Genomic DNA, 72,089 nt, shown 5'->3' with positions numbered 1-72,089 from the left:
TTTTTATCTCAAGCTGAACAAAACTGAAACATTGGGAGGCCAGAAAAAAAGTGTAATCTATAATTGATAAATATTATATATTTCAAGCAAATTAAAGCAAATTGCTAACTAGATGAGAACCTAATAAATACAATAAGTTGTATTTATTGTATGTAAACTTAATTACAATAAGTTTAAAGCATTCTGAACAAAGCACTTATAATATGCAACAGTAGAAATGCCAAATGTGATCTATCGCTTAAATACTGGATTGCTGAGCAAGAGTTTGCTAGTTTTAATAGTATTTCTATTGCTATTTTTGCTTTCAGGGAGATTACATATTTTACTCTGACTGGCAGAACCCAAGAAGCTGTTAAAAGGAACAGATAAATAAGGGTATGTAAAACATATCCAGGTTTGACCTGAATATTTAAGTAGATCTTGTACTTTAAAAACATGAACACATAAAAACAACAAGGAAACCCTCTTAAAAGATTCTTAAGATGTTATAAAAGACTACATCAGTAACATGAAGAATTTTCTCAGTTTTTAAATGTTTGCAGCAAGTTTCTGTGGTCACTCTCTGACTTGACTATTGTGAAAAATGACACTAAAGGAAAGCTCAGGGAGAACATTCTGATGCAGAGAGGAACGGCTTGGGAGTCTATAAGTAGAGGCCAGGGCTATGCAGACTTTTCATTATTCAATTCTCAGGAGTTTTTCAACTGAATATTATCAGGCTCATTTTTGCTATCTAATTTTAGTTGGAAGTTAACCCTTACATGCACACATTGCTCACCCCAGTTTCAACCCCATTGTTTCTTGGATCAGTGTCTGATGTTGCTGTTGAAGCTCTGACCTCATGTCCACATAAAGTAAACAGAACAGATAAAAGCTGCAGAAGAAGTCAATTTAACCTTTTCCAGACTTCATTTGGTAGAAGGTGCCATTTTCCAAGCTGTTAGGTGATGACATATTTCACTTAGTACTGAGAAGCTGGGGGAAGACTGTGATAGACTGTGAAATGTGTGAATGAGTAGTTTATTCTCAATGAAGGAACACCATCCTGTAGCAGTGTTCTGGCTTGATTCAAGATTTGCACTAGCTAAAACTAACCAGCTTTTCCCCCCACCCCCTCCAAAGGTGGTATCTCAGTAATCAAAAGTATAAAATAAGAGCCAGACATGGACAAGCTACTTCAGACAGTGACTTACTGCGGCAATTTAAAAATGATTCAGTAAGTCATTACTTATGGAAAAGAAGTTTACAGTAAGGTAAAACTTCAGCCAGCTTCTTTAATACTTTAGAGACTAAAAGGGAGTTTGCTTTTAGTTACAAAGGAACTATAAGTCCAGAAACTTCAGGCTGAGCATGTATGGTCTTTCTTTTTGCTAGATATAATTTCAATGGAGGATGCATTTGTCAGTGTACAATATTTAACGCTGTCAGTATTTTAATGGGAACTACTTAGGTATTAAAGTTAACCTCATGAGGCTGAAAAGTCTCAATGTCCTCTGGATCAGAGTCTTGCATGTTTTTCAAGGAACCATCCAGAGAATTGGTTTCTTGTGGAAGCAACCACACAGTTTAAATTGTGTCTTAAAGGGTATTACTCATGATTGGGGTGGTGAGGAAGGGGGCTGGCTTGAGGTATTTTGACTTAGGAGTTTGACAGAGGCAGCCTGCCTCCGGCTGGCTGGGGACAATGTAATGTCCTGCACTCCCTACACCTCCAAAAGTCACAAATGCTGCTTCTGCACCTGCAGCCAGTGTCTAGTCCTGTGTGCCTCCGTCCTGTAGCTGAACAATGTTTGGGGTGCTGCTGGCTTCTGGCTTATTTTATCTTGTCTGTACTAAGAGCTCACAGGGAATGACATGCTCCTTCAGTGCTGTTTAGTGGGTCAAGACAGGCAAATTTCTGTGTCTCTTTAAAACTTTTACCCTCTGTGTTATTCCACCAGTGCAAAACAGTCAATGGACTGATCCCAAGCATGTAAAACAATCTTTGTTTAAAGAAGAGGGGACTTATATTTCAGCATTTTTCTAACAATTATAGTAATCAAGCTAAATTATCCATAAACCAGAAAAAAGTATCAATTTTACTTTTGAAGGAAAGTATTTTATTAAAAGATAATTTTGTTTGGTATAACCAAGTGAGATATAACCACTTTAGCCACCCAGAAACCAGACCGTGGTTTGTTTTTTCTCTATTATTGCTTGGCAAAGTTATTGAGGAAAAATATTAGAATATGAGGCAATTCCAAAAGATGTTTTCTTGCCCTGACTCAGTACTTCTGTCTTCATGAATTCTTGTGGATTGTCCTCCTGGTTAAATATCTTCTTTAACCACAAAAAGACACAAAATGAGAAATAAGCTCAAGCTGTAGACCTGGAATTCAGTTTGGGTTAGCAGCAAGGTGGCAGGACACTCTGAAGGGCCAGAGCTGGCGGAGCAGAAGGGCAGGCTGGCTGACCTTGGGGCATGTTTCTGTAGAACTACTCCTGGTGACAGCGCACTTGTATCTGTAGAACTGCTCCTGACACCTTCCTAAGATTGTCACAGTGGCATCATCTAAATACAATTGCATGCATGTTCTCATGCATTTGCATCCAGTAGTCATGCACTGTGCTTACCTTAGACATTTAAAGGTAATCCTAATATTGTGAAATTTAACTCTCAGATTTCTTTTTGTGAATGTGTCGTGGTTTAAACCCAGTCAGGTAACTTGTTCACTCACTCCCAGTGAGTGGTGCCGAGCTGACAACAATCGAGGTCTGTGTCCCCCCCCCACCGGGGTTCTCCCCTTCCCCACTCCCGGAGGAATGGGGAGGAGGATCGAAAAAGTGCAACTCCCACGGGTTGAGACAAGAACAGTCCAGCAACCAATGTACAACACAAATCACCACCGCTACTATCAGCTACAACAATGATAAGGGAAAATAACAAGGGAAGAGAATACGATACCACCGGCCAAGAAAACGAGTTCCACCCGAAAGACCCTGTCCTTCCGGGTAACTCCCAGTCACCCCCCACCCCGGGCATGACGTGCTGTGGTATGGAATACCTCCCTGGCTAGCCCGGGTCAGGCGCCCCATCTCTGCTTTCTCCCGGCTTCCCCTCCTCCCTGGCAGAGCATGAGCCTCACAAAGTCCTTGGTCAGGGTAAACATCACTTAGCAACAACTGAAAACATCGACTTCACCAACACTGTTCTCAGGCTGGAAGTCAAAACACAGCACTGCACCAGCTAACACAAAGGAAAAAAAAAACATGACTGCTACTGCTGAACCCAGGACAGAATGGCTGATGAAACCTGTTATCTGTTCCCATATTACCTAAAGTTAATCATTGTGAAGAAGTCACCATCTCTCTCAACAACACAGTGCATTTTGGCAGAAAATTAATGCAAGTATTGGTATATACATAATAGACAATAATATTCTTGAAAACATGTTCCTTCTGCATCCTGTGAGGAAAGTCAGAGGTTCAAAACTGATCTTTCAAGCAGAAAAATTGACTGGTTGAACTCTTCTAATTTATTTTGCCGAAATTTGCTATTTTGAAGTTTGATTTCATTGCCTGTGCAAATAACAGGTTAGACTTCCTTTTTTCCAAGCATAATTTCAATGGCAGAATTTATCTCAAGGCCTACATTGTGTTCATTTCACTTACCAAGTAAAAAAGACCATTTCACTAAAATAAAAAAAATAAATCCAAAGCAGTGAAAATTATTTTTGTAACACCTATCTTCAGCACTGAATGAAGGAATGAAATCTGGAATAATTCCTGCATTGAAAATTAAGACATCTGGGGTCATCCCTGGCTCCACTGTTGTGTTTTGCTCCAGGAAATTGTATCATGTCACAGCTTCAGTCTGTAAAATGAAGAAATATGCACAAGTGTTGGGAGACACTTTCTTATAAAAGTACAAAAGGAGCAATAGTTTGGACTGTTAAATATAGGGTTGTGCTTACTGATAGTCAATTTATATATTTCATGTGATTTATATGATGCATTTATCATTTTTCCTCTGTCATGTATCATTTTGATTTTTACAGTTGTATTCACAATTGTGTAAGTATCTGCAACATAGTTACAGAACAAAGTTCAGGCTGTGGATTATTAATGAATGACTGTAAATACCATTTAATGGGTAATTCTTGCCTGTAAATAGTTGGTCATCTAAATCACATGGTGATTTTTCTGCTCATTGGTTAGATTAAAATCCAAGAGACTAATACTTATTACCCAAACAGCAATTTTCAGTTAGTGAATGCTTTCAGAGGTATCTGCAGTTAGCTAAATGCTTGTGAGCAAGGCTTGTGATCTTGATCCTTCAATGTCAACTCTTGCTAGCCCTGTGCTTAAAAATGATTGATTCTTGTATTAGTTGGCTAACTTGCATGACAGATTTACTCTGTTGCACTTGACATCTGAAAAGTACAAACTTATTCTGCAACAGTAAAGAGCAACTCCAGTTACTCAGAATTTTGTAATGTACAAAGGCAACTGACAAAGCATAATGCCATTACTTTAAAGCAGGACACATGCTAGCCTGCTCTGCTGTACCTGCTGGGTCTTGCCTTCATTTGTCACTACTGGGGCTTTATTTCCAGCACAGTATCAGAAACAGTATTCTTGTGCATGCTTCAAGACTACACGTGACAAAGGAAGGGTTTTTTTTTAATCACTTTGCTCTTAAACTATAAAATAACTTGTTCCAGAGAATGCTGTGCAAATGTCTGTCTCTGTATTGTGTTTTTGGAGACTTTGTAGAACTGTTAATAGGTTGAAATGAAGGACTTGACATCTTTAACTTGCTGAAGTGTTTTTAGTTTTGTTTTGGGTTTGATTGACACATTTTATTATTTGCCTGTCCGCAGGTAAAGGAACTCTTGTGGCTATAGTTTCTTTCTGGAGGAGAACTTCCTGATGCCTTTTCTAGTCTGAATAACATTTTCTATCTGCTTGCCCAGCTCTGGTTGGTCTAATCATTTGGTTTGCAGATTTTTTGCATACTATATTTTCTTACAATTTTATATCACTTGTGAATCTTAGATAATTTCCAAATGTCCCATGTTTGTAATATTTCCCTTTTCAGTTTTGTGAAATAGCAGTAGTATTATTTCACCTTACAGACAAGGTAGACAAAAGCACAGGAGATTTTCCAGTGGTCCCTATTTCTGAACTCATAGGTTGGCATGTCAGCCCAGGTTCTGGATCATTGCTTCTACCTTTCTTTATAGTATCTGAAATTTGAGCTGATGTTGTAATGATTTGTATAAGACTAGTTGACCTCTTGGGATACAGTTTGCAATCCTGGAAGATGTACTGGTGGTTCCTACGTGTGTGAGGAACCTATGTGCATGGTGGGATGGTTGAGTGGAACCTCTACCTGGGGGTCTTACACAAAGTGAAGAAGGCTGCAATCCTGTCCATATAGTTGTGCATATTAAATGCTAATTCAGGGTTGAAGGTTTCTTTATATATGGAGTGACAATACTCAGATTCTTATGACCATCAGCATCACCACCCTGCTTCATTTTGTTCCTGGAAATTCTGTCTATGAAGGGAGAAATTAAATTTCAAGGTGTACTTCTGCAGTACTTTCTCCAGCATTTATGTAAGATTTTAGGCATACAAAGTCTTAACTGAAACTAGGATTTAGTCTAGTGACTTAATGATTTCACTTCAATAAAAACTGAAGTATTTGGCTTGGAGTGAGGGATATTTCTGTTGTGTTCCATACAAATTCACAACATAAATCTGGGGAGACTTTGACACACCTTTCTGCTCCACTCACATTTCCTGTGCTGTCTCCTGTCTTTCATTTGTAAACTAGAAGAGGAACTTTGGCATTAGAAAGTGCCTATGATTTTCAAGCCCAGAAAAAAAAAATGCTAGTTTTCATAGACTATGCTAGTACCTTTTCAGGAAAAAAGATATTTTTGCAGCCAAATATCAAAGAAGCTTTGGGCGGATACAGGCAAATTGCTAAAATTTTCATTGGTAGAAATTTCTGAGAAGTTAAAAAATGCTAAGATATATAAATATTATCTAGTGCACAGGATGTAGCAACTTATTAAAGTATGTGGCTGCTTATTGGGGCATATCTCACCTGCTATTCCTCACAGTTTTACTGAACTTGTAAGAATCTACTATGGCTTTAAAGTACAAAAGACCCAAACCAGATCCCTGGTCTCCAGTGGTGAGTCCAGCAGGTTTCACTCGCTGCATGTTTCCCTCCCCTAGGGTAAGTGAAAGCATAAAATCTGAGCTCTCCTGCCTTCCTGGGTTGCTGTAAAAGGAATGTGGCCTGCCCACAGTTTCTGTGCCTTGGTAACTTCAGACACTCGTCACTTCAGTTTTGTTACCCTGGATACTTAGCTGAACATACCATGCATTTGCTTTTAAAATTGGGAAAGAGAAAAAGCAGCGTGGAGCAGTATGTGGAGTCACTCTGAATGGGCTACTTATATGCTAAGCTGTTTTTCAAATGGAAAGGATTCTCTCTGGTAATGCTTTTAGCTAAAAATTTGTTGGTGTGCTTTTCAAGGCGTCTTGGAATGCTAACACAATACGTTGGCTTTACAAATCTAATTATCTCAGCTTTCTCTCTCCTTTTTTTTTTTTTTGGCAATGTTATTTTGATTTATTCTTGAAGCTCTTAATGAACTGCATTGAGAAAGAGATTACATGATTTATGTAACATTTATTTTGTTTTATTCTTTGTGATCTGCCTTGTTATAGACTATGAATTGTTTAAGTGCTTTTTTGCTTTGAACTAGCGAGAGTGGCAGCATCTCTTGGTGGATTTGTTAGTTTTTCTCAATGAATCTAAACTATGTCTCATACACTAGCCTCGTAATTCTGTATCCTCCTACATGGGACACCTCTGTGATGATCCTCTCCTGAAAGAGGAAGCCAGCTTCTGTTCCCACCTTTGGCCTCACTAATGAGAGCTGCAAGAGGAAATCAATGTCAGTTTTGTCTTGACGGCATAAGTGACAGAGTTTCCTGGAGATTGAGCTATCAACACTGATATTTTTTAATTCAGGAAAGAATTCCAGAAGAGTGGAACAAAAGATTTAGCCCAGCCGCAGGCATGCATGCTCAGCTTGAGGAATGTTTTTTTTCCAGGCTTGTGTAGTTTTCTTCTCTCTGGTTAGAGGTTCAGGGTGATCTTGATGTCCAAATAATATTTCATGTTCATGAGGGTGAGGGTATTCCCTTAGGTGTTGAAAGCCAGCAAGTTTATGGCCAGTTGCTAGAGATAACAAGAAGGTTTTGTGCAAGTTTAGGAAATCCTGACCAAGTGGAGAAATGAAACCACAGAACAATTAGGTTTGTTGTTTGTTTTTTTGTTTTTTTTTTTTTTAAAGTGTCCCTAGGAGCTGTAGTAACTTAGCAAGGTAATTAAAAGTAGTATTGGACTGTGTTTCTGAAGGCTTAGGTATGTTCCAAATCTGAAAAATCTTGTCTTTTGGATGCTTTTCTTGGAAGCGGATGTATTGCTTGGCATGCCAGATTACAAGGTTCTAGAGGAAAACTTTAAGGAAAACTAATCCTGCAGTCACTTCCTATACTGTAAGTAGTTGACCTTAGTGTTTACTGTGGTTTCAGCCATTAAGCAAGTCTCTTCTTTTTATTGCATCTTAATTTCAAAAATAGCATACATTTTCTGGACTGTAAACAGAGCTCAAATCACTGACAGGTAGTTCTGTCACTGGAATTATTGCAGGAATATTTGCTACTGTTTGGGACAATAACTTTTTCGAGTTAAAATAAAATCTTGATCTCAACCAGTTCACTACTAAAAGTGAAACATATATGTATAAAGCATGTAAAACTATACACACTGTGCATATAAATATGTGTACAATAAGCATATTTAACTATAGGAATTAGTATTAAAGGACAGAATTCTTTGCCTAAGAGGTGTTTTCTACACCCACTTTTGGGAAAGAAATTCTGTCTTCTGTCTATAACTCACGTTTGAGCAAATGTTGATCTTAACTATGAAGGAAAGAAGGATGATGTTTAGGTTTTCTTTTCCGCTCATTGAAATCAAGGGAAAGAAAAACTGATTCAAATGTTAGTTGACGAATTAGTTTGTGTAAAGGATCAGTTGCTGGGGTTAGTACTTAAAAGTATTCCTTCTCTTAACAAAAACAAATACAATGTGCAGTTAGCATTAAGTGGTACCATTTGGTGCCTCGAATGATTTAGAAAGTTAAAGCATTTTCCCTCTGATTTTGTGACACTGTATTGCAATATCAGCAGTCTTATGCTATTCAGCAGTTTGAAAAATAACATTGTAAACTCTTCATTACTTGCATTTTTGAGGGCTAGATTATACACAGTGCCAAGCCCTCATCTCCCACTGAGTCAGTATGAGTTGAGAGTACCACAAAGATGTGTTTAGCATGTAGAACCAAGCCTTGTGTATCCAAAAAGAGGAAAAAGACAACAGTACAGAAGGGCTCAGGTGGGATGTCAGCTATCTCTTAATTATATAAATAAATCCTTTGCACTCTTAACAGTGCTGGCTGAACTGTGTGAAATTTCTCTGATTTTTCAAGGTATGAGTGTGTTGCCATATTTACTTATTTTCTAGAATAATAAAATGGGTTCCTGACTGTTGTGACTTTCAATTCAAGCCCATTTTTACAAAGTTTTGGATAGCTGGTTCCAGAGACAGCCAAAGGAATATCTATTATGTGCTGGAGGGCACTTCCCAGTAACCTCACTGGGCAAGCTGGGAGGCACTGAGCAGCATGGAAGGACATGGAGCCATAGGCAGCTCAAACAAGCCAGGATCAGTTACTACTGCTTGGGTAACAGAGCTCACAGTCCTCTATGCTGTGTGTGAGATAGCTCCCATATGCCTACCCTCCATGCTGTATTTTGTAAAATGATGACAAAAGCCTGCGTGTTACCTACATTGCAGCAAAGCTACAAGTAAAAAACACCAAAACCCCAACACAAACCCCAATTGACATGTGTCTCAAACTGTCTCTCACCAGTAAATTATACTCCCTGTGTTTGTGATGCAAGTCTAAGTTTTGTTTTACAAGAGTGTACTTTTGATTGAAAATCCAGCTAAGCCCAAGGAAGTTGTGAATGCTCCATCCCTTATGGTGTTCAAGGCCAGGATGGACAAAGCCTTGGGTGGCATGGTTTAGTGTGAGGTGTCCCTGCCCATGGCAGGGGAGTTGGAACTAGATGATCTTAAGGTCCTTTCCAATCCTAACTACTCTATGTTTCTATGATTCTAACCTTTTAGATGTTTTTGATTGGAAATCCAACAGTCTTCAATTGAGATTCCAGTTTGGGTTAAGTAAGACTGTGCATTTCTATATACATTCAATATATCTTTTTAATGTCTCTTATTCCACATAGCACTGACCATTTTGTATTCATGAAAAAACTCATAACTAACTCATGTAATGTAACACACTGTGCTTCACTGCAAATTTAGTATTATCCTGGATTTATTTCTTTTTTGTTTGTTTACAGAGAAATCTACCATAGGTGCCAGAGCTCCATGATCTCTATCAAAAGGTAAGAGCTACTTTGTTCACAGATACCTGAATGATATTTGTCAGTTCAATATAAATCTGGTTGTAAAAAAAGGGTAACAATGATACATAAAAACAAAATTTAATGAAAAGAACTCACATTATGGGTGAATTTCATGAATCATGTAAAGGTGTGCATAAAAAATTGAATATGTACACTTTAGATCTCAGATCTGATAAATATTTCATTGGATTAAGAAATGCACTCTTGAAGCTTACCTGTATATAAAACATAAGAATGCATTATGGAGGTAAGTAAGGTACTCTGTCAATTAACACACTTGTGTATGGCTGTCTGTCACTTAAAAGAAAATAATAATCCTTGAAATCATTAGACTTAAGGTGGCCGTATCTGTGAAATTTAAAATGGAAGCCTTTGAAATAATAGAACGAACTGCTGAGGTCACTAACTACTTGCATAATATATATATGATTGAGGAGAAAGAGAACTAATGTATCTAGCAATACACACACTTTAAATACAACCTTAATGCTCTAAATTGTCACTATAGGTGTACGCTTTAGGGGGGATTAAAGGTTGATTCTGCCATCACTGAAATCAGAGGTAAGATTACAGTTGACTTCAGTGAAGGCAGAATTAGTCTGATGCCTAGTGCTTTTGGCAGGCTTGTCATTAAACCCTGAATAAGTCCATTGCTTCAAGTTTTAGGAAATCCCACTGTCATGAAAATGCCTTTCTGGATCAGCCCCACACTTAGATGGGATGATGAAACTTTTGGAAAGAGGCTTGTGCTGGACTTGGTCCTCTTGAACTTCTGAATGTCTTCATCACATTGCCTGCTCAGGCTTCCCTTGGTGCAACGTTTCTGGATGTGGTTCCCTTTGGCATTAAGGGTGTTTTGCTTGGCGTTTTCTGTAAAGGTGCTCCTTCTGGTAAAGTTTGAGACATTTCATTTTCTTCGGTGTCCCCTTTATAAGTGCATGGAGGAGTGTTTTGGTGGGAAGTATCAATAACATCGAATGTTTGTGTGGACTGGATTTGAAAAGCCTAAGCACCAATAATCAATTTTGTTTCTTCAGATTTTATTGATAGTGCATTAGTAGATGGGCACTTCTTTTGTGATAGCTGATGCGCAAGTGTGTGAAAGTGCTGTCAATTCAATATGATAGCAGGGAAATGACTCTTCAATAAATCAAAAGAAAATTTCACATCTGAACAAATTGAGTGATAAACCAGCACTGAATTATCAGCAGGTGGGGTGAAATCTGCTGTAATAATTCTTTAGAAGTAATGAGGAATAGTAAAGAATGGAAATATGTTTCTGTCACTTCAGGAAGAGAATGGTTTTGCTTGTGTTGAAATAGATGCTCCTGTTCACATTTCTTTCATCTATCTGCTTGTCTGTGTGGGTGGTTCAATTCTTTTTTGTTCAGGCTGCCTTTAGGTGTTGAGGGGAGTAGGAGCAAGCATTTTCAGTGGTGGAATCATCTTTAATAATATGAGCAACATATGATGCTTTCTAAGGAATAGGTACCAGTTTCTATGCTAATCTTGCTGCTGTTGTAGGTGCAGTTTTGAACAGTGGAGTTGCATATGCATGTGAGTACTGCAAAGTTCTGCTAGTGCAATTAATATCAGAATTCGGCTCACAGGTTGTGTAGACTTTGTGACCATGTTTTGCAAGAAAAATGTGTATGTGGTTGTTGTGGTTTTATACTGATGTGACTAAGATCAGCACTTAAAGAATCAAAAAGCTATAATTGCATTGTGAATATTAAGGTGTAATGCATACCTCTTCTTACACATCCTTCATATCAGGGCAAGCTTATCTTGTGTTTCTGTTACCAGTTCATAATGTAGCAGATGTGTGGCATGTTTTCTGTGCTATTCCTTCCTGATGAACAAGACTGTTTCCTCCCCCCAGTTCCAAATAAAAAGGCTGAAAAAAAAAGAAAAAGGGTGAGTCCAGTTCTCTTACCCCACTGTAACATCCAATATTGTTGAGTGTTTTGAGGTTTGAAGATGAAAGGAACAAGCTGTAAGTTATGGAGCTAGAGGACAATATAAACAAAATGACCTTTGGTATCATGCTTGCCATATTCTGACGAATAAATTGGGTTCATGTTTAACATTCAGATAATATTCCTGGCAGAGCAAAACATTGCCACATTAAATGTTCAGATCAGAAATTTTCAATGCAGACTAAATGAAGCTGGATCTTAGGACAGCAAACTTAAAATGAGTAACATGTGGCAATATTTGATATATTTGATTTAACAAAGAAACATTCCCCCCCCCCCCCTTTTTTTTCATTGTAAGCTTAAGCATATAAAGATACACATGGCACAATGCAGTGCCAGGAACGTTAACTGCTTTTGATCTCTCTCCTCAGATATTAACGTCTCCCCTCAAGCATCCCCCCTTGTTTGGCATCTTGAGTTTTCATACCAATAAAGATGCAGAGAACAGCAGTCTTTGCTTCTGTTTCTTCAGCTTGTTTTCTTAAGTTTCATGGTCTGTGCCCTGGAAAGGTCAATTTTAATCAGCCCTCAGGCACTGCTTAATATTTAGGGCCAAATTTTCAAAGAAAGCATCAGTTGGATTTTGATTAGTTAGTGTATGATGGTTTCTTGCACTGGTGAGCCTCCCAAACACATGTACGTTTTTTCCTGCCAAAGAATAGTACTGAACTCTTTGAAGTGAAGACATGGCTGTCCATGCTACTGACATGTACATCCTTTGTTTGCAAATCGGACAGTCACACATCTGTGTGTATCCGCCATTGATTATGGTTGTACAGCTGCACTAGTATTCGACTGGGGGAATGGAAAGGTAGATTTGGGACTGGAATTTACTTTTGGAACCACAGTACCAGTTCTCTGTGAGATTAGTATGATTCTTAATCATTCCTGGTTTGCTTTTTTTTTTGCAGTTTGATCTTCTGGAAGTATTCTACTCTGTAGAAGTCTCAGGTTTTGCTAGTATTGAGACTAAACTATATTGCTATGTTTTAATGAAAGGTTTCTTGGCTTCATGGGAGCATTGATTTCACAGGGAAGATTCATAGATCTAGTCATCCTTGAAAAAGACCATTAGTCATTCAGGCTTAAAAACTGTTTAAGAGAGTAGGGACTTCATGCACAAGCCCCTTCAGATGGCTGTAATGATTCCTCAGTATTATAATTCCAGTAGAAATGCCAAGTGTAAGCATAGAAAAATGCCTTTTGCAAGCCACAAATGTTAATGCTGACATAGAGAACTTTGTCCAAAACAGTAATGATTTACGTAAGTATTGGAGAACAGCGATATCATTTACTTTGATGCCACTTACATATACTTCAAGTAGCTAATACTTCTAAAACATATCCCCAGTTATTACTTATGCATGTGGTTATACTCTGAGAGTTTCAAAATATTTTAGCCAAGATCAGGACTCCATGTCTCTCTTAATGAAGAGGAAGATGCCTGCCTAAAGCAGTATTTAATTCAAATATGTTGATGTTAGAGAAATGCAGCCAATGCTGTTCAAACATGCCTCAAAATTGAGGGAGATTTTCTGTGTTACCCTGACTCTGTCGAACTTGCACCATTATGACCAACTAACTCAGATGTAGGTTGATTTTCTTGTGGTTTGGGAAATCCCTTTTTAGTTCTCTATTAACAATTTCCAGAAAACCCACTTAGGAAATACATTCGCATCCAGGACACTCTCGATGGAAACAGAGAGTATTTTAGGTAGGGACTTTTCAGTGGGAGCAGCGGGACCTCTTTCTTCACAGATCCTTCCTCTGCTTGCAGTGTGCAATGTGGGTTGCAGTCCTGACCCATGTGCGAGGAGCAGTAGTTGGAACATAGCCATTGGCTTTGGTGCAAGCAGAGACAGGCCTGCGATGATTTAAAACATGGTCAGGTTGGAAGGGAGCAATCAACTAATAAAAGTTCATAACCGTGCAATTATGGCACAGCAACTGTGCAAGCTGAAATTCATTGGCCATTTGAGGCTCTCCAAGACACATACCAGCCTCTAGGAATTTCTTGTTGTTAATTTTTAATTTATTTCAGTCTCTTACTGAAGGTTCAGCTTTTGGCATGTCTAACTCTACAGCACAGAGCTTCAAAGAGCACACAGTGAGAAACTTTACTGGGTTGCCCAAGACTTCCACTATATATGTTCATGTATGTGCATACAAATTCACTCAGCTTGTAGCACATGCACTTCAACTTTCTAAATTAATTCATTTGACAAATAGTGGATTTTCATGTAAGAGTCTGGAACATAACTATCATGAGGAAGAGAAATGCACAGTCATGAACATCATAGCTGCAAACTTATCTCACTGACCCAGCTTATTCTAGACACTGGTAGGAGCTGAAAATAATATGGGAAGAATTGTTAGTTTTGGGAAAGGCAGAAGTGGCACCCCCAGTACCAGCAGAGCCTAACAGGATCTTTATAACATGAAGTTAGTGTTGAAAATTGTGTCTTACAGGTGGTAATAGAAAGGAATTTAGGAACAGAGAGAAAGAATAAGAGCAGGAAAAGGCATTCATGGTGATTACTTCTTCACCTCTCAGCCTTGTATGAACGGCTCCAAAATACTACACTGCATGCTGCATTTTTTTAACTTTCTCAAACTCTACATAAATCTGGAATTATCTTTCAGGCACAGAAAAACCACTGAGATCTTGACAGGACTGTTTGTTTTAAAAATCAGAAAGTGAAAGAGAAAAAGCTTCCAGACTACCTTATTGACGTTTTATTTGGGATACCTTTTTGACTGTTTTTAATGCAATGTCCTGCACTCTGCCTGAGCAGTAGCAGAAGAATCAGAGGAAGCAGCTAATAGGTACTGGCTTACGAGGCTTCATCTGGGCCCCATGCTGTTCAACCTGTGCTTACTGATTGAGCACCAGGATGTGTGGGAGTACCTGTCACTTGGGTTTACTGTTACATTCACATTTGTAGAAAGAGAATAAAAAGGCTGAAACATTTCTGTCATGTTGTTGATGTTCAGTACCAAAACACAGCTCAGCCACAACAAAACCATACTGGTAATGAATAATGCCTACTGTACAACAGAAGGAAATTGTGTTTATTTTATCAGCCTTATTCTGTCTACTCGGTATGAGACACCCTAAATTCTCAGTATTTTCTTTTTATTGTCATTTGTGCTGACTCTCAAATTCTAGCTTTGGTACTAAAGCAAGCAGGTGCTGTTCTTTCACTCAGGCATTTGTGATGTATACTGTAGAAAACAGTTCTTCTGATACAGAAGGTAATGAAAAGTCTCCCAACACTGAAACCAAAATGCGTTACTAGAAACAATGACAGCTTGTCAGAGTGAAAAGTAGGAGAACTTTCAGAGACGTGAAAGAGCAAATGCCATGTGAATTGAAATATTTATGACTTGACTTAGTGCTGGAAATATACTTGGTGACTTGGTTTTTTGTTTTGCTGCTTTGTTCAATATTATAAAGCTGCATTTGCATGGCCATGGGGATTTTGTGAGAAATTTAAGCAAAAAAAAGTATCAACTGAAAGATAACCATACTTAAGATTAAGTTATAGAAAGCCTTTCCCAATACCAGAAGCACTGACCCTGGAGAACAGTTTGAAACTTTGATACAGCAGGTTAGATCCCATCAACTCTGAATCTTCAGGAAAGGAATCTCTTACAGCAGCACTTTTTCAGTCTGGGCAAAGGCAACTTTAAAGCCACCATTTTTTTAATGGGTGACCTTGAAGCTCACCGTGCAAGAATCTACCTTCATCTACTGACCTAGTTGGCTGTGAGCAAGGCATGAAACTCACAAGCTTTTCCAAGCCTCCTTCCAGAAGTCCTGTTGATAAGAGGAAAAGATAACTCCCCATCAAATATTACCTTGAACATCCCAGTTGCCCTCTGGCAGGTTTTCTGTTATGAAAACTCTTACAATTAGTCACTGTAGGAATAACAATTAACCCTTAGAATTGACCAGCCTGGGCTCAGTAGCCTGCAAGATCAGTGTAGTCTGAGGAAAAGAAGACATTCTCAGGTGTCTTTTCAAAACCATGACAGGTCATAAGCTTGTCTCCCACCGCTGGTCTCTTACTTTCCATGAGGGCCCATACTGGCCGCAAAGGCCAAATCCATGTTTATATATATTCTTAATGAACAATATAGTGCTGATACCTAGTGTCCTTCTTGTCTGGCTGGGCTGGCATCCTTCACCCCTTCTTCCACTGCAATGCTGTACACCTTGGGGAGAAGGAAACTGAGGCTATTACCAGAAACAGAAAACTGCACTAACTGTTCATGTTGATGATGGTTTTGATTCTACCATTCTTTCCCATTTTCTGTTGAAAGGAACCATCCTCATGCTTTACCCGTTAAAATGAATGGAGGTTAAGTTTGCAGAAGGCTTCCTACATGCTAGTTTTGATAAGGGTGTTTTTACATTATCCACCAAGCCCCACAGCAGCTTGTATTCTGCCATCAGCTCTGAAGCATTGTAACAGGTGACAAGCTAAGCCCTAAACCATTATGTCAAAGTGTACAGCAAATTTAGTCTCTCTACAAGCAGAATTTGAGAGTTGTAATCACAGTGAAACCTTTGGTTCTTTAAGTCACATTCTATAATGTACAGTTCAATGAACAGCATGTTAATGTTCTGTTTTCTAAATGTTGTTTTGACATTTAAGTGTTCAAAATTATCTTGAGTTAATTAAATGCAGAGGCTTCTAAGTGAATGGATTGTGCTAACAACTCATCATCTAATTACCCATAATTAGGAGTAGAACAACATTAGCTAATAAAAATAATAAATAATGGTGATAGGGAAGAAAATTCAAACATGTTGTCCAGCAGCACAGCAATTTTTCTCCCAAGCAGAATTCATACATGAAAGCCCTGAATACAGTTGTATTTTAATCACAGGCTGTACAAGTATAGGCATTATTCAGTGAATGGTTCAAGTTAATAAGAGCTGGTCTGAGGATAGAAAAGACTAAATAATATTTTAGGCTGATGAATTCCAGAAGCTGGGATACGCTTGTTGGAACAAAATAATAAAGACAAGTAGATCAACAAGGGGTTTGAAGAGACAGAAAGATATTTTTGCATCATCTACTAGTCTTGTCAACACCATTAAAAGAGGAGAAAAAAAAAATCAAAGTAGCTAATAAGTCAATTTGGTTTGATTTTTATCATGTTCTTTGCCAGTTGTTAGCTGGCAGATTTTAAACTTGGAGAACTCAAGTGTGGGCAAGTTCAGATTGCTCACTTTACCTTCAGGACAGTTGTTTTCAGTCATTTTGCCTGAAAGTTTATCAGCAGGAGCAGTTTTATTTACTTATGGAAATGTTAAATGAAAAACATCTGTTTCTTGATGACCTAGAAAATAGTGTAGTTGAAACCTAGTTTTCTGTTTGTGTTTAAAGCTAGGAAAAACTTTGAATTTCTGTGCTTTCTTCAGATCTGTAGTTACTAAAGGGTTTGTCTTACCTCAGTCTAATGAGGTATAGACTCTTTGCAGGAATGCGTTCCTTACCACAGGCATCAGTAGTTGCTGCCAATCTTTTTATATGCAGTACTTTATTTATTTTTTTTTAAGAAATGAATTATTTATCCATACCTTAGCTCCAGTTCTTTTATGTTTATTATTGCTATATATGTAATTTTTTCATGTATATATTAGTGTGCTTTGGAATAATGAAAGTTAAAACAAATACTGTGTTTTTAAGCAAGTAATGCATTTAGTTATTTTCTACATTACTCTACATACATTATTCTACATACATTAGCTCATTTCAATGTGCATGCATTTACTTTAATTGCTTGCACATAGAGAATTGGGAATAGAAATACAAATGAAAAGCAACTATTGTAGTTATGGCTAATGCCCAGCTTGGGACTACATGTAGAAAAAAAACTTTTAGATTTGTTCAGGAAGATGTAGAGGTAGACGTGACAACAATCTTGGTATGAACACAAGACAATGAATATATAAAAGCACAAATGATAGATGCATATTCAACAGGCTTTCTGGATTGAGAAACAGACCACAAAGAACCTACAGAAAAACTGGTGGTAAAGAAAAAGAAGAAAGTGAGTAGAAACATAATATTTTTTATTTTTAAAACTGATTTTAGTAAGGAATCTATGTTTGTGGTCACCTTTGTTGTATTTCTATAATTGTTCGGGTATTTTTTTTGAAAAAAAAAAGGAGAATAATTATTATAAAGTATTCAAGTTGTAAGGTTTGAAGACAGCCTTTCATAATTATGTTTCTATTTCCTTTACAACTTTTCATTTTCCAAGATCAATTTTTACTTCAAGAGGTGATCCATAGATACTTCCATGAATATTTATATTTAGAGAAAGAAGTAGGAGCATTTGTAAATCCTTATACCCTTAATTAATGCCAGTCTTCAAGGTTATGTTTCCTAGTGATTGATAATAAAAAGGTTTCAGTATGGCATGGTATCCTTTGCAGCATGAATCATACAAGACCGGAAAATTGTTAGCTACATCATTATGGCTGAGTGTATTGTACTAAACGAGCACATAGCAGAAAATGAAATGAATGTTTTATGTGTTCTCTCAGCTAGATTCAGATAGTGTGCAAAACGTACCTCTCTGCACAATTCATATCCCTAAATGTGTTTTTTAAAGTTTGCATAATTAATTTGAGTTCACTTGTTACTGACTGAACACAATGTACTTAATTCCATGTCTTTATTTTATGCGCTGACTGGCTGGGACCTAATAGCGCAGTCATATTAATAGAGATAGAAACATTCATGTTTTCCTGATTTCAGTAGCATTATTTGTACATGTAAGGATCTATGAAAGCACTGATTAGGCAAGCAATTTTCCAGGCCACCTATCATTAGAGAAGAAAAAAGGTAGACTTTCAAGTATATTGATTTTGTTTCTAAAACAAGTCAGCACTGGGGGGGCGGGGGGGGGAGGGAGGGAGACCCAGAAACCTTTGGTTAGAAAAAAACTGCAGTAGTGTCTCACAGTAATTTCTTTTTTTTTTTTTTTTGATTTCATGCTTACATATACTCCTTTAGTGACTAGACCTCCTGGTCAGACATCTTGCATGATGCATTATTATTTTTCTTTTCCAAATGATGAGGCCCTGTTGCAAGATGGGAGATATCACCCAGGCCAAAAGTGTATTTGCAACATAGGCGCATACAGAGTACAGATAATCCAACACATTATCCATTAAATATGTGAGTGCCACAGCACAGAGGACAATCTTGCTACCTTTTGGAGCACTTTCCTCAGAGTCTGATCCTGGGACCAATACAAGCAAGACCTGTATAAAGCAAGCAGGAATAATCTTAGTGAGATAAGTGAAAAACTGGATAACCACCAAGAATCCTTTTGCCTATTAGGGTCTGATCAGGTAAAAGTGCCCGTGCACACAACTTTTACAAAGGTAATTCTAATAAAAGGTGTAGCTGTGTTGATCTCTTCATTACTTGTTGGTTTCTCCTGCTGCATCTTTTCTTTACTTCAATGTTCATGTAGGATCTTTAACCATGAGAAGCTGAGAATGGGACTCCTCAACTTTTCTGATGATTAGGTGAAAATTTTTCTCTGTATGCTAGAGCTGATGATGGCTGATCCTGACCCTTACAGTATCATAGGAGTAGATCTAGGCCAGCAGATGTGAGACTTCTTGGCTTAATCTGCTGTGCTCTCAGTTCTGCAGAGCCAGTACCTCAAAATTTGCAGCCTCAAGGGATTCACATTGCTTTTTCTCATGAGATGGAAGGGTCTAAATGTGAATCTAGAGCTGAATCCTAGAGGTAGTATGAAATGAATCCGTCCCAAATCCTGAGTTATACACTATGAAAACAATAATCATCTATGCTACATGTGCTAAGCTAAAATTATTTCTGGTGTGACACTTTAGTGCAATCAACTATCAGCCATCAGTCCTCTTTTTGTTCTGAGCAATAATACACCCAGATGGACAATATTCCATTTTATCAACGCTGAAAAAATGAAAATAATTCTGCAGTTATAATGCATTTTTCAGGGGAACATAAGAAAAAAATTCACAAAGATCCGAGCATATGGAGAAGGGGCAACTGTGTTGAGAGTAAAACCAGACAATCAGTTTACCCAGTCTAGTGGGATTGGCCCATAGTCACTGTGGGTGCTGTTACATACTGTGATAAGTATTCCCTCTGTGACTATGGAAACAGGTGCTACGAAAATCCCTCAGATCACTTGTTTGACCTGTTAATTAAGTTTCACTGTTTACCTATGGAAAATTCTGTGTTTTACTTGGTACTATGAGTACCAACATGTTTGGATCCCTCCTGTTCCAAATCGCCATGACTTAAAACCTCCTTAATCTTGAAAGGATTGATGGAGGAAGAATTGCAGAATTATATTGGAGATTTTATTTTTGCAGTGTAATCCAATCTGCTATAGCAGAATCCTCTGGATAGATATTGTTAACTTCCTGTTACTGTACAGGATTTTTAATAACATCTTGTGTATCATTGTTCCTACTTTTCATTTGGTAGCCAGCAATTTATAATTAGTACATTAGCAAGAACTGTAAGATATTCATTCCCTTGTATTTGTCTTGAATATGCAAGGAGCAGATTAGTACAGAAGGACTGCTTGCCCCTTTAAAACAGAGAGAGGATTTAATTATCATATAATTTTATTCCTCCCTGGGTTTTGCTTTGCCAAACAGAGAAGCAGAGGAGACTGAGAGCTGTTGGGGTTTTCTGAGGAAAGGCAATCTGCAGATTAATACAGATTTTATGAATGGCAGCAGCAATACGAGTGCAGCTAGGCTGGTACAGGCCTGTTGTAAACAGAGGTGGGGAATTGTTGTTACTCCTTTTTTTGCCTGAGCCAGCTAATTAATTCTTGACAAGCTTACTGAATTGTTTGACAAATTAAAACAAAGTAACTCCCAAAACACAGGTCTACTAGAACAACTGTCAGGAAGAAACACAAAGTTTGGATGAGCAAGGTTGCCTAAAGTGAGATTTATGCACTGAAGAGCTTGTCTATTTTTCTAACTGTATTAGTCCAATATAATATTTCACATTTGTCCTTGTGCCTTGCTTTGCTTGGCCTTGGACCACTACAGACGAAGTAGTGGTAGTGCTGAAAAAGTCCAAGTATTCATTATTCACGATTTCAGGAAAGTGTTTTGGAGTGGAGGAATTGCCCTTGCAGGATCCTGGGAAGAGGGGATTGCCACCGCTATCATGAGTGCTACAGAAACAGAACGAGAGTCTTAGCGGGCTGGGGAGAAGCTGCTGGGTATCAGAACACTTCTGCCTGTCCCTGGCAGGGAAACGGAAACCTCTTATTTGTGGGGAGAAAGAGGCTTTTAAAAAAGGGATATTAAACCAGGCTTTGGGGATTAAAATCAGAAACTTCTTCACCAGAAGCACTTTAAGGAATTACCAGCAAGGTTTTAGGAGTGCTCTGTAGGCAGCCCTGGAAGTATTTGATTTTGCTTTGGGGCTGTAGGGGAAGAAGAGGAGAATACTTTTCCAGAGCAATTGGCAGAGACATGCAGGGCTGGTTTCTCCATTCCTGGCTCTGGCAGCGACAGGGCTGTTCAGCCTCTCCCAATTTTACACCTGGGATGGGCAGCAGATTTTCATCTTCACCAAGCTGGAAATGAGAATGGAGGAAATGGATGAAGTTAGTGCCTCAGGCCCTCATGTGTGTGGCGTCCAAGCTAAGCAATCAGGTCATGCAGCCCTGTGTTAGAATTGCCGTACCTGATCAGGCAAGAGATATGTCTCCCCAGTATCTCTCTCAGATACTGTCTGCCATGAGTACCATGGGGAGTTTGTTTCATGAGTTTCCTAAGCAATTCTTAATTTAATAGTGCTGGTTGCACATTTTTTTCTTCTAAGAATTCATCCATTTGCTTTTTGAAGCAATGGAAACTGTTATCATTCATACTGTTCTGTCACAGGCAGTTGTATGACTGAAATGGGTGTTGCATGTCGGGTGTCTCCATCAATCACTGTGAGCATGCTGCATGCCTGCTAGCTGCATTCTGTGTCCCTTGCTCATGGGCTGGTGGAAATCACAGATGCTCAGTTCCTGCTCGGTCTGGCCATTACCTCTTCATTTTATCACACTGTCAAGCATCCTCACCAAAAGAAAGCTGATGTTTGTCTTTTACAGAAGTAAAACTAAAATGGGGAGAAGTAGATGCTTTACCATAAAGAATGTAGAGTTCTGAGATAAGAGGGGGATTTCCCTTGTAAAAAATGTTCCTGTTTCAGATTAACTCTTTTCCAGCTACCTATGAGTTCATTGGAAATGTGAACAGTTGCTATTTTTTTTAAATGAAATATGCACTTATCTTGGCGTTTGTATAACACCCAAATTAAGCTAACTTAGAATCTGGCAAATTACCATGTACTTTCTTTTTCCTTACCATGTTTCTTGAATATATTTTCTTTTACCTTGCACATGTTTAATGCTTGAAGAAAAGGGTCACTTTCTTATAACAGCCATGTAGAGGTGCCTTTCATGAAGTGATTGATTCACCTTCTATTGGGGACAGTCTCAGAGAGTCCAATTGAATAAGGAGGAGGAGAGTTTCTAGTTTATAGAAGATAGGGCTGTGATTTGAAAATTAATGAACTTATTCCCTTGCTAATACATGAACAGGATTCCCATCGATAGCAATGGAAACTGTGCATCTAATTTTCTTTAAAGGGGTAAACCAAGCTATAGGGGTATTGTCTTAAATGTATTTACATACCATTCATAGCACTCTACAGGCAGCTGTGCAAACCTCAAAGTGTGTTTCATAGGGTGCATTTTTATGCATATGAAATTACAGCAATTACACCTCCTTTTAAACTTTTTTTTTTCCTAATTTTAAAGAAGATGGGCCACACCACTATAAATCTTGTAATCCAGAGTGTAACCTCATTGAACAGAGGTGTTAATCTTTCAGGGACCCCCAAGGTTGATGCTCTGGGACCGGCATGTCACCCTCTTGTTCTGTGGTCCCACATGGGCTCTCCATGTGGCTTTAGGCTGGGGACCAAGAGAGCTATCTGCTTGCTGCTTGCTGCTCCTGAGTCAGAAGATGTAGTGCTGGACTCCTAGCACTAAATAACAGTGTAGGATTCATCTTTGCTCGTTCTTTTTTAATTCAGAGTCTCATTATATTTAGTGATGTTCTTTGAGACTGGGTCTTGGAATGAAGTAAATGTGACAATTCCAATTTATTTTTCTCTTTCTAAAGAGAAGGAGGAGAAGAGGAGTGAAATTAAATGATAGTTTCTACCCATCCTGAATGCAGCAAAGATTCAGCATAGGAGGGCAAAAAGCTGTTCCCCTTAAGATAACTTCTCTAATTTAAGTGTTCAGATTTTTTTCTCAGTAGTAATATAAAGGCAGAGAGGAAGTTTCCTACTCTTCTTTTTTTTTTTTTTTCCCTTCCCTCTGGGCCATGATGACTTCTAATTACACAAAAACCCCTAGTATTCACTTCTGCCTGCCTACATGGCTGCTGTATGCAGGAGGCTGAAACATATCAAATCATCACAATGTGAAAGAGCTATTCTTTGAAGGAACTTCCGAGATGTTGGACCAAGATAATGGGCTGCATCAAAAGAAACATAACCATCAGGTTGAAGAAGGTGGTCCTGTCACTTTACTCTGCTCTTGGAGCAGAGTGTGTGCAGTTCTGGTGTCCTCAACATAAGAAGGACATGAAGCTGTGGGAGCAAGTACAGAGGACACCATGAGGATGATCAGGGGGCTGGAGCATCTCCCATACAAAACCAGGCTGAAAAAAAATGGGGCTGTTCAGTCTGGAGAAGAGAAGGCTGTGTGAAGACCTCATAGAGCCTTCCGATATATGAAGGGAGCCTACAAGGGGGCTGGAGAGGGGTTCTTCATCAGGGACTGTAGCGATAGGACATGGGGCAATGGGTTTAAACTTAAACAGGAAAGTTTAGGTTAGATATAAGGAAGAAGTTCTTTACTGGCAGGCGGGTGAGGCACCGGAACAGGTTGCTCAAAGAAGCGGCAAATGCTCCACCCCTGGCTGTGTTGAAGGCCAAGCTGGAAGGAGTCTTGGGTGACGTGATGTAGCGTGAAGTGTCCCTGCCCATGGCAGGGGGGTCGGAACTAGATGATCTTAAGGTCCTTTCCAACCCCAACTATTCTATGATTCTATGATTTTCTAACTTTGACCAGTGTGGAAGTTTCATAAGAATGAATATTTTGTTCAGGTTAATTTCTCTGCTGCTCTTTTCTGTGTTGCCAGCAGAGTGAACACTATTACAGTACTTTCTTAACAGGAGCACTCTGTGCCAAAGGTTTTAAAGTGTTTTATTTTAATGTCACAGATGATTAAATGCTTTAGTGTGACTGACAAGCTTTAGTAAATTTGTACAAATTAGATATACTAGCTCTTAGTAAAATAGATTTTCTAAACTTGTTTTGTGTGAGAGGAGAAGTAGCAGCTAATGATAGTAAAATACATTAGGATGCTGGCAAATTAAAAAAAAACACATGCAGCTTAGCAGTAGCGATATGGCAGCTCTTTGTGAGAGTGAGGCTGGAGACTACCAGTACAACAGAAACACCCACAGGGCTTGCTGCAATATCATTTTTATTGTTGAGCAATCTAAACTGATGTTTCCTCAGGATTAGAATACTCTCTGAGACTTGCTAGTAGGGCAAAGCCACTGCTCTGCTTTTCTCTTGTCACTTTTCAGGATGCTGGTACCACTGGAGACACCAGCTGCCAGCAATCTTGGTGTCCAGACTGGGACTCTATGTAGGCCATAGTAAAGCATCAGAAGATACGAGAAGGAAAATTCTGTTACAGGCCCAAATAAAGCTTCTCTGGTATGATTCTTGAGGAGGGAGGAGAATGGGGAAAAAAAAAACAAAGAATCCCAGCACTAATGGTACAAGCTATGCACACGTTTGGGTGCTTTGGCAGTAGGTGTGTTACAGCTAATGAAGCTGAATGCTCATGTTCTGCCTGGTAACACATGAATGGCTTTAGGTTTTCCAGGCTCCTAATTGAGCTTTTTTAGAAAGAATCTCAGAAATGCCAGCTTCTAGCCTATGCAACTATTTGATTTCCTACAAAGAGACAGTATAGGGGACTTGCTGGTGTGAGCCTGAGTTGGTTCTGTATGGTTGTAGTTGCACAAGTGTGTATGAAGGAGTGTTTAGGATCTCTTGGTGCTGAGGCATACAGAGCCATGGCTTGAATCCTTTCGGCCTACAAAGGCAGACATAGCTGGGGTCTCATTCTAGTAGTGGGTCCTGCTATTCAACAGGAGGAAACGGAACAGGCATTTCAACAGCCTTCATATTTTTAACACAATGCTCTGGCTGCTGTATGTGGCAGGGAGCTGAATCTCTCAGTTGGGTACCACATTATGTGATGGAGGATTATGGGAGACAGATTGAGGAGATACCTCAGTTGAACAGATTAGTTTGGGCTTTTTCGTTTATTTGTTTGTTTGTTTGTTTGTTACTTTTGAAAAAAGGTGTTGGGTTAATCCTGTCTATGTTGTACCTCTGTTTTCCAACCTTTGTGTGTGAAAGGTGAAACAGAAGCTCCTCACAGAGGAAGCTTTTTATTAGGTGTTTGTACTACATCCAGTCTTAACAGTGCTTCCATCTGCAGCCACAATTGCTGTACTAATAATAACATATGGCTGATACATGTCAAGCTTGAGCATTAATAATAGCAATGTTATCATCTTATGTTTATATATCATTATGGTGCCAGTCATTTATATTTTCTTTCAATGATAAGCATTTGCCTTAAAAATCACACGTTTTTAAAGAAGCATTTTAAAGTTAACAAAGTCTCTGAATCTCCCTTCAGGATGAAAGGTAGGGAGTGCATTTTATCATTAAATTATGGACTAATAAAAAGAATAAAGGATTCTTAAGAAAAGACTGTTATTAACAACATTGTCTTTTTGATCTATGGAAAGATAAGTGTCCTCTAGTTGAAGGTAGTACCCTCTTCTTCTTCTCTTATAAACCTTTGTTCTCTTCTGATGCATATTAAGCACCAGGTGAAAAATTCTGTTTGTCTGTGGTCTAACAATGAAATACCTTGTAGGAAATGAAAAGGTCAGGCTTTCCCTGTCAGTGATTTATTATAAACAGTACCTCCTTCTTTTATTTCCTGATACTTTGCATTTGGATTAGTGATGATACATCACCAGCTGCTAGATAAAATATGAAGTTGGGAAACTATGGTCAAACATTTCTGCTGAGGAATGACCCTGTAATCAGCTCCCAGCACACACAGGTCTCACTTGATTTATCAACCCAAACCTGGGATTCTAAAGAGGGATGAATTAGTTTAAAGATATCTAAGGGATAATAGCTAAAGCCAAAAGCGCTGTAGGAAAGCCGTTTGTCACTGGTCTGCCCTGCCCTCCTTAATTGCAGAAGAATTGAGAGTGGATACGTTAGGCACCTGATATAAATCATTGGTCAAGTAACCAGCGATGTATCAAGCTGGGGAGTAGCAGTCCTTTTTCTTTCGCTCTTTGCAGTCAGGACACTTGCAGTTTTGACACCAGAGGGCTGTTGGGCCAGCGTGGTTTAATGTGCATCTCTCTCTGTGCTGAATTCACCTTGGCTTCATGCATTTTGTTGTTCATTGCAGTTTCCAATGTGCTATTTTAAATGTCACTTTCTGTAGTTTTGCATTTGAGGACAATTTGTCCTACTTTGTCTTTTTTTTAACTGAGGGTGTTACAAAAAAGGAATGCGCAATCGCCCAACACATGTTGTAAATGCTCCCTTATTGAAGAACATATTTGAAAGCTCAGTGCTTGTAGAAGCAGTATTACCAAATGAATTAAATATCTGCATCTCACATTCATATTCTTCTTATTCTCCATCTCTTTAACTATGTTTACCTCCCCAGGAAATGCATGTGCTTAACTTTACTAACTTTATACACAGATTAGGTAGAGCTTAATGATAATTGATTTCTAAAATCATGCTCATGGTCTATGAAGTTTAAGCACATGCATGTACACAAATTCACACGATTGTGAAACCTTCTGCTATGAGCATCTTGCCTTCCAGTGCACATCAGGGAACAATTAGGAATTAATTCAGTCCATGTAATCTGTACATTTGAAAAAAAAAACTGAAAGGGAATAACAACACATTTTTGTCTGCCTCAATCTAACTGCAGTTGTGAGATTTTTCAGATATATGGTCCAAAGCATGCATACTGGTATGTCCCCTCTGCCAATATTTATTCTCATTCCATGTGGCTGTGCTTGTGTGTCCTGTTTCCTATATGACTTAAAGTGGCTAAAAATTAATTTTGCAGTCTCAGTAAAAATCCCCTTGGTTGCTTCTCTGTGAGCTTATTTGTCACTTGGATAATGTTGTAGTGACCATGGTGCAAAACCTGTTGTAATCCTATAAACCAATTGGTGTACTGCAAATTCTCTCAAGTGAGCAGGTAACAGAGCACATAGAATGGGAGAAGAGTGAAGGATAGAGAGGACCTCTGCAGGTCGCAGCCCCTTCTTCTGGACCTGGTTAACACTGAGCACATATTTTATATGGCCTTGGCTAGAAACTACAAAAACATTAAGGAATCAGGCACTTTATTTCTACCCACTTCTAGTCAGTTAGACACTTAACTGCCTTCCATTGCAGTTGTTTTTTCTAGTTTTAAATTTCACCATTATGCTGAAAAGTGGAATATGCTTTAGGAAATTGCTGATTATGGATCAAAATGTCTTCAGAATTGGGCTTTAGTGAATAAAACATGAAAAATATTACTTGCTCAATGTAAGTGTGATTTTTTAAGGGTAAGTTATAGTAACAGAATTTATGATTAAATTGTGTTGTAATTCTTTTAAGCTAATGTATGAAAATGACCTCAAAATCTAGTTAAGAAGGTGATTATGTAAGTCCCTAAATCTTTTTTATCCAGAAGCTCTGAAAGAATAAGACTTCATCCAATCTAGAGAACATGGGCATCATAACTTTAACAACAAAGAAAACCAATCTAAGTAAAAAAAAAGAGAGGGAAACCAACAAAAAACATTTGTCCATGTTAAGTGACTTTTGCCCACCCTTATTAGCATATGTTTTGTGGTGTACTGAGCACTTACTTCCCTGCATGAAGGTGAAGCACTACTGCAAATTGCTACACCAGGAGGAGATTTTTTTAAGACTGAATCACAGGGCACTGAAATTTTTAGTTGAAAATGCTTGTCAACATGCTGTAAAGGATAATGGAATTTGATTTCACAAAGCATATTTCATACTCAAGGTGTCCCAAACCACTCTACAGATGAATGAGTTGAATGCTGGAGAAGTGGTGACTGTGTAGGTAAATGTGGTGCCTATTATGTACTTGGTGATAGCTTACACACAGCTGTGGACAATGGAAACAGGTTTTCTCTTTTATTACTGAAGGTCACCCGGGTTAGCCCCTGTTCCTTTTGAAAAGCACTCTGGGATTTCTAATTTCCACCTGGATGATCACTAGAGACAAGCAGAAAAGGCCACAGTTTAATGCTTCACCGAAAGGATGGCTGAACGATTGTTGGATGATTAATGGCTGCTCTGTGCTGAAAGATGACAGCCTGTTATAATGGAGGTAGCTAACACGTAATTTTCTGCATACTGCAGTTTCACAGCCTCAGCATTCCCATACAGTGGGTGTTGCATGTGGATAAAAGACACAACAATGAAGAAGCAGTTTTTGGTTAGAGCTTGTCCCCTTCTCAACAGAGAGCAATGCGTGTGGTAAAACACACTCCACTCTGCTTGTGTTGGGGTTTGCAACAGACTGATGCTGAGGAGTGCTTTGCAGCAGCTGGTAAATGAATTGGCTTATAAGTGAGCACATCATCAATGAGAATTATTTCAGAGGGGACAGAGTTATCTTTTATCACGTATACATTTTTGCTCCCTGGCCATGTGACATTTAGGACACCATTTATCACAAGCAGCCCTGAGGTTTGCTGACAGTGTGATGCAGCTGGCTCTGCAGCCACTGAGCCATGCAGGGAGTGCGGACACCCAAATCACCACCCTTGGTAGGGCTGGTGTTCCGTCACCTTCTTGCATCCTTGAACAAGACCCTGAGGTTTTGATAATTAGACCACTAACAGAATGGTTATTATGGAAAACAAACTCCAACAACCAAATTTTGCAAGTTGTTTGCTTGATTTGAATATATTCTTTTTTCTACTTCAATATTTTTTTCCCATTTGGTTGATCCAGAGCATATTCATAGCCAAGTTCTACTATGCACTTGCTTACAGAAAGGCAGTCTCAGTTGTACCCAAAACTGATTTTTAGAACCAAAGTCATAATTTCAGATGTGTGCACATTACTGTAAAAGTGTTCTATGGGTGAGGGCAGAGAAATAAATTCTGGTGGTTTTGTGTCAATTTCACAATCATTAACTCTAGACCTAGGCACTGTTGCATCACCCGTAAGGTCTACTTTGAACTGGGTTTGGTGCAATCTTGTTGCTGTTGAATTAGTCAAAGCACATTAGACAGGTTTTGTCCTGGCTTTATGCTTTCTTGGTGACTGTAGAAGGACATGCTGTACTTTATCTGGCATAAAATCCGAGTAGTACAGACAGATGATACCTGACCCAGTATGTGCTTGGTAGCACAAAATTATGCCATCAAACAATTTTGATCAAATCTGAACTGTCAGAGTAGGGTTGTACCAGACAAGCGCTTTATACCAGGTGGCTATGACAGATTTTAGCTGGTAATAAATTGATGTATACTCCTTACAATGGGTTGCCTATTGGAAAACTTGTGTTGAAAATAGCATCAAAAAGTTTTTCTACGTACCTACAGCTATTTATAATCTGCCAAGCTTGGAAAATCAGTTTCTGTATATTTCTCTTATCTAAGGAGTTTTTTGATTATAGAAGAGTCATGTGAATTTTATTTTTAATTTAAGATAATAGATTGTTCAGTGGTATTGATTATTGCTATCTTCAGGTGTTAAAATGAGGGCACAGCAGAACTGATCCTGTTGTCTTAGTTCAGTCAAAGTTTAGTGGCTTTTGAGAAGTGGAAAGAAAAGATATCTTGGCTAACAAGGCTTGATCCTATTGTCACATATATACACAGAGCCATAGGAAATAAAAATACTGAAGCATTGTTTGGAGGCAGAGGCCTAGCAGAGGTTGCTCCATGTGAGTGTTTTTACCTTAGCATGAAGTGAAGGATTCATCGTTTGTAGAAAAATGAGATCTCGGTATTGATGGATTGTGTGTTTTATTTTATTATTTTATTAGTGTTTCTTGGTATTTTGTGGTGTTTCCCTTAGTAGATAAGAACCAAAAAAGGTTAAATTTTTAAAACTGTGCTACTAACTTGAACAAAACAGTTACGATTTAAGAGAGTTCTCTGACTTTTTCTTCTCTTGTAAATTTTAAGTATCTTTCTTGACTAATGGCATCTGATATATATTTTCATTTAATTGAAAAGATTGTGAAGTGCTTTATATACTTAAAGATGTACTTTCAAATCACTGTCCTGTAATGAAGTTTCTCCAGTTGTCTGTGCAGAAAAACAGAAGCTTGGGACATGAGACCAAGACCAGTGCAGGCATTAAGACTGCACCAATAATGCAGGTCAGTAGGATGAAAATTTGTAACCTGACTGAAGCTCCAGGGTTAATATCCCAAATATTCCTAGGGCACTGGAAGGCATGTCAGGTCTTTAACACAGAAGCGTACTGCCATCTAACATCACGTAAAGCGTAAGTTCACTTCATCTTCACTACAGATCAGTCAAGGAATTTTTCCCATATTTTAGACTGTCCATCTAAAGTACTTAAATGTATTTGGTGGGGATCAGAGTTGCTTTTACAAGGGCTAGAGCCAAGCAAACCATTCTGATAGAGGGAATCCTTCTGGGAGCAAACAAGCTCTGAAATTGATTAAATTGTCTCAAAAAGATTCTTAGATCATCTTACTGAAAAGACCTGCAAGACATGTTTCCCTGCCTTGCCACAGACACCCAAGTACCCAGCAATGACAGGCATTCCATCTGGGATGCAGCTGAAGAGGTTGTTGTCTCCCTGTGGCTACTTTGCCTTAAATCTAATAGCAGACTTATTGGTGCATTCTTTTCCTATGTCCCAGGGCTGTTTGCTTGTTTAAGTAATTCAGAAAATAAGTCTTTGGTGAGAAACCTCATCCTGATGGAAAAGGAATAGGGTCTGTTTGTGGGAGCAGCTTGCCCAGCTGAATATGAGGGAGAAGGATAGCAGTCTTTAGAAGTGTAACCTAAAGAAGACTTAAGAGACATCAAAAGGCATGAATGGAAGAAATTACATACTTTACCCTTCTATGAGTAGAAATCTCTCTTGGGGTTCTTGCGCTATAGCTAAGGTAATGGGAATGTTTGGGCCTAAGTGGACATCATTCAGGTAAAACCCTTAGGAGATATGCTCCAAAAGTGATGCTTATGATGGTACCAGCACCTCTTCCTTCGCACATTTAGAGGTTGTTTGACAATCTCCCATCTGCTTATTGACACATCTTGACCTATTTACTTGTAGGATCTAACAGGATCACAGAACTAATGTGACAGGCTGCAACACATTCAAGATAGAAATAGATTCACATTTCTACTTCAGCGCTCAGGTCAGTGGAGTCACTTCAGAATTACATTTATGCTGCTGAGAGAAGAATTTGGCCAATTGCCCACTCTGTCCAGCACATTAAATTTAAAAATAATTTCGCTAGCAGTTGTGAATACCTATTTCCTGCCAATAACCTTAGAGTACCACATTGCCAGGAGGTATTTCTGACCCTACTTTGCAAGTCTCACCTCGTAATGGTACTAGCCAGTCAGCCTTTCCTGTGCTTCGTCATTAGCACTTGACATACCAGCTTTACCCATCATGGATTTAGTCATATGCATGATAGAGAAAATTAAAATTAGCCCTTTTAAATATATGCTGTTTGTAAAAAGCGAGTTTGCAGTAATGGGAGATTCTCAAGCTCTTGGATTTTTGGCTGATTGTTTTAGAAGTAGGTTTTAAATATGTTTGAAACTTAATAGGAAGTTGAAAAATAGCATCTAATTGAACTAAGAATTGGTGTCCCGTGTACATACTCAAAAACATACTAATTTGAAGACATGATGATTTAAGAACAAACAAGCAAGCAAAAGCTCAGAGTCCTTACTCCAATTTTCATCATTGATCATAGATTTGTGCTTGAATTCAGTGGTAGGAGTCTTACCCCAAGGTAAGGTAAGACCTTACTCTAAACAAGACCTTACTCTAAACAAGACCTTAGTCTAAACAAGATCAGGGAGCAAAGACTTTGACTTCTGGATCAATGACAAAACTCCTTGCTAAAATACTTCAGAATTAGAACTGGTCCATAATGAAACTCTCTGTGAGGCTGACTGAAAGTTTAAAATCAGGTAATATGATTGAATTATTTATATAGCAGCTTTTATGTTATTTTTTTTATCTATGGATTTATTAGTGTGCCAGTTTGTGTGCTGGAAGACAGATTTGTCTGTGTATAGTACACTGCTCAACAGGACCCCTGCTTGGACTCTCAAATCAGAACTTGGCGTGCAACCCTCAGTAGGATTCATAGCATTTTCTTTCCAAACTGACCAGATTTATAATCTAAGTTTCCTTTTTCAGACTGATGCATTCAGTAGAGGTAATTTCTTCTTTAGGGACTCAACACAGTGTTCTTCATGTAGCATAGGCAAGAGTTGAGTTCATACATCTAAAATGTTGTCTGGCATCTTCAAGCAATCTATTAGGCTTGTCCGTATTCTTCTATGCTTGGGGGTTTCAGGCCTGGGATGTGACAAAACTTTTACATTCAGAGCAAACTGTTAACATGCCATTTGTTCAAGGGAAACTGCCTGTGACTGTGCAGTCTAACTAAACAAGAGATAAAGGTATCAGCCTGTGTAAGTACAAGTCTGTGTGAGTCGAAGTCCCTTGTCTGCAAAAAAAAATACAGGGATCTTCTCTAGCAGAGACAATGTGCTCCTTACTGCAGAAAGAAGACATGCATATCATAGAGAGAGCTTAAACATGATCCAATGTTATTTTTGTGGGTACTATGACCTAGGAAAGCTTTGACTGAAAATGAAGTCATAGAATGATAGAATGGTTTGGGTTGGAAGGGACCTTGAGGAGTGCCTTGTTCCAACCCACACTGCCGCAGAAACGGACACCTTCTACTAGGCCACATTCCTCAAAGCACAGTCCAGCCTGGCCTTGAAAGTCCCCAGTGTGACATTTCTTCAGTGGGTAAATTGCTCTAGGGTGGGTTTTTTTTGTGTTTTTCTTCTAAATCTTTCTTTGCCACTTCTTATCTGATATGGTGTAGCCTTCATCAACTTTTTTCGCTTATGCTACATCTGTTTCACCCATAGCAATCACAACTCATGTGGCATGGTTGTCCCAGAATGCCTGCTATAATTTTCCATTCTCATTTATTAAAGCTACAAGCAAGTATGTGAATGTACCATTAACGCCACTTTATAAAAACAGTGAAGTCAAATCTCTGCTCGTTGACTTTGGATTTAAGTCTGACTGGTAAGTCTGACAGATCTACAAATAGATATCTAAGCAACACTGTGATCTTCAAGGTAATCTTCAGTCCAGCTGATATCACTAGGACTATTTCAATCCCTGAAGCCAGGAAGAGAACTGGGGCTTTTTTAATTCTTACTATTTGTTCACTAAGCTGCTTAAGGGTTATGAAAAAATCTTTTTGGGTATAAAACTAGTTGTCAAGCAGCTGAAACACCGAACTGCAAGCAAGATGTCAAACTATTGAGAAACAATGGCACTGCTAGATGTTACCAGCTTGGAAATCTGTCAGCCCATATCAGTAAGTCAAGTGTCTTCATCACTCACAAGATGGTAGTTATGATGATCACACAGTTACAGTAGATTCTACAGTTATGATGGTACAAAATATTATTATTTGAGCATCTTCCTGAATTAGTTTTGTCTGTTCTACCTTACTTACTAGAGAGAGTGGAATCCATGGATTAGTTTCTCTTATCCTTTCTGAGAATTGACAGAGTGGATAGAATAAAAATTTTGTTTAGGAAAAGAGGCAGTGTCTGTGGCTTGCAGGCCTTCATCTAATGAAAGAATAGCTGCATTGTGGTGACCAGCAGGTCTGACTGTGTCTGGGTTTCAGAGAATTGTTGATTTTCTAATAGAATATATAATCTTTCACATTATCACCTTGGCTTCACCCACTCAGATGTTTGCCAATAAATTATGGGTAGATGACTTGCTTATATCGGGATAATTTTTTAAAGGTTTGCAAATTTTGAATGTAAATATCCCTATATGTCAGTCCTGCATTACACAACATACATTTTGCCACACTACTGATCTGCCCATTTGTATTCTTAATTATACATTTTCCAGGACCACATTTTTCTGTAAATTGTTCATGGCTGTGAATTACATATGCCTCATTCTGTGGAGAGAATATGCTACATTCCTTTCCAGATGCAGCATGAATTCTTTTAATTTGCAATTTCCCATCTGGTTCATTGGGAACTAAAAATTTTAAAGCCAAAATCAAACATACTGTTTTAAATGTGGGTTCATAAACTCAGTAGCAATATCTTTATGCTCTTCTAATAAACAATTCCTGCCACCTCAGGTGATAATGTATTTTAAATTTTGTTATAAATATTGCATGCAAATATGTTTTAAATGTCTTAATCTTATTACTGATGACTTACAAGCTTATTATTTAAAAGAAGATGCAAAACTAAGAGGCATTATAAATGGACTTAGAATTATCACAGCTTTTATGTTTAATGGTGAGATCCTGTGCATTACAAAGTTTCAGTCATTTGTCTAGGGAAATTATGTTCCTTTGAAGTCTGCTTTCCTGATGCCAAAGGTTATATATTGCTTGTTTCTTGAGGATTTCAAACACAAGCATTGCATGATTCAACTATTGTAAAGATTAGATGAAGAACTGACTATCATCCACATTGCTTCTGATGCCAGGTTTACTTCTCATAGGGCATCTTACTCAGTGTTAGCCAGACCCATTTCTTTTCACTCTAAAATAATCAAAGATTGTACCTCTCCTTTGATGAGCACAGGCAGATTATGTATTATACATTCAAGCTCGTGGTTGACCTTTGGATATGCATAAATGAAAAAAAGCAGCTGTTTGAATTGCACTTTCGAGTCCCTTAGGATTTGAAATTGGGATGCCATTTAATACATGTTTATTTAGTGGCTGTGATTTGTTAGGCCCTTTCTAAACACTGAAGACAAGAGAATCCTTCTAGAGGATCTTGCAAGCTCTGAGAAGAAAAAGGAGGTAGGTAGAGGTAGAGAGACCAGGAAAAAACAACGGAGACAATCATGTATGATTGAAAAAATCACTGAATATGTGCGCATTAGCGTGTGCATAGAATCATAGAATAGTTAGGTTTAGAAAGGACCTTAAGATCACCCAGTTCCAACCCCCCTGCCATGGGCAGAGACACCTCACACTAAACCATGCCACCCAAGTCTCTGTCCAGCCTGGCCTTGAACACTGCCAGGGATGGAGCATTCACAACTTCCCTGGGCAACCCATTCCAGTGCCTCACCACCCTTACAGTAAAGAACTTCCTTATATCCAATCTAAACTCCTGCTGTTTAAGTTTTAACCCATCACCCCTTGTCCTGTCACTACAGTCCCTAATGAAGTGTCTCTCTCCAGCATCCTTGTAGGCCCCCTTCAGATCCTGGAAGGCTGCTCTGAGGTCTCCATGCAGCCTTCTCTTTTCCAGGCTGAACAGCCCCAACTTTCTCAGCCTAACAATGACTTTAAGTGCTTCCTGCTATTTCTTGTGCTCTCTAGTTCTGACAGATTCCAGATATTTGCAAAGTTTTGTAGGGCTACTCCCTATATATACATGCAACCATTCTGTAAATATTTCAATAGGAAATGTCACTAATGTGTTACATGCCCTCTTTTTTCAACTGTGAAGGTGCTTGTGAGAGCTAATCTGGAAGACCCTGCAAGGCTGGATATAGCAGTGCCATGTGGCAGGTCTGCATTGATGTTTTCCTTGTGTTCTGTGATTCTGTGTTGCTAGGGCTGCAGGGCACCCAGTCCTTCCTGGCATGAGGAGAGCTGCTCAGGGCTTGGTACTACAGTAAAAATAAGTACTGTGGGGGAATTCAGGTGTCTCATCCGAGAGTCTTGGAACAGGACAGGCTGAAGTGGTTAGAAGAGGGTAACTAAAGAAAAGTGAAATACTGCTGAGTTTGTTCCCATATACAAAGGACCCATTTAGCCTGCTGTGTTATATAACATTGCTAAATAATCGTCCTTGCTGTCCCAAACAAGTGTTACTGGGGACTTGTGATCTGATCACTGGATTTGCCCATCCTGGAAACACAGCAGGGTGGTGTCTGACCTTTATTTCCCGATGACATAGCACAAATGTTTATTTAAATGCCATTTTTATGCTGAAAATAGGACAGCTTGTTGTGGTGGAACATGTAAAGTTAGCACTGCTCACACATTGCCTTCATAATGCGGATATGTTAAGCAAACAGGGCTGGAGACACTGGTGATGGTTCACAGTCACGTAAGTGTCTGATGCACCTTTGTGAGGAAAAGTGGGTTTTGTGGGCTCTAGTTTTGGGTGTTTTTTTTTTAGTCTCATACAGTAACATTCTCAGTGGATCATTTTACAGAAGTGCAAAGGTTAGAAACCCAGTGAAACCATTTGACTTTTTCCAAAGGTACATTACAGAGCCTCCTAAGCTATAATAATAAGAATCTGAAAACATGGGAGGGTGACCAATTATACTTAAATCTGGTCAATGTTTTATTTTATGTGGTTGTACTCTGGCTATTTTTTGACTTGTTTGGATCATACTGGCTAAGTGTTCCTGTCCAGTAATACTCATTTTACCCCAACCAGCAATTTAAACCAAGTATATGCTGGTTTTGCTATTGAATAGAAGGACAAGCATTTCGATTATGGTTAGTTGTTTTGTGGATTTTGGTACCCACCCATTTATTTTGGTTTGTCCTAATCTATATTTATCTGTGAATGACAAGATGAACTTGAAAAAAGAACATGTTTAAGGTTGCATACCAGCTTCCAGGATATAAATCAAACTGGGCTTTCAGCTCTTTCAAGCTTTCATGAACAGTGCTTGCTGAAGGACTGAGTCATATTTTTCTGTGACTTTAGTTCATGTCAAACATTTAATTTTTAACAACAGTGGTCAGTTTCCTGTTGTGAACACATGATGCTGGCCCCAGAGACTTCAGCTTTTTTTAGGTGTTATCATAACAATTTTTCTTTTTAAAGATATACTCACAGCAGAATTAGAACTGGGTTAAAGGCTTTGAAAGTAGTTCAGATCAGAGCGGTCCTAAAGCAATGGTCTCCTTGCAATGAGAGTGGAAACTGTGGACTGAGCCCTGCTCAGCTTGTTTAAAAAACAAAAAATAAGCTAACATATTAGTCAGTGGCATACCACTCTGGGCAGTGGCAATACAAAGACTGACCTCTTCTACACTGTTTGAAGGACTAGATTGTCACCTGTTTGTATTAAAACTTACTGTAGAGACATAACAAGAGCTGGTGAAGAGCATGCTCTGAGATCCAGTGCCTGATGGGAAAACTGAAATGATGCAAGGATTTCATTGTGGAGTCCTCCTCCACCTTCTCCCCTTAGGAAAAACAAAACTCTAACTCAAGCAGGAATTATTTCAGGCAGGACTTGCAGTGTCTGTTGCACAGGGAGGTCAGGCTAGTATATTACAGAGGTTCCTTCTAGCCCTATGTTTAAATATACAAAAGGGAACACAGGAATACATTAAACCTGTTTGATTGCCAGATCTCTCCATTACTTCTAAGGCCCCTTGCAAATTCCCATTTGCCCCTGCATTTTATGACTATCTGAGAATCAATTCTAAAACTCTCTCCCCATGTTTTCCAATTAGGTTATGCAGAGCTGAGAAGGAAATGGCATTTTACTCCTTCACATACCAAAGACCTATTTGCAACTCCCTCTCCTCTAGAGAAAAGGGCCAGGCAAGGCACCCTTCTTATTCCCCACCTCTTCCTTCATCAATGCAGCTTCAAAAATGAAGGTAAACAAAATATAAATGGGTGTTAACCATTGATTTGGGGGATTTAGTCATTAAACTCACTGTTTTGGTTTGGGTTTTTTTCCATTTGAGTCACAAAGCCAATAATGGGCTTTACTAAGAACTTAATACAAAAATCTGTTGAAATTGATTGAAAGATGCCCAGTGGCTCTGAGATGTATCACACCTCAAATGCCTGCAGAGTATTGGCAGCTTGCTTGACTTCAAAAAACAAGCAAACCCTCAAACAAACAAAAAACCCACCCTAGCTGAAAATCAGTATCAACTTCTTAACTTTTTATACTTCCAATATCATTGGATTCACTGTAATTGTTTAGGATTTGGATTTTTTTTGGAGAAAGAAATCTTATAAATGTATATAAATGGCAGTAAATTTTACGTCCAGCTTGAGCTTTTACAAAATGTTGCTGTTTCTCCCAGTGAGTGAAGAAACTCAAGTATAATTTTGCATTATTATATTTTTGTGATTATTCCTTTACAAGCTGGAAAGACGAAGCCCATATCATATGTGCATTTATGTTATGCGTATTTCTCTAATCTTACACTCCTCACTCATAATTCAGACTTCTCTGTTTGATTTCATGGTAATTTAGACTTCCAACTTTCTATATTTTGTCAATGTTGAAACCATTACTGTAAGTGACATGGAGCCAGATTTATCCTCTTCCAATTCCAAAGTGACTTCAGTAAATCACTGGATTTGTTTTGGTGTCTATGCAGGAAAAGCGTTTACCTTATAATATAGAGTTTTCAGTTTGAGAGCTATCATAATAGTAACTAATCTGCCTCTTCGTGAGGAGGTGGATTTATTTTGAGCGGGTGAAAGGACACCAGTACAGAGAAGAGCTTTTGGCCAGTATATAAATAGATGTAGCTTGACAGCATAACAATAGCTCTGACTTCGCTTTTGCTAAGGGACACCAATATGGGAGAGAGAAGACTGGGTTTCTCCAGTACACTTATTTAGTAATCAAACATCCATATAAAGACATCTCACTTTATTTTGAAGTCATGTCTTTACATCTTTTTTTGGTCTCTTTAGAACAGTTTTTTCAACAGTTTTGTGCTTGTTGTCTTTTCATCTAAGGCTCACTCCAAATGCTGTGAGGTGCACTGAAGAGTTCAGCAGTTCCCTTCACCAACATTGCATTAACAGATTTCTTTCTCAAAACAATTACTTGGCAGCATGTGGCAACAGAGTCATATCTGAAACCTTTTGTCACTAAGTGGGCTTGTCAGAGACAGTCACTTCTGATCTTCACTTTAACACTGTATTTTGCATTTGAAAGTGTGAGTCTTGGTCTTTTTTTTTCTTTTTTTTTCTTAATTCTAACTGTGCAGCCAAAGATTTGATTGTGTCATTTTGATGGTTTTGAAGAGTTATTTTCAGTATGGTAAATTCACAATGATAATTCCCCATCCAGGCATTTAAACTGTTAGTTTGGGGGGCAGGGTTGGTTTTGGGTAAGTTTTGGTTTTTTGTTTTTGTGTTTTTTTGTTGTTGTTGTGTTTTGTTTGCTTGTTTGTTTCTCTTTATTTTTTTTAATTCTTTATTTCTGTTTGAGAAAAAAGAAAATAAATAAATAAACTAAACAAAAAAAACCAAACAAACAAACAATACAAACCCAAAAACTTACAGAATTGTCCAAGACACTTTTCTGGTTAATACTAGAAATACTGAACTTTGTGAACTTTATGCTACTGCCCAACATGAGACTTATATTTTCTTGTGACTATTTGATGAAGTTAATCTTGAAAATGACACTGGTGATTTGGCATACCTCCTCTTATTCATCAGTATATGCTATGTCCCCACCACCCAGGAGATCTGTGGAAACAGGGACCCCACATTTCCCACAGATTTAATTTTCTTTGAGTGCTTGAGAAACTGTTTTGTCTTTATTTGTTCTCTGCATCTTTGCAAGGCTCTGTGAGCAGGAACCCTGCTAGCACAGGTATGGGGAACTGGGTAGTTTTAGGAACTACACAGAGGCATTTGCAGCAGATTGGTGCATGTAGTCCTTGAATTCAAGCCTCGTGGCTCAGCAACAGGACTGCTGTGGGGCAAGCAATCACAGGTAAATGGGCGTTGCAAACAGGCAAGCCAGGTAAGCTAGCGGGCAACTGAGATTTCCGTTGGAAATCTGTTGTCGGGTTGTGGTCCTTCACCATTCTTTTGAAATTAATGTCCATGCCCTCAGAATGCTTTATTAGTGATAAATTGGCATTTTTGCCCAGAAACATGTTTTGCAGGAAAATTTCTGAGCAACTATCATTATGATTTATAAAGCCCTCAAACCAGGCTACCCAGGAGAGCACCTATGCATTTATACCACAACTGATATGAATGGAAACACCTGACCTGCTCAACCTTGGTTACTCTGTCTCTCCCTTGCACCTCTGTTCCCCTGTCCCAGGATGCTGACATCCATCAACCTTCTGGGCATGTTATGCATTTGAATGAGTGCTGGTGGAAACTTGCACATTGCCTGAGAAATGTGGGATTTGAACTGTAGTGGGTTTCTGGGTGAACATCAAGCAAAATGTGGGAGAAAAAGCTAAGGGTTTGTATTTTCAGGCTACTGTGTAAGTCAAGTGGCTTTGTCTTTTCAGTGTGAATTAAGGCTGTTGCTAGAGAAGGTTTTATGTGTGTATGCATACATAATTCATAAAGACATATAAAATCCTGCTAGTGTGGTATAGAACCTTATAATGAAAATAATTTTTCTGTAGCTTCTGTAGGGGCTGAACATGAAGGATCAGCCCTAGGAAGCAGATCTGTTGAGTAAGCGTGCATCACTTTTCAATAGTCTGCTTTCATGTAACAAGGCAAAATAAACAAGAGATACCACAAATTGGTCACTCTGTCTCTCTGTTTAATTTTGTTGAGGTAATGCACTTTCCAGCCTTCCTAGTCAACCAATTTCCTATTGTTTTTTCTTGCACTTCCTTCCACTTTTGATCTTCTTCCAGTTAACGTCCAGTTCTGATATGGAAAAATGGTCCTTCTCCATAGATGGCCACCCACAACTTGCTGTGCATAGACCAGCAGAGCAAGGTCATTTCACAGAGGTCGCCCATCCCTCAAGTATAGCCTCCTCTGGGGTCAGAGCAGTTACTCTCCAGTAGCTCTATGCAGAATGGTTTGAACCTAGCACATGAACTAGGCTATTACGGCTATGATGCTGTGCATGATTACAATGTTGAGATAAGTATTTTTCTTTGTGGAAAAAACATCACAAGCCTGTTTATGGCTGTAAGAGGTTGGCATTTGGGTTCAGAACTGCACCAAAAATTACAGAGTGCCCCCTGCTGAGATCCTGTTTATTGATAAGGCAGAGTGGAGAGTGCCATCTGCTGCTTCTTACCTATAAAATAAATTATTCTCCATTTGTGTTTGCAGCGCCTTAGTGTTGCTGTTACCAGTGTTGGAGTTGGGGGACAGTGGCTGGACTGTGTGCTTGCCAGCCGTTAATCTCTGCACTGGGATGTGGAGCTTGCATCACCACTGAAGGCAAAGGATGTGTTATTCGTTGGAGACCAAAGCACCAATGAATAACTAGTCAGCAGTGCTTTGTAGATGTGGGAAAGCTGATGCCCTGCATAAAATGGCATTATCACCATCCATTATAACATACTACAGGCAGCTGTCAGTGATGTCATTGATAATTCTTCAATCTGGTTTCCTGTAGCTAGCAGTTGGTCCTGCTGTGGGTATCAGGGAGGCTGAGTAACTCCTCAGTGTGTCCATTGGGACTAAACACTGGTGGAAAGACCAGAGATCTTGGAAGGAAGATGCGTGTAAATTCAGGGTTGAACAGAAAAGAAAACACGATCTACCATTACTAGTCCCAGAGGTTAGAGCCTCAAAAGTTACTTTAGTGGTTGCTATTCATGTATCTGAAATGCAGAACAAACTACTCTGGTGTAAATTGTACACCTCAGGTTGTGTATTCCTCAGCTGTAAATAGATGTATCATGGATTCTTGGTTTTTATCAAACAGGAAAGTTTGTCTCTTTCCTAATCCTTTCCTCACCAATCTAAACACCAGCTTTGCAATCGCGTCCCTCTAGAATGGAACTATGATGCCAACAGCTTGCAGCACCTTGTAAAATCTTTCCCAGCTTTTCCAAGCAGGGAGCTTTTATCTACTTGCCTGACACTTGAGCAAGGACTTCAGCTACTTGAACTGGCTGCTTGTCAAATATAGCTTAAGAAAAAAGCAGGACAGAGTTCATCTTGTGTGAGAGGTTTTCTTGGTTCTTTCACTAAAGTAAAAAAAGAATATTTTATGCTGTAATATTGAATCACTGATTTGGTGGGGTTCACATTGCACATCACATTAGGTGTCTCTCTGCATACATGTGGGATTAGAATATATTAGAAAGTGCTTTATCTCAGTTTAAGTAAGCCTAGAAATTAAATAGAGAAAAAAATTGGTTGGACATTCACAAATATGCACTGCTAAGAGTTTTTCTTGATACACAGTTTTGAATTCTTTGTCTTATCCCTTTACTGCTCTTGATAGCCTTAGTCTTTGCTTTTAAATGGGGAACAGCAATATACTGATTTCCATGGCAAAAGCCCATTGTCACTGATATTTAAACAATGGTTTTCCTAGACCAAGGAAGAATGAGAGTAGTGACTGTAAATTGCAATAAGTGGTTTTGCACCATAAATCAAGCAATCAATGAAATTGAATTCTTGCCTTGAAAAGCCAAAAGGTGGGCTCACTTTCCTGAAATGTATTGCTACAGACACCAGAGGTGTAAATCTTCATCATGTTACATTGCAGTGGAACCAGTGGGACATGGGATAAGAGACACCCATCACAAAAAAAGGAGCTCTGTCGTTCTTGTCCTTCATGGCCTAATAGGAGAATGTTATCCTTGCTCAGTCCGGGAAACTGATTTATACTTACATCCAAATCTGCTGTTCACTATTGTGTTAGTAAGACAATATAATTTTTTCTGTTATTTTAATCTCACAAATATTGGAACCCAGTTTCTCCTCTTTGAATAGAGTTTGAGGCAATTGGTTATTTTCCCATATTTTGCATGAAGTAGGTTGATTTTGGTTTTATGTAATACATAAGAAATCCAGAAAGGATGTATATTAGTCTAAAGCTCTAGAGATCTGTATGAATGAACATAGGGAAGACTGAAGACAGCATTTAAAGAACACCCAGAAATCAGACTTTTAATTATGTCTTCACATATTCAGCAAAACCTACATTTGTGCTGTGTTGCTATATCACTGTAGAGCTGTTGATATTTAAATGTTACACTGCATACCGCTACCTCTTTGCTGTTTGTTATAATGTGAAATTGTGCTTTAAAGCTGCACTAATACAGCAGTCCTTTCCTTTTATTTGTGTATTTAAAGTAAATTTCATTGAATGTGTATTTTACTACTTCTGCTGTACTTAACACTATGTGTAATCTAAAAGTAGAATAGTACTCTTCAGCTGATAATTCTTGAAATAAGAGTAAGATCTACCTCATGTTCAGTCATGTGAAACAAAGACCGTTTTATTTTACATGCATTAGAATGATCATAGATATTTAATTTTGATTTTTCTTCTTTCCTAAGATATACCATGTTTTGCATGTATTCCTAAGTGCATACAGTTATAAACAACTATGATGAAGCTGAAACGCGCTGTTACAAATGCTGTGGCCTTTTTTTTTCTCATTCTGTTTTGTTACACAATGCATATGACTGGCCAGAAAATGATCCTTTGTCCTAAAACAATCAAGCTTTTGAAATTTTTGTTATGATGCCAAGGTATGAATGAAAGAGCAGGTGCATGCAAGTGCATCTCAACCTCTTCTGTTGGAATTGTTCCACTTGGTATAAATAACTGAATGTTCAACTGGCGATAGCAGAGAGAGGAGGAATAGAGCCAGTGAGCAAGAATGACCATATAGCTGACTGACCAGAACAGTCATCTGGGCTACGGAGGAGCACAAGTTCAGTTCCTTCCTCTGCATCTTGCAAATATATCCATGATTCTTGCAGGAATGTCCTAATCGTTAGGATACGGACTATTTTGGAACCACTTTCACTCGCTTGCATGTGTCTGATAATTGGTATAAGGGCTAACATTTCCTCAGAAGTTAGTGTCTTTTATTTGGGAAAAAGATTTTGGCCACCTCCCATAACATATAGCATTTATAACATTAGTTTGTCATGCTTTCTGATGTATATTGGCGTTAGTCAAGTCTAAGATAAATACAGTGAAAAAACTTGTGGGGAACTAGAACCTGAAAATTAAATTTGCAAGAGTAGGGTATATCATCTGTTTCTTACACCTGCTTAGCTTCTAAATTTGATATCTTAAAACTGTTGGAGTTGTTATAACTTCAGATAAAATGTCTTCCCACAGGCAAAAGGTAATTTTTCATAAGCTTTTAAAAAAAACTAATGAAGTAGTAATCTACAGTATTTTATTATTTAGAACCCCAACCTTGGGGATATGATTTGCAAGGATTTTTTTTTTTAGATCTAAATTGAGGGTATACTTGGGAGGCGCCTCTGTGAATGTATCTGTTACTCTTTTCTATGGTTTGTTCTTTCTACCAAATGCTGTCTCCATTCGGTCGATAGGAACACTACCACCTCTTTAAGTGGTAATGCTCCCTGCAGAGTTTTTAGCCTGTAAGAGATATGATTAGGGGGTGATAGTGTTAAGCACTCCTCCTGTATCTCCTGGCCCACTATGATAACCTTAGGGTTACAATGCGTGTCTGACAAATACAATTCCATTGTGACTAGCGCCTTATGGCAATTTAGGAGGCTTATTCATCATTTTACAACAGACTTATGTCAGGGATTTTGCTTATTTGCCCTTCACTGGTGTACAGTAGTTGTAGGTTTATCTCTAGGAGTCCAGCCCTAATAACCAGTAACAAAGTGCTTAAGCTCTAAGCTTGTGAGGAATGGACTTGCATTATACTCCAACTGCACCTTCTCTCTTCACTGATAAGACAATGTGTCTTTGAGAGAATGAAGGATTTGTACAAACTGATCCTTTACAATACAGTATATGCGTTGGAAGAAGATACAGGGGAGTACATTGTTGTTTAACCATTGAGATCCTAGATTTTTACATAAAAAACACATCCTTGCTGTCATTAGCAATGTTTCTTTTAAAATATGAAAATGAAGAGATATCTTGCCTTGGAAATTGCACTACAAAGTTGTTTGTAATGATGATGTGGGATTTGGAAGAACTGAGTTACTTTTGATGAAATCCCCATGATTATGGTTTAAATTACACAGATTTATTCAAGGAACAACAAAAGTGTTTTTTTTTTTTATTATTATTCAGATTCCTGCTGGGTTCTGGATATTAATTAGGTAGTGGCTCCAGATGAAATCCAGGAGAGAGGAAAAAAATGCTACTCACATTTTAATAACCGAGAGAATTTTAAGTGGCTAACCATATTGTTTACTATATATCAGTCTGAAGAATAAAGAATAAAAGCGCATGAATAGACAGGCACACAGCATGGAAGAATAGCGCCATACACCCTAGCTACAGTGCATTGTATATGCAAGGTTTAGATCTTCCACCCAGCAGATTTAGAGCATGAGGGGGCAACATTTGAGAAGTGTGTACTGAACAAACACAAACATGAGGATTGCCTTTTTTCAGTTTTAAGTGTGAAAACATTAGCTCTCCTTCTATGCCTTTGAAGTCTTCTCTTTCTAGCAAAGCTCTGGCAGGAGGGAGGTCTTTCAATTAGTTTCTCACCCATAATGATTTCTTTGAGAAATTTTAATCAGGTTTTCCATCGCAGAGTGCATTTGTTGCTGGTACTTGATCTCTTGGCCAGCTGAAGCTTCTGTGGTCCTTTGTCTCTTGAGCAGTTGGGCCTTTTATAAACTTTCTGGCATAGCTGTTAATCACAGAACTTTTCTACCTTTTTTTTGAGGTGCAAAACTGTGCACAGAGGAAAATACCAGTGTACTGACATGAGCTAATTATCTGCAAGGTTTTCAAGATAAGAGATAGCGTGTTAGCAGTAATGCCTACAACGGTGTAATTACTTTCTGTTTCCATTATTTTGTAGTAACCATGTAATTAGCTCACTGTACCAGAAGCTGTCTGCTTTTCATGACAACCTGTACTGCTAATCACTAGAAAAGTTGTGTAAGTGATCTGTAGCCTTTATGCTCGTACAGTAGCAGCAGGTAATTTGAAGGGGCAGCTATATGCTAGCCACTTCTGTAGGGGTACAGAGTGAGAAAGACTGGCAAAACTGTAGTTGCAGAAGAACTGAAACCTTTGTTATAACATCACAGAAATATTTAGTAAAGTGTTAGCCACACCATGCAATTTCCTCTGGATTATAATATACGTGTCTGTCCTTATTCTGTTGAACCTGGTCTATATTAAGGAATTTTGAATGATTTGGTAATGGTTGATTCCCTTAAACAATATAATTTATTTTGACTCTCTGATCTTCAAAAGGGATGCCTTCTTATAAAAGCAGAACTTCAGGCAGGAAAGGGCTCAGCAGGGTCAGATTATTCACTATGAAAGGGGCATTCTTCTGTGGGGCATTTCTCAGGAATGGTGTCCTCTTGTGAGGAGTTTCTGTCCGTTGCGTGACTTGCCCACTGCTGCCTATGGCAGTTCCCAATGTCAGTGAAAAGAGAGGTCATGGTTGCACCAGTGGTCTCTCAGAGGTGGGGCTACTGTACCCACTAGGCACCAAGGTCAGGCTGATGCTTGGGAGAAGTTGCTGTAAGGAAGAGGAAGGGCAGACCCAAACCAGGTCCCTACAGAGCTGCCTGCTGCCTACCCAAGGTCACAGCCATTGAATCAGTTTAGGACAATGGCACTGCAGGTGATGGAGCAGAGCAAAAAACATCTGGCACTTTTATACTAAATTGTTTCTGCTCTTTCTGCTTCATAAAAGCTGGCTTTCGTGGAGGTGAGTGAAGTCTCCCATGTGCACAGTACTTTAGAGTAGAAGAAAGAAGAAGTACCAGTCTTGTACACATTTAGAAGTTCAATTGGGATTTTTTTTGCTGCTCTATCCTGCGACCCCCCCTCAGCTTAAGTACAAATTCACTAAATATGGGGGATAGAGAGCATGCTATTTATCACCATTCCCTCCTACTTAATTCTAATGCTGTTGTCAGTTAATTATAGATGCTACTTTCTCAGATAATATTGCATAATTCAATGGAAAACAAAAAAACTCTGTAAAAAGTGGTTATTAAATTCAGCTTTAGATATTTGATACCATTTCCAAGTACCTCTTTATTTGTTTGAAAAAAGGAATCCTCTTGAAATGTGCTGTTTCTTCTTCCCTCTGTGGCCTTGGAGCTGGTCCCTCTGAGCACTGCTTGTACATTAATTATTATGGTAAGTAGGGAAGATCAGGTGATAACATCAATCCTCTTAAAGCACACTACCAAGGCTTTAAGGCAGGCAGCAGTGCTACATGGTTGTAAGCTATATGCTGCCCGATTTATTTATTTTTTAATGCATCAGTAAAAACAAGGCATTCTTTAGCTCCTGTTTCATTCTTCATCCTGGTCCTGTCTTTGCAGATAGCTCCTCTTGTTGTGGTTGCTATTCCTTGTGCTCAGTGAATTGCTTTGTTGTGTGCAGGAGGCAGCAAAATCAGGACCTCAGAATAAAAACCTCTGCACTGATAGACTGGTTGCGCCAAAAGCCACCTCTGTTTAATTCCACTGAAATCAGTGAAGTTAGGCTAGGCGTTATTTGGGATCCACTCTAAACCATTGCATTGCTCACTGCTTTAAAAAAGTGTTTAGCATGTGTTTTCAGTTCCCTAGGAGCTGTGTGTGTTTGAGCAGTTCTGTGAGTGCAAGGAAAGGAGAGGCCACCAGTGTGAGCTACTCAATCTTCTTTCCTCTCAAGTACTAGCAGTAAGACACGTTGCTTTAGCAAACAGAAGGGATCCTATTACTGGCACAAAGGGGTAGCACATGAAGACTAAGTAATTTAGTCTTTATAAGGAAGATTATTAATATTCCAAACACTTTAGGGTGTCCCAAAACTTCAGCAGATCATGATATATACAAGACACATCTTTTTCACTGGCACCATTAAGAAGTTTTAACTAGATGTCACAAGATCAAGTAGTGCTGTAATAGAAAATTTATTCCCAACACTTCCTTATCATCCAGGGATTAAAACAGATTCCTCACAGCTAGAAGGTTCAGACTGTAGTTTGTTGTTGGATGAAACATCTAGGCTGTCCTAACTTGGTTACATGGACTATGATCTCTATTTTTGTTCCTTTGAAGTTCAGTTTCAATATAGTTCTAACATAGCAAAATTTTTCATTGAGTAAAAAAATTTAAAAGACAGTTGATGTTTTTATCAAGTTTCTCTTTATATCAACACAGTGCTGGGACTCCAGGTCAGGTTCTGTTCTCAGTGCCATCTGTTGTCAGTGATCTAGTGATGTGGAATAGATAAAACACTACAAGTTCCCCCATGCTTGGCTTGAAGAGTGTCACATACCAATGTGGCTGCTTTTCTTTGCCTTCTTACCTGCTTTCTAGATAAAATGCTATGCAGAAGCAAAACAGAGAAGGTAAACATGCTGAAACCTCCATGACAAGTCCACTCTTCTGAAGACCAGGACAATAAGCTCCAGTAATGCTGGGGGTTTTGATATTCATTAGCTGCCATTCAAACTGCCATGCAGCTGTGTTGGTATCTTATTCTGTATCTCCCCATTGAATTAAAAAAATAAAAATAATTTGGCAGAGCAGTAGAAAAATGTCAACAAAATCCATGGGGTTTTAAAGGTAAAATATTTACAAACAGTTTGTAGCTGGTGACTTGAATACTGCAAATATTTGCTCTAATTGCAAACTGGCTACCTGAATACTCAGCATAAAACCACACAGAACTACATAAAACATGGGAGAATGCAACAGTCTGATGTATTTTGTTGCATCTGTAAACTTGAAAATTTTATTTTGGATAGCAAAAGAGATGAAGCCATAAATGGCTGTCCTTTTTTTCTCATTTCAACTGATTTAGCATCAGATTCAAGAGGGCTGGGTTTGGTGGACAATGTATATAGACTGCATTGACCTCTTGTCCTGTGTTCAGAAGTAGCAGTCATTTTTCTCCTTCTTAGTAGTTAGTGCAGTGCTGTGTTTTTGATTTTAGGCCTGGGAACAGTGCCGATAACACCGATGCTTTTAATTGTTGCTAAGTCGTGTTTAGTCTGACCAAGGACTTTCTGAGTCTCACGCTCTGCTGGGGAGGAGGGGAAGCTGGGAGGAAGCAGAGACAGGACACCTGACCCAAACTAACCAAAGAGATATTCTATACCACAGCACATCATGCCCAGGATATAGAACTGGAGGCAGTTACCCAGAAGGGCTAGATCACTGTTCGGTCAGGCTGGGTATCAGTTGGCTGGTGGTGAGCAGCTGTATTCTCTTCCCTTGTTATTTCCCTTATCATTATTATTACTGGTAGCAGCAGTAGTAGCTTCGTGTTATACCTTAGTTACTGGACAGTTCTTATCTCAACCCGTGGGAGTTACATTCTTTCAATTCTCCTCCCCCTCCTTCCGGGAGTTGGGGGAGGGAGAGGTGGGAGTGAGTGAACGGCTGTGTGGTTCTGCATTACTGACTGGACTTAAACCACAACACCTCTGCATGCTCCAGTGCTGAGTGCATGATGGATGTGTGCTCTACCACATTTCTGCTTGTCCTAGTTACTTGTCACTCCATGAAGATATTATAGAAAATTTACGTATTTGAGGTGGGAAAGGGATTAAATGAGTTTTGAGCCATCTCCATATAATAGTTTTGAACATCTACTGTACATTTAATCATCAAAACAAGAAAAGAGGTGTACTTCAAACAATCAAAGCTGCCACAAAAAGGGTTAGTTATCTCCAGTTTATCTTTGTGTTAACTTTATAGAGCTGGAGTAATGCTAGTCTCATTTACAGTCATGGAAGAGATAATTTGCTTTTCAGTATGATATTTTAAACCAATAGATCCTGTGGATGTTGATAGCTTAACACTTCTGCAGTACTTCATACCACACTTATGCCATTATATGGGCAGAATGACTTACCCATTTACAGGAATATTACTACCTTATAAGCTGATATAGCTCTTCATTTGGCTTACCTTGTGTAACTAAGAAAAAGGAAAGTAAGAAGGAAAAGTATTGTTTCTCACACTTGGGGAAAAAGTGTTATAGCTGCAAAGAACACTGTATTTTTTATTTTTTTTTTCTGAAGAGATACTTGAAAATTACAACAATAGCTGCTTTTGAAGTATCTATCTGTGGGTGTTAAAACACCTTGCTTGCATACTAGTAGATGTTCCTTCTATAGGGCACAAAGCCAATGATCAGACCTACTAACAAAGTGAGATTAATTTCAATGTCTGTTTTTGGGGAGTAGTTTAATTGCAAAGTTGACTCCTATTAAAAGAGAACAATGAGAAAACAGGTAAGTTATATCTGTGGTCTTGCTGGTCCTTCTCCTAAATCAGCAATTATACCACTGCTGGCACATTAAGCTGACCTGCATTTTTAATTTGTGTTTTTGAAAAGAACATATTTGGTTCTGGGACACTTGTCAATGTGTTGCCTAACTGTGGCTTGGCAGAGAGTGCCTAGCATGGCTGTTGTGCAAATTAATTGGCTCCATAGGACACAAAGGTGATGGCAGCCTCTTTGGCCTCAGTGACTGTTCCCCCTCTCACAGGCCATTCAGGCACTGCCTGCCTCAATGAGAAAAGTTTGCTGCCTCTAGTAGGTGCAGGACAGCAGAGGGTAACAGAGGCCAGGAACTTCCAAAGCTCAAGTTTGTCTGTAATTACACCCAGCTTTCTGGAGCTAGTCCTGTGGCATGTCTGGAGATCAGTTCTAGAAGGCACAAACCTTCTTTGTCATTTTTCTTAGCAGCAAGTATTATATGAAAGTCTTCCTCACCACCACTTATGCCTTACAACCCTTTGCCATCCTGGTAGGACAAGAAAATGGTACTAAATGAGGATCTATCAGACAATTAACTTTTTGGTGATGACTGAGGCCAGTCAGGGAGGGAAATGCACATATCAGGCCCAGGAGTTCTCCTAGTGAATCAATAGCACTGGCCTTGAGAAGAGTGGGATTTGATTTAGCTCTATGACAGAAGCCACCTGTAGAGTGCCAGTGTTTTTGCTGCTGATGCATAAAGCACATCCTCATAAAGAGGTGGAGTGGAGGAACTGCAATATGAGGGTTTTAGTAGTTGCTAATTGACTTCCTGGTTTGGGAGCTGAAATAGATAAACTTCTGTGTTAAAGGCAAGGTGACTTAAAAGCTGTTGTCTTGATGGTTGTGGGGATGCAAGGAAAGAGCTAAGTATACAGTTATATAGCTCTGTGTCTATTACTGTTGTACTATACACCTGAAGGTATACATATGGATTAGAACAAAGGCTGTAGTGTAGACTGGAAATGACACAGAAATCTTTTGAGAAACTGTGAAATTTCACATGAGGAGCTCCCCTCTAAAAGTGAAAATGAAAACGAGAAAAAGGTTAACCCCCAACTTTTCCTAAAAGATGTGTAAAGAAGATTACACAAAGCACTTTCATCAGGAATCCTTCTAAGATGCAAATATGTTTAGAATAAGTATTAGGTAAAAGAAAAGTTTGATTAATGGAACCTGTCCTTTCTAGTTCTCTTGCAGTGTGGAAGGCTCTGTGTTGTGCTGTGTGTGCGCACATTTCAGCAGTAGCATAAGCATGCTGGCAAAAGCCACTGCCAAGTCTCATTAGTTGCAACTCCCGCAGACTTATTCAGCCATAGAACTTTTATTTGTGGTGTAGTTTTACATTAATTTGGGACTTGGGTTTCCTTGAAATTTCAAACTGCATAGAGCAAAGTCTATCCTGTTTAAAGGAAGACAAAAACAGAAGAAGGGTAGATCTTAGGGGAGAAGCAAGATGATCTGCCCCTTCAGTTCATTAGGATTACTATATGTTCTCCTTTTTGTTGACAAGTCCAAACCCCCCAATAAGTGAGAAATTTCTTACCCAGCATACTGTTTCAGCCAATGTTGTGTAATTGCCCAGTATCATAGGCATAAACAGCAGGAGGGCAAAGGAGTTCAGTCAGGACCCCCCAGTGTTTGTGTTTGGTATGAAACACTCCATACGAAAATAATGATTTTGGCTCCTTGAGCCTCGCTCCAGTAGTATTTTCAAAAACTTTGCCAGTTGCTGTTGTACTTTGTTCTTCAAGACTACACTGTAGAAAATGCAGCTTCACTAAAGAGTGGCCAAAGGTTAGACATTTGTGGGGAAATAAAGGAATTTTTTATATATATCAAAGACTTGTGCAAATACATGAATTTATTTTGGATAATATTTGGTGTGTTTCCAACAGGGCTGAGCTGTCCACCACTTCTAAAATTGCCAGGATTCTGCCTGGCTTTAATTTTTGCTACCATTCTCTGAATAACCGTGGCTGCTGAAGACATTTGTTGAAAGTAACTAATGATAATTTTACACATGAAAAAAGAATCCAATCAAGCACTTCTGCAGATTCTTACCATTAAGTTTATATTATGGACTTTAAATGGATGTTTTAATTAAGCTTTCCTATTAATCAGAAGATTTCTCAAATTAAGACTAGATCCTTTGTGGCCAGTATTTCCTTTTGCACTTTTAAATTAAAACTTGGAAATATTAACCAGTGACAGGCAAGTCATAAATGCAGGCAAGGAAAAGCTTTGCTTTTTATGTTGGTGTCAGCTGGAGATGAGCTATTCTGGTGGCAGGACATTTTCCAAGCACACTGGGGAGACAAAACAAAAGGTTTATATGGTAGGAAAAAAAATGTATTTATTGATCCTTCCATCTGTTATATATGTATACTGTATATCAAATCAGCCATCTCCCAGGAATTTCAATATCCTGAAAGTGGACACCAAAGTGCCTTTAATTAAAATACTTCTCTGAATATATTTTGCTTACTATTCATACTTAAACTATTAAAATGTGGCAGAATGGAGCTGATGGACATCGAAATACTTCAAAAGATCCATCATTTCTCAGCCCAGTGACGTAAATTCTTATATTATTTTATGCATGAGAAAAGCAAGACAAAGTTCTTTTAAGTATGTTATCTACAGGTTTGAGAACAGATTTTGACTCAGTCCCCTGAACTAACTGCTAAAAATACATACTTCCTAAGAAAACCAAAAGCAGACACAATTCAAACATGCAGGAGAAAGAAAGGGGCGACTGAAGCTATGACGTGACTTTGAACTTTCAAGTCCCTCAAATTGTGGCTCAGACTGTTGTCAAACACAGCTGCACAAAGGCATGTTGAAAAGCTGTTGGGAAGGTTTGGGGTGGCAGTCTGCATTTATCAGTTCTCAGGTCTGCATTTGAGTTTTATATGTGTATATCATGCATGTTTTATATCATAGATAAATATCACAAATATCTTTTACATGTAAGGAACATATATAAATACAAAAGATTGGATATTGCTGAGGTTAGGAAATAAGAACTGTTAATCTGGGGTCAGCCCAATGGCCTGTGTAGGCAGATGTCCTGTTTTAAACAGTGGCTGCTATTCCAATGATCCAGCAAGTGTTATCCCACTTAATGGAAAAATTAAGTAATTACACAATGATGCAAAACTTTTTTCTAACCCCATGAAGACGTTTGCTGCCCTCCATTTTAGAGCATGTGCATTGGTACCCTATGTGTCTGTCTTGTTGAAAGTTGCTTAAGTTTTGAGAACAGAAAATAACTCCAAGGATCTTGAGCTGAATTCATCCCAAATGTAACTTGATTAGGAAAAATCTTTTCAAGAGATTAATACCACCTTTACATATTCAGGAGGGGACTTGTACAGGCATATGCCCTTCAACAGACTTCTATGCAATTTTATCTGAAATCTTTTCAGCTTCAGTGTGGAAAACTTCACATCTTACAGAGCACCTCTGGGAGCCCCCCCTTGGGTAGACTCCTTAGCGAATGCAGGTTTTGGGTAAGAGGCAGAGGGCAAGGAATCCACAAAGTTAAATCCCTGTCTTGGCACACAGAAGAGGTCAACAGTGTCATCCTGGGTGCTCTTTGTGTGCAGAGTGTTGGGTCTTCCCCTTCAGAGGGCTTCACCACTGGTGTGTTTCCAGAAGGGAAGATATTACAGTCCTTCTGTTCAAGCTGCAGCAGGCTAGGTGTAGTTTTACTGAAGCCAGAAAACTTCGGTCTGAACCTGTACATTTTTGTCTTTTGAGGTATGGCTCGTTAAAAGAGCTGAATATTATTTTCTTTTTTCTAATGGGCTCAGTAGCTTTGTAAAGTAGGGTCATTACCACATGAGAGATCAAGCTTTTTCACCCTATTGGTCTTTTTTGATCTTGAAAAAGGTCAGAAGAATAGAAGTCTTAAGAGAAGTTCCTTAGCAGCAATTTTTGACGTTAGTATCTTCACCCTTTCTTTCCCCCATCACTGTTGTACAGCTTAAGCATAAGGAAGAATACCTTTAGTTAGGTTTGGGGTTTTTTATATAGTCATACTTGAGAGCAGACCTGAAAGCTACATCTTTGTTTTCTGCTGGCTATGTATTTCTTCCAAGGTCCCAGCTCAAGTGAGTGATATCCTTGTGGCTGTAAAACCTTAAGGGGGACCCCTGCATACACTCAGAAACACAATTGCAAAAAGCTCATTCCTTTATACAGCGGATTACTTTTAGATTTAATTCAATGTGATCTGTACAGATTCCCTTCATCTAAGGGGAGGTCTGATTCTCTTAGCTGACTTACACAGCCACACACCAAGAGAGCCTTATTTTGTGGAAGCCAAATCTTATTAATGGCAATCTGCTGCCCATCTTTTAATTAGCCAGAGAAGCAGTGACATTTCACAACCACAGCAGTGGTAATAATGTAGCATTGTAATATAAAATAAGGTAAAGTGTCCACCAGGATTGAAAGCCTCCATTTATCCACATTAGTCTACAGACTGGATTCTCATTTTATAGGGGGAATTGATGTATCTATTTTTGTTATGTCACAAATACACAAAAAGCTAACATTTTTAACTTCTGAAAGGTCTTCAGAGTTGGCTTACTTGGAGATTTGGAAATGGTGCAGTTTTCAAACGAAGTGTGAAACCTTATTCCGCAGTCTGAATTCCTTGGGTATGATGTAAATACTAACTGATCCTTTAATGAAGCCACAAACCTTAATAAGATTTATCAAAATATTTCCAATATTTAAAGTTTAAAGCTACTACCTTTTTTTGACAGAATTTTCAGGCCCTTACACTGTGGATATGCATGGCTTCATATTAACTTAATTACAAACTTTGTGGCATATTCTTTCTATCTGTGAGTTGATTTTATCAGGAAAACTTTTATTATTTAGATTGTACGCTGCTTGGTATAAGGACTTCTCTCTCTTGTGGTTTGTATGGTCTTGTGTTCTATAATAATTCATAAACAATTTGTGCTGCAATAATTTTCCACTTATTTTTCTTTGTTTTATAAAATACATTTTATGCTGCAGTTTCAGCGTATGTCTTTGTGATTCAGTAAACTTAGTTCAGAATCAATACTTACATTTCCTTCCCCATCTTAGTAAAGGACATATGAAATGCATGAGACAAAGTAAGCTCTTTCTAAAGATATGGACTGAAATTGAAGCTGCACTTAGCAATGTGAAAAGCTGAATAAAGAGTTTTGAGTTTGGGAAGTGATACAGAGGAAAAATACTGAGGACTGTCAAAGAGTATCAGAGCACCGTGGAAGCAGCACTAACCAGTGCCACTGCCCTACTTTTTCAGTTTGCAAACTGAAATAACTGCTTATTTTGTGTACCGTTAACCCTAAAAGTCTTTTATTGTGAGCAGCAGAGAACAAAATTTACTTAGAAACAGAAGACATTTAAGTCAGTGGCAAGTGCTCTTATTCTAAGATGGGAAACAGGAACTGGAGGAGGAACACTACCCTGTTTTGCAGGTGTTTTCCATGAACCATAAATTATGAACAAACATACCATTAATGGCATTGAGAGCTCTAAGTCCACAATATATGCTCAGCTAATAGAATCTTAACTGGGTATTGGGGGTATTATGGTGATTCATATTACTGCTACCATGGTTCACCTGTGTTTACAGTACAGATAGGATAGTTACTCTTCCTGAATTTTTGACTCACCCTACAATACAACAATGAAGATAGATATTTGGTTTGGAAAACTGTAAGGGAAATTTGTGGAGTGAAGACATGCATGTCTTTAGAAGGTGTCATATGGTAAAACTTCTGATTCTTTCCTGCTTAGCATCCATTGTAAGTATTCGCAAAATAATAGGTATGGTCATGACAGTCAGATATACTGGGATACAACTCCATAATGGACGTTTTAAATCATCCTTTTGAACTTTACTTTGTTTTGTACCTAATAAAAAAATAAGAGATTAGATGGCAAAGATACACATTACAAAATAATAGAAGTATCACAAGACAAAAACATGTTCTAAAAGCTGTGCATTTTGTGTTTACAATACTGGATTGACAGCTGTGGTTCTTATTGGCTGTGTGACTGCACTTACTTGTAAGGAAATCTTATTTTGTTCCCATTACAGGAATTAAGAGGAAACTGGGGCTACTAGAAATGTTGTGTATGCATGAGCTATATAAAGGCTGGCTTGTACAGAGGAGAAAATTCTTGGAAAGGGAACTAAAGCACAGTTCTGTGGACATGACGAAGATGATTGCTGAGCTGAAGACATGCATGCTGGTATAAATCAAGGTTTTTCTGCAGTCACCAGAGTTCGTGTTGTTCCATTAAAAGTACCCCAAAACAGCAGTCCTCATCTTTAATTGAATGCTGTAGATTATGACAACTAAGTCATTGAAGCAATTGCTTTTCTAGCATATGACCATGATCAAAATCTTTCTTTTCTCAAGTCAAATACACGCATAGGCAACTATTAATTTTGCCTGTGTCAAGCCCTCACCAATATGATTAAAGAAACCAGGCCATAGCTTCAAACAGAGTTCAGTTAGAATAATTCCTTAAAACTACCATCATAACAGCTGTTCTTTTTTTTTTCTGTAAAGTTCAGGCCTAAACAGGCATGTTCTCATAAAACTTATCAACTATGTGTTAAGTCACAGAGAATGGTACTTTGCAGTCAAAATGGGGTATTTCCCCATGCACACACTTCTCTTCCATGTCCTACATGCTATGGTGTGGTATGGTCTTCCAGCATTACCTCTGATGGACAGGATTAGGGGAAATCCTTGTTTCTTTGGTGATTTTCAAACACTATCAGACAATGATGCCAACTAAGAGTGAATTAATGAGATATTGGAGCCTGGCAAGTAGAAAGTGGCTTTAAATAACCCTGATTAGCCTTTTCTCAGTTCCTTAGAGTGCAGGCAAGGCTTGAACAACAACAAAGACCCCACACTCACACTTTTTATTAGTTTGGTGGAAAAAGAGTGTGCTTTTCAGAGGGTGTTAATTAAAAGATTTAGGCTCCATTCACACTGCCCATATCCCTTGTTTCATCTTTCCCTCCTTTTTGTGTAGTTTGTTTGCAATGTGAGAGGTAGAACTGCTGTTATGACAGATAATGTTGACTTTTAAAGAGTTTGCTCAGATCTTATCTGTGAGAAAAATATAAGCCCTAATTGAACATATGAGTTCCACTTTTTATGTGATGGCTTCATTAAAAATGAACTTTTATTTTAAGTAATTTAAAATGTCTTTCACTCTTTCCAAAACAAGTTTTCACCTCTTTTCTGTCTTTCTCAAGGGATATGTCCCCTACATCTTTGTAGCTGCTACATTTGCCTTTTCAATGAATAAATAAAACAAAAAATCTTGAAACCCTTTAATCATAAAGTTGTGCTTCTATAAACCTTAAGCATATTAAAATCATTGCATCAGTTATATGTTCTAGTTCTACTTATATGAAATTCATACTGTGCAGACCATGGCATCAGCCAAGAAATTTTTCAGAATCTGAGAAATAGATATAAAAGTATTTTAAGTAGCTAAAACTTGAGTAAATTATTTAATCACAAAATCATGTAATCATGTGCTATATTTTATGACTATTTTAATACAATATTTACATGTACACTTCTTTCCGAAGGAGACAGACTAATGTTTGCCTGATTAAGCCAAAAGCCTGCATCTTACCAAAGGTACCCCAAACAAAAATATGAAATAAGAAATAGAAAACTCAGATTACTTTAGTGACAGTCAAATTATGAATCTCAATTGTACCCAATAAAACCACAGAGGTAGGACTGAATGAAAAATAAGTGAGATTTCACTGTAATTTTTGGCTAATAAATTTATTTCTTTTAAGGCTAGATTTTAGATATGTGTGAAGCATCTCTAATTCTACTGTGAAACTCATAGAACATTTACAGAACATGACTTGGTGCTGATAAAAATCTTTGTGCTCACCTTTAAAGTGATATTATACAAAATGAGAGGTAAAAAGGTAAATAAGACCTTGTTCCTTCTTGGGAATTGCATGTGCCATATGCAAGACTGCTCTGCTGCAGTGAAATGCGTAGTTCCTCTCTAATAGCTTTGAAATATTGTTCATAAAATTGTTTGATCTCACCTCCAGTATGGGAAGGGGAAGATACTGGTGGAGCATTTGGGAGGGAGAAAGGGAATCCTGTTTTTTATAAAAAGCTAATAGTTGATTATATTGCTGCATGCTTTCACTGGCAAACATCTATAGCACACTTTAAAAAGGCAAAAAAAAAAGGACCAGGAGATTGCTGCTTATTAATGGACTCTGCTATTTTACAGCACTGTAGTCAAGCAGCCACCTACAGTTCATCCTTATGTTAATACTAACGTTACCAATTTTAACATTATATGCCTCTTTCCCCTGGCCCCTGTTGGTACCAACAGCCTACGGCAAGTGCTGTACTGCCTTTTACTTAATTGCTTCTTAAAGCTAGCAGTGAATTACATTAAGTGTAATTTCATTGTCGTTGGATCTTGGTGAGTTTGAGGTGGCACGTTTGCCATGGGAGTTCTTTTTCTCTGGTTCAGTGGCTATATCCGGATGGGATGCATTTCTCCTGGAGTAATCCAGGAGAATCTTTCCTTTGAAGAGGAACAGATGTAGATTTACATATCTGGAGGTCTCTGGCCTCTGATGAGATTAGTTGGTGTTTTTAAACCCTACTGGAAGGTGCATATTTAATAAATGCCTAAAGCAAGCCTCTGTGAAATGGCTGGGCCCTGGGAGACTTTGAATGAGAGGAGAGGAGGAGATGTCAAGTTGCACATTGTGGTACCATCATAATCACCGCTGAAAGTAGGCCAACACGAAATAACATGAATTCTGATTCTGCTGTAAAAGTAGTAAAGAAAAAATGGACAAGGTAACCTCCTTAAAAGCATTTAGGTTTTAATTTCAGCTGATAGGTTTGTTTCTAATTTCCTAATAATCAGAGAGAGATGGAAATACACAGGTTTAAAAACTGGCAACCCTCCCTGCCTCTGCCAAATAATCTGTGCTTTTCTAACATGCCTATTTGAGGTAACTGCATGCCCTGCAATAGAAAGTAGTATTTTTGTTTTACTGAATGTATTCTGAGATGGAGGGGAAGGGCTTGTGGTAAAACTAGAGATTAAATAAATTTCCATGGGAAAGACTAAGCTTTTTCGACAGCCTGCATTTTCTTTTAATGGAAAATAAGTATGAAACAGAAGTTAAAAATTCTACATCAAATACTTCTTTTGGTGTGCTGTTCCTCTTGCTATAGCTACGGCATAAATGATATCATTGTAAAACTACAGAACACATTCTTGTTACTGCTGTTTTGGAGCCAGATCCCACAATGATTTTGCATTGTACTCACAGCATTTGAAATTGTGCAGGGGTTTGTAAATGCCTTATAATTGCATCCCCCTTCCTCCCCTTTCACCCCCTTTCAGTTTGTCGTGAGATTTTTGTTTTTCCTTAGCAGCTCACCATTTGTGTCATACTCTGCTGCCTGTCTGTTGCAGCCCATGTTGCACAGCAGGTTGTACGATACCTGATCCCCAGCCATCTTCATCTCCTATAGCATTCCTCCTCTGCTTACCCAACCACTGACAGCATCCCTCTTTCATGCTGTATGTGACTACACCCTGTCAGGCAGCTCTCTTTTCCCACACTGGGTCCTACTGTTGCTCCTGTCCTGCTAGTGCCCACAACATCAGTCTGCTGCAGCCACAAACACCATTCTTAATGCGCCTGCTTGTTGCTCCTGTCCCCACCATCAGGCAGAGATTTGGATGCTGTCCTCTGCTATGTACATCTGTCCCTCACCTCACTATTGCCACTAATGTGTCAGTGTAGATGAAAATTTCTTGGGCTTGGGGTGTTGTATTACTTAAGGAGGCCTTGTAAAACCTAGGTGCTGTACTTGCAGGGGCAGCACCTCCTCAGAGCTGCACACAGGTCTCAACCAAAGCCTGCAAGGGACAGTGCTAATCCCTCCTGTGAAAGGGCAAAAAGCTAAAAGAATACAGGACTCTGCTGAGATTAACAGAGAAACAAACAGAGAGCAGTGTAACAAAAGAAGGTGCTCAGATCTGTAGATAAGGAGCTTTCAGAGGCCTATGAGCAAGGACCCTGTTTAACTCCCTGTGGAGCACCAAGGCTCCGCAAGGATCAGGAATGGAGCGGCAGGAGAAACGAAACAGCAGGAGTTAAGACCACTGTTCCCTAACTGAGCTGCATTTTTCAATTCTAGATGAATTTTATTATGCGGTTAGAACTAGTTCCTGTTCTGGACCTATTTCATTCTGGAAAAGCTACCATCTACTTTGCAGGCATACTATTATTACTTTCCAGCATCTAGTGATAATTGCCCGGATGGGTACAAAACAATGTTTTATTGTTACTTTTATTTGGTTAAAGTTAGGAGAGGGACTGCTTGCCATCAGGCTCAGAGCAGGAAAGCACTTTATAGTGTTTTTAAGCGGTGTCTTTGCCAGTGATGATGAAAGCAACATAAAATTGCTTTCGTAGGAAATCTACTAGTGGGTTGAGGCTCAGCACAAGGCCTATATATCACTTATGTCCTTTTAAGCTTTGTTTTTGAGGCCTAGTGAGACTGATGGTGTGCTGGTGTGACTTCATGTGGTGGAAAATATTGCTCTGAGGGTTAAGTCCTTGGCTATTTTTCAGGCAAAACTCATAATTGTTTTCAATGTGCAAATACCACAAACGCCCTATTTTGAGTTCTCTCTCATTAGATTGCAAAACTGTTTCAATTATGTCCTATGGATTTCACAGGCATGGAATTTTCTGAACACCCACAGCGAGGAAAGAAAGGTTTCACATTTGGGTCTCTGTTTTGCTAACAAACCAGCAAACAAAACCCCACAGAACCACATAGGACAGCTACAAAATAAGTATTATTCTAAGAAATAGTCAAAATTTATCAGCCCTGACCACATGGTGACATCTGTATTTAGTACACTTTTCCCTGTCCTCGCAATGAAAAGATACCTAAGGAAGGCTCAGTTAGTAACTGGCTGTTGACTTCACCCTTTTTCTAAACTTTCTTATTATGGACATCTTGCCAGGCAGGAAAAAAAAAAAACAAAAACCAAACCTCTGATATAAAAGCAATTATAAAGTTAAACAAAGTGAGTAGAATAAATTAAAAAAGCCTCTGCTATCAGCATGGTGATACTAGATTTCCAGCTATATAGCAAACCAGCATGAATAAGTACCAGATATAAGGAGTGCCATTGACAGTACTTGTCAAATGGACTATGCAGGAGTAGCAACACAAGGTGGTAAAACACCCCTGTAGTATGTGGTCTCAACTACAGATGTTCTAATAGTTTGCTGAAGTACTGCTTAAGTACTTCAAAGAACCTTTAATTATTCCTGCGCTGGTAAAAAAGTCTGTGATACAGATAGTCCCATATCATTCCCTCTTCAGTATTGCTAAAAGCAACTTGATGGACAAGATGTTCTTCCTTTGCACTGTCGGAAGAGAAGTGTTATTTTCACCTCATTATTTCAGGGAAGTATAATTTTTCCAGATTTTTATCCTGGCCCTATTTATTCCTGCAGCTAGATTACTCTCTTCTGATAACAGCAAGAAGAAAATAGATGCCTGCCACCGTTTTCTTATGTAGATTTTTTTCTTAAGATAACAAAGAAGCGAATGTTGATATAATATTTAACCTGCAAGATTTGCTTTTTGGAAACTTCTGAATTGCTACCTTTAAAAGTTTCTAGTTTAAGCTATCCTGGCCTTGCTGCTCGTCTGTAGTATTTCTAGCTCTTCCTTTGTTACATGCAAGCAATGCTGTCTTGTTCCTCGCTAGTAACATACACCATGTATCTGCAGAGTGATGTGGCTGAGTTAGTTTTGACAGAACAGCTTCTTTTTTTGATATTTCTTGTCTGTCTTTAGGATTTTTTTAGGCCATGGCTCTTGCATTTAATATTCTCATGCCCCATTACTAGAGAATGCTTTGCTCTCTGTATGCTGTCCTACTGACATTTCCTTGAGGTGCTCCTTAATCAAATCACTGGGACATATTACAGGATAAGACTTTGGTTTTCCCCTGAACATAAGTTATAAAATTTTTACCTTGAATAAGTTTCACTTTTTAAAATTCGTATTTGTGTTTGTGTGTCTTGTCCTTTTTTCACTTTTAAATTCATTGTTGGTTGTAATTAGGTGCTCTCCAGCTTTGCAGAATTTTTAAATGAAAAAGCCATGTTTGCTTGCACTGAATACAACACAGTGCTCAGTTCCTGTGAATTTATCATGTGCTTTACTTATGAAGTCACCACATGTGTCTGTCTACACTAACCCTTCTTATGAGTATATATGTATCTAAGGATGTCCAAAATACATGTATTTAACAGCCTTTTACTATGAAATCTCTATTATTCTATTGAAAATTGTATGCAAACATAGCCCTTTGAGTCCCTCACTGCAGATCGCCCCCTTGCCCAGGACTGTGGGGCTGTGCCCAAGCAGTGGGGCAATGGGCACTGTCCACCAGGGCAGGCGAACTGAACACAACAACCCTGTTCAGGACAGTGCTCTGTATTGCTGCGAGAAGCTGATTCTGCCAGCTGAAAATCTCACCTACTGGAGCTTAAAGATGCTTTCTCAGGACTGAATTCCCATGGGAAAGCAGGAGCTGTAGATTTCTCCTTCCTCCCTGCTTAACAGCATACCTGCCTTCAGACTGGCCTGGTTTGTTACTTGGGACAAGGTTAGGTCCATGTTCTTAAGAGTTGGGGAGGAACAGTGTGATTTTATAATTATTCCATCTGAACTTTAACTCCAGTTATACAGTCTGCTCTATTATTTTCTTGCCTACAAAGTGGTGGTGAACTTGATCCATATGAGTATAGTAACGAATAATATCTGTTTGTGTTACATATGCCTATTGGCTTTCTTTGTCCTCAAAAGGGGTCATCCAAAAAGGCACTTCTTTGTGCTGAAACTGTGTGAATGGTGCCAGGGCTTCCACATTATTCTTGAAACAGGTCCTTTGGTCTCTTTTTTTTTTTAATTTTTAATTGCCATTTTGGTTCTTAGTAAACAAAAGAGAAAAGTGAATTTCCACTTAAAAAAAACATTTTTTTTCTCTGATTTAAAGAAAAACAACAACCAAAAAACAGAAAAGGAAGGATTAGAATAAAATAAAGTTTTTGTAGGACTTCAATAATATTTTTCACTACCTGTGAAACAAATGTGCTGGAAATAGTCATCATGGTGGTTGATGGCAGTTGCTGAACACTACATGGCAGCTTGCTCACTTCCCCATCATTGCCCCCAGTGGGATGGAGGAAAGAACCGGGGGAAAAAAAAGGTAAAATTCATGGGTTGAGATAAAGACAGTTTACTAGGACAGAAAATGAAGGGATAATAATAATAATAATAATAATGAAATAATTAGAATATACAAAAAAAGTGATGCAGAAGACAATTGCTCCCTACCTGCTGATCTGTGCCCAGCCCAGTTTTCCCCCTACTTTATGTACAGCACATGATGTTGTATGGTCTGGAATACCCCTTGGGTGAGTTGGGGTCAGCTGTCCTGGCTTCTTGTCCCCTCATAGTTTCTTGTGCCCCCCAGCCTATTTGCTGGTGGGGCGGGAAAGTGAAAAGTCCTTGACATTGTGTAAGCACTGCTCAGAATGGACTAAACCAGCAGTGTGTTATCAGTATCATTCTCATCCTCAATCCAAAACACAGCACTGTAGCAACTACTAGGAAGAAAATTAAGTCTATCCTAGCTGAAATCAGTACAACACTACTTTAGCTAAGCTATTTATCCCATTTTTGCTGATAAAACTCCTCTCTTCCTAATGTCAGCTCACACTATCATCATGTAATGAGTGTCCCTGCGTGGCCCACTGAGTCATCTTGTTACTAATGCATGTTCTTGTTTTTTACATCCTACTGAAATTACTATAAATTGAAAAATTTAACATTAGTTTATGGAAATTCCTTTCAGCTGTCCCATTATGTTCCTTTTTTACCTGGCAGTCTCCTTCATAAAACAGCTATTTCCGTGTGTTGAGTTATTGAGCTTTTTTAATATTTTGCACTGAAAGATATATGGAAATGATCTCAGGTCTCTAATTTAAAAGCTTCTTGGTTTGTATTTGCTGGAAGTCATGTACAAATGGTAACTAATGCCATAGCCGTCAGTGGCAAAAGTATTTTCAGACAGAGCCTTACAGAGAATCCATAAAATTACTGTCAAAAATAAATACTCAAATAGAAGACAGGTGTTTGTGCTTTCTTTGAAATAAGTTGAAATTTATTTTGTAATTACAGTGGGGACAGGATTGGGCATGAAGATCATCAGATGAGATTGTTGCTGTTATCTGTGTGTCATGGTTTAACCCCAGCCAGCACCTAGGCCCCACAGAACCACTCTCTCACTCCCCTGTTGTGAGGTGGGGGAAAGAGTCGGAAGAGTTAAAGGGAGAAAACTCATGAACTGAGATACAGACAGTTTCATAGGTAAAGCAAAAGCCATGTGCACAAGGAAACAGAATTCATCCACCACTTCCCATGGTCAGGCAGCTGTCCAGGCATTTCCAGGAAAGCAGAGCTCTCCATCATGTTGAACAGCTACTTGGGAAGACAACCACCACCATATCCTCCCCTTCTTCCTTCTTCCTCCAGGTTTGTATGCTAAACGTGACGGTATGGAACATGATGTCACATTCAGCTTGGGTCAGCTGGAGTCAGTTGTGTTCCCCCCCCAGGTTCTTGTGCGCACCCAGACTGTTCCCTGGTGGGATGGTGTGAAGAGCAGAAAAGGCCTTTACTCTGTGTAAGCACTACTCAGCAATAACAAAAACATCCCTGAATGATCAGCTTATTTGTGTTTTCAGCACAAACCAAAACGTAGCCACATACCAACTACTGTAAAGGCTATTAACTCTGTCCTAGCCCAAACCAGCACATTGTGAAATCTGCAATGAATCATATTGTCAAAGACATTAGTCCTTTTCTGTTCTTCCTGCTGAAGACCTGTGCTGTGCAGCTGCCCACCACCAAGAGCTGGCCCCAGTTCCCACCTGCAGCCTCACTAACCTGTTCTGCTGTTATACTCAGAAGACCTGCCTCACATAAATCAGGAAAAACATCTGGAAATTATGTTTCAGCAGGCATGATTCAGAGTACCCTTTGAAAGCAGAATAAACAGGAGCAAATTCACAGCATGGCAAGAGAAATTACATCAACCCTGAGGGAAGGTGGCAGTGCCATGATGAGCACCTGCCTTATGGACAGGTCTCTGGACACCCAGGTTTTGAGAGACACTTGAAACTTTTCAAGGCGTGTTACTAAACCAGTGTGTAAGGTTTGCATGGCCTTTATCCACCCCCTGCCTTATCTGTCTGGGTGGCAGGATGCCCTGGGGTGGATGGTTTCTCTGAGGTACAAATGTGCTGTTCCAAATACACTTTGCAAGTGCATTTCTTCTGGTGGGAATTGCTCCATGGTGATAGTTTAAAGGATGAGTGCTCTCTGCTGATTTACTTTTAACGCCAATGCGTTAACAAGACATGTTTAGTAAAAATGGTAAAGCAGAAGTGTTTGGGTCTATTAATAAGATCACCTATATATACTTGAATTAAATTTAGTCAGACACAAAGCCGTCACAAGAGCAATGGATCTTTTAAGTCTTCTAAATAGGTCTTGAGTTCCATTTCCATGCATCTTTTTTGGAAAATCTGAAGCCATATGATGGAATGTACCTGAATAAATGATACGTGAAAAGTGGCACTGGTTGCCATCTTACGAAGCATCTGCATTTTTAATCCAATTCAAACTTCTTGGATTCATGAAGAGTAATTTTGTATTCAGTTACATGAGTAAATGCAAATTAATCATATTTTTGCTGTGTTCATTCAAACATCTAACAATCTTTGCTCCTCAAAAGAAGAGCAGTGCTGACTATTTGCAGGCTTAGAGTTAGGAAGCCCTTTTTTAAATTAAGGATGTTAGAGTTGGAGCTACCCTGAATAGCACATGGATAACCTCTTCTCATGTCTCACTCTTGTTTTCCACTCTTACAAGCAACTTGGATTGGAGTGATGTAAAGAATGAACTGCAAACATGTCATTCAAAGTTGAAATGCAGAATTTATGCAGTCATTCATGAATTCATTCTGCAACGGAATACCCATTAGTACCTGTGAATCCATAACACACTTAAATGAAAGGTTATAAAATCTCTAAAAATATAAAAGCAAGATATATCTTATTCTTATAGTTTGTTTTCATTATCAGTTCTATAAATAAATGTAAATCCAATGAAGACTTATAAAGAAATATAAACCTGAAGTAACCGAAACATTTCAATCTATCTGTTAATGCATGGGAGATGTTTTTCTAATTTTATGCCAAATAGCATGTATCTAATTGAACCCCCAAGTATTTGTAATTTATCATTGATAAGAAATTCTATTAGTAATTTTTCTGCCGCTGTTTTGTATTTCAGTATTAGTTTTATGTGTTTTGTCAGTGACTCCTTGGACTGTAATTCAGATGAAGAATAGCCAAGCTCTCCTTTAGTCACCGAGCACAGATGATTTCCTACCATTGCTGTTTCTCCAGTGCAAGGAGATGTCGAAGCTCTTGTGCTATTTTAAGATGTACTGTTTTTCCAGAAAACAAGTTGTTAGATTCCAGGAATGAATGAGTTAAAGGCAGTATTTGGATCAGTGTTGTGAAACTATATATTATCTATTGTATTTCCTTGGCCTTAAGTGGATTGTAGCATGGGATGAATTAGGTTGGCTAGATATTTTCTGCTGACTGTGATATCCCTGTTGAGCAGCTTTCCCAGTACGAATATATTTGGCCCTTCTTTTTTTTCCCCACAAGCTATATCCCTGTATAAAACCAGCTTTATCTCTAAAGAGCAAATAACACCCAGTGCTCATAACAGATGCCAAGAAATGTTTCTGTTTTGATTTTTGAAAATAAAAATTCAACTGTGTTCAATAAAATTCAGAAGCCGTTTTCCTCTGTGGAAATTAAAGGAATCCAAGGAAGTCTAGGAAGATAGCGACCTTCCTAATTAAAGCAGTAGCAACTGCAGGAATCCGGTTTTTACAACCACCTCTATCTCACTGTGCTGAGAACAAAGCAGTCCTCCATTAATATTTTATTTTCTCTTTTCTTCCACTATAACAATGCTCTATGTTCTGTGAGAGCCCTGGAAAGACATGCAGAGCTATGTTAATTATGGTTTAAATAATTGACACTCTGATTGTGTTGTACTTTCTGAATTGTATGTGGCATGTCACTGGTTTTACATATAATTACATCTAGTCACTGCCATCATTTTTCCCACTTACATCACTGTATACAGTAGTCTACATTGCAAAATCATATGCAGTAACTAATAATGTCTTCACCAAATGACCTTTGTTTTTAAGCACATGAGTATGTGTAGGAGTGGAGGTCTGATTGCCATCAGAGCTAACTCATCCAGGAAGATCTATTATGAGGCAGTTAATGTCAGGGGAGCTGGGAGTCTGCATCAGAAGCACACTCAGAGTCTAAAGAGTGTAAGGAAATTTCCAGTGTGGCCTGATGATAATTCCTTATTTAACATTGCATCTAGCTTTTCAGCTTCTGGGAACCCAGATATTTACTGTTTGCTGTTTTATGGATATGTGCGTTAACTACTGGGATTATTAAGTACAACCAGCTACAGGATGTGCACTACCGTGCAGCAATGCAAACAGGCTTTCAAGACTCATCTTCAGGTGTTGACTGAGTCATTGTGAAAGCTTGAGTGTATATACATGTTTGGAGAGTGAGTAACCAGATACTTCTTGGAGTACCTCATTAGTCGACTTGACTGCAGCACAGCTGTTTCCAGGTCAGTGTTTGTCCTGTAAGCAGCTAACTTGAAAATTAAATCCTATCCCTTACAGCCTTAAAGAACTAAAAATTATTTATGCCGTCTTTGAAAACCTACATCCTTGCATGTGATTGCAGAGCGTGTGCATTTTCTCAGAAATAGTGTAACTCCTTCGTAAAATGTACGCCCTTTGGTGTTGTTTCTGTCTGCCTTGCGTGTTTGTTCTGCTGCTTGCAAATAACCTTCTGCCCACTGGAACTGATAAGGGAGAGTGATTAGTGTTTGGAAAGGCTACAAGCAAAAGTTATCCTCAGGCAACCCTGGGAGGTTTGCACTGATAATCACTCTGTAACAATCACTCCATCTGTGTCCTTAATTCCAAGTCTAAGTGAAGTGGCTTTACCCATCAGTGGAGGTGGGAAGATCCACAACTTCATGTTTGCTGTGAAATAAGGATATGTGCAAATGAAGGTATTGCAGGGTAGCCACAGTATGCTTAGAAATCCACACCTTCACTTACATTGTAGTAACTTCCATAGAACCAAACCTTTAGTGTTTTTATGATTCATATCCTAGCAGTGATTAACTGATACATAGAGAGGATCAGTAGAAACTGATCTGGAACAAGCAATGAGCTCCAGGGCTCTGTTCAAAGTAATAGCAAAGGACTCAGTAAGGTCAGCATGTGCTTCAGAGTCTTCTGGAATTTAGGGCCTTTGCTCAGTTGTTGTGGATGGGTGGAAGAAGGATACAGTGTGTCAGGTACACCTTCAGACAAATAAGGAGCTATTGGATACCCCTGACAAAATATTTTTGAATTTTTAAACAGAAAAAGAATAAAACCACTAAGATTTGTGTCAGGTATGAGAAACATGATGGTAAAGTCCTGAAAGTACTGCAGGATACAAGTATTTGTAATAGAAATAGCTTTTGCTCTTGTATATAAAAACTAAAAAAAGAACTACATTTGCTTCTTGCTCTTTGGCCTGGAAGATTATTCAAAATGTAGGAAAATCAGGAACTGTAACATTTTATGTGAGGCATTAACACATTGAATGCTGTTTGGATAAAAAAAGTTTTCTGGGGCAGAGAACACTGGAAGCAGGTATCTAAAAGTGCTCTGGAAGATGGATCTCGTGTATTAGGCTATATACATAAGACATCCCAGAAACCTGGACATTTTACCAGTGAGAGAACAGAAATGGAAAAGAAAAGCATTCTCTAGAAATGTCAGATGGGATTTTGAGCAGTATTTAGTGATTGTCTGTTGTCTGGCCCCGATCAGAAAGCTGTCCCTGTTTAGGACATCTCTTGAATGTGTGGTTCTATGCTGCTGATGCTGATGGAGCAGAAGTGTTACATGAAGCTGAGCATCCCGCATATGGATGGGCTTAGGAATGTATGGAAATTGTTCGTCTGAATAAGGACCCTATTTAGAGGCTTCCACACACTGGCAGAAGTTGAAAAGGTTTGTCTTGAAAATAAAGAATGTAACTTTTTACATTGTTTTCGGTTGGTTTGTTTTTTTTTTTTGTGTGTTTGTTTTAAAAGTAATGTTAGTCATATCAGGAAAAAAAAGGCGCAAAGTGTTGTCCTTATTTTCCAATGCTGTGTTAGAGGTTATATCTGGAAGTGCTTTATGTAGGTATATGTAGCTTTACACTTAGGAAAATGGTGAATTCTTTTCATCAATGTAGACAATTGTGTGGAGGCACAAGAAGAATGGTGCTGGATTGAAAATATAATGGAGGTTTTTTGTATTTTACAAGTTTAGTGCACATTGAAAATTTCAGAACGAGAACTTGACAGGGCTTTCTCATATCAAAAATCAATGTAAAACTGCACTGTAAATGGAAAAAACCCATCTTGCTTGCATATCAGGGATAAGTGTAAGTCTTGTTTTCATCTTGTTTTCCCTCATGCCTTGGTGTCATTACCAAAACATGTATTTCAGTGCATTAGAAAATGTAATTTGAGGCAACTGATACCTGAATCAGTTCTGGGATATATATAATTTCCTGTGATGTTGAACAGAGAGAATTGATTTCAAATGTGTATTTTTTGGATTAAGGTGAAGGGATCAAACGAGAGTCTAACTCTTAATTCTGATGACTGAATTTGACCTGCCGTACTATTGGAGCAGAATCCTGTAGAATGGTATCTGTGACATTAAATTACATGTCTGTGTATTAGTTTTGTCCCATTAAGGAGAGCTGGATGAGAAAGTGGTAAGTTAGTAACAATCAATATTCATGACACACATAAAGGCATTTCAGAAATTTGTGAGAAACCATTTCCCTACATGCTTTCCCTTATTTTGTACCTAGGGATAATAACTTCTGCTTAGCTGATTCAAGTGCAACACAGCACAGGGAAGGAACTTCCTGTTCACTGACTACTCCTGTGCTGCGAACTCATGATATGCTCCATGTCCTGGCTGGCTTCCCTAGGGAACTGGCCTGAGCTGTCACACCACTGCGATAGATCAGTGTTCTTGCCGCTGTCATCTGTGATTGATACTTGCCAGTGTTTGCTTGAAGTGATGATCACAGGACCTATGAAATATTCTATATGGCTTAATTTTTGTTTTACTAGGGTGTTTAAGATTTTCTGGAGCAGAACCTGTGTTTGAGGCCTAAGACAAGATAACTCATGCTCTAGGTTAGGCTTTCCTGTGTAATGGAGGCCAAATGCTACTGGAAAATCTTCTTTTGGGTGACTTCAGATTACAAATCCGTGTTATTAGAACTTACGTATTTCAAAGCTTGTGACTTGTCTTTTAAATCTGGTTTCCCAAAGAAATTATATGCAGTTTTGTCTGCATGTTTTCCACTAGTAATTTTTGGACGATTTTGTTCATTACATTTGGCAGAAAAGTAAAGTCTGTAATATTAAATTTCACAAGAATAGGTGGCCCAGCAGGCAAAAGAGATGCTACTAATGCCTTTGGTCCAGAGAGGTAAGAGTGAGTGAGTATGCCTTTTCTGGGCAACAGAGATTTTGCACAAAAATGATGGAGGTGAGGGCTGGTGGGAAGAAATCCACATGTTGTGGAAATTGAGTTACAAAATAATTCCAGAAACAGCAACATAGATCTCCATGCTACCCCTCTGTAGGACCTGAGAAAGTTATATGTGTTAGGATGTAATTCTCATAGATATTTCTGTATTCCAATTATGCTTGAAAGGAGGTCAGAGCTAATAGTCTGGACATGTGAGCAGGCAGTTCTCTACCACTAGTGCATATGTGTACAGACATATGTATTTATTGCTTATATTGTAGTGTTTATGTATGTGTTTCACATAGAAATATTTTATAAGCATATTCTTATTTGCTGTGTGTCTGAAGTCTGTGGATGTATTATAAATATTGTCCATCTGGATTCACTATTGTCATCTTCTAGGGGAACAAACTTCCATTTCTTCTTTCCACTCCTCCCGCATCCTCCTCCACCTAGATAATCACCAGTCATGACTCAGAAAGTGTATGAGTAGCAAAGTACTCCTCAGAATGATCAGTGGATCACAAATGTTCTTTGATGTATCTTATCTTTAGTACTCCATATTTTCAGAAGAGATACAGTGATACCCTGGGCTGTGGAGACTTGAGAGATATGTGGTCTTTTAGGGCATAACCTCCATTCTGTGAAAATCAGTTTCATTTCAATGGCTTGTTTTTGGATTGCAGAATAAATGTGGCTGAGTAGTTGCTTTAAAAAATTTTAGAATGTGCCACTAAGCAGATAATGAAATAGTAATTTTATTTACATTCCAGCATCCACTGTGGATGTTTCAGTCTCATATGCTGGTATCAATTGATACTTTAAAGCAATTTTTGCATACAAATCTTTCCATATAGTTATAATCAGAAGAACACTGAATTTCCTGAGTTTAATCTAGCTGATCTAGATTAAGTTTTATTAATATTCAAATGAGTAACTGATGATCTCTCGTTTACTACAGTCTTCAATGAAAAGCCTTCTAGACCAGCTTGGTATCTC

At 38.6% G+C, this 72,089-nt stretch overlaps 1 long non-coding RNA gene across 2 annotated transcripts; it reads left to right on the top strand.

Moving 5' to 3' along the window:
* Positions 1 to 25,294: 25,294 nt before the first annotated feature.
* Positions 25,295 to 56,778, top strand: LOC134158805 (uncharacterized). 2 transcript variants are annotated; one of them, XR_009962923.1, is made up of 3 exons: positions 25,295 to 25,400; positions 27,220 to 27,341; positions 56,320 to 56,778. It is a non-coding gene; the product is annotated as an uncharacterized LOC134158805 (long non-coding RNA). The 2 variants fall into 2 exon arrangements; XR_009962924.1 differs by lacking the exon at positions 56,320 to 56,778 and adding an exon at positions 35,657 to 35,737.
* The last annotated feature ends 15,311 nt before the right edge of the window (positions 56,779 to 72,089 follow it).

The sequence above is a fragment of the Pezoporus occidentalis genome, unplaced genomic scaffold (assembly GCF_034315485.1).
Source record: "Pezoporus occidentalis ecotype Australia unplaced genomic scaffold, CSIRO_AGI_Poc_V1 ctg135, whole genome shotgun sequence".
NCBI lineage: Eukaryota > Metazoa > Chordata > Aves > Psittaciformes > Psittacidae > Pezoporus > Pezoporus occidentalis.
This window is presented reverse-complemented; position numbering and strand designations above follow the sequence as displayed.